This window comes from Nomascus leucogenys, chromosome X (assembly GCF_006542625.1).
Source record: "Nomascus leucogenys isolate Asia chromosome X, Asia_NLE_v1, whole genome shotgun sequence".
In the NCBI taxonomy this organism is placed as follows: Eukaryota; Metazoa; Chordata; class Mammalia; order Primates; family Hylobatidae; genus Nomascus; species Nomascus leucogenys.
Window position 1 is genome coordinate 112,587,274 of NC_044406.1, and position 72,089 is coordinate 112,659,362.

The 72,089-nt window shown below is 36.4% G+C and overlaps 1 protein-coding gene across 1 annotated transcript; it reads right to left on the bottom strand.

The window, feature by feature from the left end:
• Nucleotides 1-4,593: 4,593 nt before the first annotated feature.
• Nucleotides 4,594-8,063, bottom strand: DCAF12L1 (DDB1 and CUL4 associated factor 12 like 1). The gene is made up of 2 exons (XM_003262304.2): nucleotides 6,405-8,063; nucleotides 4,594-6,317 (listed from the first exon to the last, which is right to left on the bottom strand). The coding sequence occupies exon 1, from the start codon at nucleotides 7,816-7,818 to the stop codon at nucleotides 6,427-6,429; it is 1,392 nt and encodes a 463-aa protein (XP_003262352.1). The 5' UTR covers nucleotides 7,819-8,063; the 3' UTR covers nucleotides 4,594-6,317; nucleotides 6,405-6,426.
• Nucleotides 8,064-72,089: the final 64,026 nt, after the last annotated feature.

The window sequence follows — 72,089 nt, forward strand, 5'->3', positions numbered from 1 at the left end:
TATATACATATCTATGTGTAGACCTAGTTAAAGATATATGAATTTTCAATTGAGAGCCAGAAGACTTAGATTCTGAGACGCTACACACTACACCCCTCCTTGCCTCTCCCAAATACTGTTTCTATAGTGATAATCTTTACACTTGTGTTTCCAGCCCTAACCTCTCTTATGAGGACCAAATCCATATGTCTAACTGCAAAACAGACATTTCCATCAGGAAATCCCACAGGCACTTCAAAGTCCACAAGGCCAAATTGCAGCAGCCCTGTATATATGTATGTGCCCATACGATTCAGACATTCACAAGGTCCTTTGAAGTCAATACTGGCTCTTCTTCTTCATTCTTATTTTACTTTCCAGACCCAGATCAACTACTGCCTTTTTGGGGAGCCCTCCGTAACCTTCCCAGGCAGAATTGATTGCTATTTTCTCCATATTCTCAATATTTTTAGTATATATCCTTAATACTATACTTACTTTTTTGTTATGATTAGTAAAGTAACTATCTTTCTCTTCTACTACACCATAAACCTCTAAAGCAGATGACGTTTTTGTTACCGTCTTGTTTTGGTTTTGAATGGATTAATCTGAAAACACTCCAATGAAATGATGTTTTTACAAGAAAATCCTGTTACAGTAGGTTTGAGTTGAAACGTCTCTTACTTTCAACACATGTTCAAGTGACTCTAACGTGTTCTAAAGTCTGAAAATCACTGAATTACACAAATAGCTAGACAAAGAGTACTGCTACACAATAAATGTTTAAAATAACTCTTAAGGTGTAAGTATACCCTCTTATATTTGGTTAATATTTGGTTAAATATCTGATGTGTCACTAATGATTTCTGGTGATGGCAACAATTTTCTAAGTACTGAGCCTGTACACACTTTTTTTTTTTTTTTTTTTTTTGAGAAGGAGTCTCGCTCTGTCGCCCGGGCTGGAGTGCAGTGGCACGATCTTGGCTCACTGCAAGCTCCACCTCACCGGTTCACGCCATTCTCCTGCCCCAGCCTCCCGAATAGTCGGGACTACAGGCGCCCGCCACCAAGCTCTGGTAATTTTTTTTTTTTTTGTATTTTTAGTAAAGACGGAGTTTCACCGTGATAGCCAGGATGGTCTCGATCTGCTGACCTCGTGATCTGCCCGCCTCGGCCTCCCAAAGTGCTGGGATTACAGACGTGAGCCACCGCGCCCAGCCCCCTCTTTTTGTTTTGTTTTGTTTTGACAGAGTTTCGCCCTTGTTGCCCAGGCTGTAGTGCAATGGCGCGATCTCGGCTCACTGCAACCCCCGCCTCCCGAGTTCAAGGGATTCTCCTGCCTCAGCCTCTTGCTTAGCTGGGATTACAGGTGTGCGCCAGCACGCCCAGCTAATTTTTTGTATTTTTAGTAGAGACGGGGTTTCACCATGTTGGCCAGGCTGGTCTCGAACTCCTGACCTCAGGTAATTCACCCACCTCGGCCTCCCAAAGTTCTGGATTACAGTCGTGAGCCACCATGCCCGGCCCAGCCTGTACACATTTAAAACACCCTGACTGTTAGGTAAGATAAATATTGTGACAAAAAGATGGAGACATTAACTGAAAAAAAGTAGGTTGCAAAACAACCTTTACAAAACATTCATATTTTAGTAGCAATTGCATAGATGGGTACATATATGTACAAAAAAGTCATGAAAGATGTACACTAACTTGCTGACAGTAGTAATCTTCACCTGCTGGAAATGTGGTGGTTTTTAAAAATATTTTACTTTATGTGTCCTACTTTCTGCAAGGCACATAAACTGTTTTTATAATAATCAAATAAAAAATACATATGCCTTCTATCAGAAATGATAGGACTCTAGAGGGGAAAATAATTAATATCAATTGAATGCCTTATGCAGCAGGCAGTATGCTAGATGCTGGGGATAGAACAATTAGTAATGTAAGGATAGGTTTAGAGAAGTTAAACAGCATATCCATGGCTTATTATAAACAAATAATAGAATTGAGATTCAAATCCAGGTATTTATGATTCTGAAATAATGCTTATTCCATTTCATCTTGGTACTCCAGGTCCAATATCATTCCTGGGCAAAACTTAAGTTTCTGCTGCTCTACCCACATTATTTCATGCCATGAATCACCATGATTACCATGGGGCCTGTTTCAGGATATTCTTCATTCATCAACTTAATCTTTATCATCTTCCCTAATGTTTTGGTCAACTAATCTGATAAAGTAATTTATGAAACAGAATTGATGTATTAGTCATTGTACTGAACACCAAAGTGCCATGTATGTGCAGCCTATTATGCTAGGTTTGGGGTGACAGAGCTCATATTCAAGTGGAGGGGCAGGGAAGCTAAACACTCACATAGCTGACTACATCACAATCTGCTAAATGCTTAATAAAGAAAACAACAAAACCATCACTGTGAGCATGGAGAAGTTAAGTGCTTAATTCTGTATTGGAAGTCACAGAGAGTTTAATAGAAAAGTAAGTAGGCAAAGGGCATATGGAGCAAAGACCAATACCTGTGCAAACTAAATATGTATCAGTGAAAGAACCCTCCTTCCTAAGGATCAGTCTGACCATTTTGTGGCAACCTCCTGCAAACACATTGCCCTTACATTGATGCCAAATTCCAATGCTAGGTGTTTCTGGGTTTGCAGCAGACTGGTAGTGTGAAATACTTTCAGGCAACCCTTTCTTGAGCAGATCTCACAATAACATATCCTAAAGAAAACACCTGTGGCTTATGCAGCCTCTCTTTCATATTAGTACATGACATTCTCACTAAACTGCATCTCTGAGCAGCTCACATAGTGACATGTTTAATGTAGCTGGGTTACCTAATAATACTTGCAGAAATTAGGAAGCTGTCAGTAAAACATCCAGGAGGGCTTTGTGAATTGCTTTCTAAAATCAATCTAAATTAGCAATTAATGAAAAAATTTTGAAAAATTGTTCAACACTGAGTACAAGTGGATAAAAATCAACCTCTGGAAAATTCAATTTTGTTTATCATTAATGCTAGAGTATATTTAACAGATGAATTTTTTCCAGAGTAATCACCTCAATTCATTCCAGTAGATATCCTTGATAAGTAAATTATTTTACCCCTTTTTAAAAGAAAATAGAAATTAACTCATTCCAAAGAGTAAAAGAGAGGAACATAAACTTTTGGATCAGAAGTATGCTTGGAGAGAAATATGTGAATAGGTAATTAAAGAGAATTAACATTTTTATGCACAGTTATAAGTAACTGAGGCCTTTCAGGCATCAGTGATAGGTAATTTATACATAAATATTTGCACTTCCTTATGTACTTTAAGCGAGTTGTATTTATGGACTTTCTGGAGGGCTGGCGTTTTTTGTTTTTTCAATTATTTCACAGTCACAGGTTACATAATTAATCATAGTTCTATAGATCACTGTGTCAGAATTCATGCACACATATGTTTATTGCGGCACTATTCACAATAGCAAAGACTTGGAACCAACCTAAATGTCCAACAACGATAGACTGGATTAAGAAAATGTGGCACATATACACCATGGAATACTATGCAGCCATAAAAAATGATGAGTTCATGTCCTTTGTAGGGACATGGATAAAACTGGAAACCATCATTCTCAGCAAACTATCGCAAGGACAAAAAACCAAACACCGCATGTTCTCACTCATAGGTGGGAATTGAACAATGAGAACACCTGGACACAGGAAGGGGAACATCACACTCCGGGGACTGTTGTGGGGTTGGGGGAGGGGGGAGGGATAGCATTAGGGGATATACCTAATGCTAAATGACGAGTTAATGGGTGCAGCACACCAACATGGCACATATATACATATGTGACAAACCTGCACGTTGTGCACATGTACCCTAAAACTTAAAGTATAATCATAATAAAATTTAAAAAAAGAAAGAAAAACAATCAGAATTAGAAAAACAAAGATCACTGTGTCAGAATTACAAAATATTTCAAAATAACTAGATGGTTACGAAATAGAAATATACACATAGAATATTTAGTTTTTAAAAGGTTAAGCCATGTAATTTGGCATAAAAAAGATATACTCTAAAATACAAAAAAGTTAAGAGTGAGTCAGTGATGAAGTCAAGGACCAAGACAGAGAAGAAATCAGACATGCCTTCTATTTCTTCTCTAAAATCCCACCCCAGGTAGAAAGTGTTATTTCCTCTAAAAATGTTTTCCACATTATTTCCAAAATAATTGCAAGAATACCATAAAAATTCCCCATTGCCTACAAGAAGATAGGCAGTGAATACTTTGAAGTTATTGGGTAACACTTAAGGAAATTTTTAGCAAATATGTTTTTAAAGTTAAAAGACAAACTACAAAACATGTTTCAAAACTAATTTCTGGAAAAAAAAACCCAAAATATTTTAAATAAATCTTCAAACCTAAATGGTTGCAGGTGAAAAGATTAATTTCCAGTGTCAACTAAGATTTATACATGTTCTTTCCTCTTCTAGTATCACATATGGGTAAGTTTATGAATGGATAAGCACAATAGCCTGACCCGGAAATAAATCAGGGCAAAGTTTACCAAAAAAGGGGGGAAAACAGGACAGGATTCTGTATTATTTAAGAGTAAATATTTATTTGTTTATTGACTTAAAACTTTAGGTCTCCAGAAGCATTCAACCAGTACATATTTACTTATTGCCTTTTATTTGCTAAGTATTAGTGGAGAAATGAGGCAATATACACATGACAATTGTATTCTCTGTTCTCAAGACATTTACAACTGACTTGGAGACACATGCATGCACACAAATACATCTTACTGCTATATAACAACAATTATATTAGCCTTTATAACCATGGTTAAAAACAAAAGCTTACTTTTTGGTATTTCTTAAATGACTTTTAGTACAATTTATTATATTAACTTGTTCGGATTTGTGACTGAATAGCAATGTTGTGTGTGTACACCAAGACAGCATCTGAGTGCCCAAACATCTAAGGGAAAACAGACATAACAAATTACTAATCCTAGTTCAGCAAAACCTGGCCAGTTTTAGAAATGGCAAATATTCCTTCTCACTTCCAATAGTCTCACCTATGGAGAAGTACAACCTGTTTTCATAGCAGTCCACAATTTATGTTTATCTGTGCCCCAATGTACTTTTCTTCAACCTCATCCTATTTATTTTAAATCTCACCTATCTTGAAACAAACTTCCTGTGTTCTTGATATTGCATACTATTACATTGAGAGTTATAACACCACTACTTTTTAACAACACATTATACTTTAGGAAAGAATCTTTGAACTTCACAAAATAAAATCTTATTAAGAATCTTTTTTTCAGAATGTGCTATTTTTGGTCTTTGCTTTTTTTATTGTGAATTACCTCTTAAGCAGAATTGGAAAATGTTAAATATCCTCAAATATAACATTTTATAATAAAAACAGGAACAGCAAAAATATCTAGTCTATACCCTGGATCAGTATACATTTTGCCCAGCCTGCCATACATTCCACATTTACACTTCCTGCTTTTCATGATGGCTCCAATGCCCTGTGCAAGTTTTTCAAACAATATATATTCAAATATATTCACAAGTCTTGATAGTACTAAGGCAACAAGTGAAAAAATACACATTCTTTTATCTATTTAAGGACAGGTGATAACAACTTAAATAAGTTTTGAAATAAAAAAAAATGGTTGTTTCAACTTTCAGGTTAACTCTGAAAATGCAATGAAGCAGAACCCCTGCACTCCTAAAATGTTCCGACCAGTTAGGAGTTTGATACAAGCAAAAGATTCTGTGATAACTTCTTTTGAAAGAGAATAAACTTCAAAAAAGCACTTTAGCACCAACAACGTAAAAACTACATACACTAAGATCACAATTTGTAAATTAAGTGTTTCCAAACATAGGTAATCTAGAACTTGGAATGTATTTTTCCAATTGAACAATGCTACAAAACTATGGTAAGCTCTCCAGAAAAGATGTAGGAACACCTTGCTTACTAGAAAATTTTCTCTTCGTATACCATCTATCTGCAATGAAAAATAACTGAAAACAATGCTGTTGTAATATTGGTAAAGAGGAAAAACAAGGAAAACAAATATACATAACTAAAAGACCATGACTGCATCTCCTTAAAGAAACAGAATGTATGAATCACTCGAAGAGAGAATGCAACTAAAGATTAACCAAATTTCTTTGTATGAAAATTCCAAAAGATGGTGTTGGAAAGGAGTCAAAAAGTCTTAAAGCCAAGTTTTCATTGACCAAAGGACCACTCACTCTCTCTGCTTGTAGGAGTACAAATTAAGCTGGGCTGGTTCCACCTGGAAAACAAAAGACGCACAGAGTTAAAAGCAAAAAAATGCAGCATGAAGGACAGTCGGGCGGAACTGAAAGGTAAATCTGTGTACCTGGAGTACAGGGCGGTCATCCTTAGCTCCAGAGGCCTGCGTAGTTCCCATGGAGGCCTGCAGGGAGAGGCCCCCCAGCCACAAACAGCTTCATCTCAGGCCAGTTGTAGCAGTGGGTGTAGAGCGCATTGGGAAACACTTCCATGCCACCAAAGTAATTCACCCAGAAATCATTGTGGTTGAGCCAGCCTCTGCCACAGGCAAGCCTGAGCTTCCTCCTTGCAGGTCCCGAAGAGGACTCCAGGGTCGCGGAGGCTCTTTCCTCCAGGAATTTCTGGGCCCGGATGTCATAGAAGAGCAGGGAGCCCTGACCGGTGCCCACAGTGATGATGTGGCGGTAGAAGCTCAGTGACCGCACGCCCGTGCCACCCTCTCGAGAACACAGGGGGCGGATGTTCTGCTGGTCCTGGCGCAGATCCAGGAAAGAGACGTGGGAATGGGAGCCCACGGCGTACACAGACATATCATCACAGTAGGTCAGGCACACATTATCCCGGAAGTAGGGCAGCCTGATGGACAGCAGCCTGGATAGTGTGCTCTGGACTTTCCACAGGTGGAAGTAGCCGTCCAAGGACACTGCTCCCAGTTCCTGGTTCTTGCCACCGCAGGCCAGGGCCCGCACCTTGCGGTTACTGGGGTTGATGATGGCCCTGGGGATGGCCTCCACATCCCTCGGACGGATGTGGGCATATAAGGGGAGACCCACCTCGCTATGCCAGGCAACAGTGTCATCGAATTTGTCCGGGTCCATCCGCCACAGAGCCACGGTGCCGTCGCGGGAGCCGCTCACGGCTACGGTGTCACTCAGCCAGGCGACGGCGAAGATCCAGTCCTTGTGGCCATGGAGGTCGCCCAGGCACAGGGGATCCAGGGTGGGCAGCTGGTAGACGGCCAGGCTGTTGGGGTTTTCGCCGCCGGTGGCCAGAAGCGTCTTGGAGGGATTCAGCTCGATGGCATGGATGCCGCAGCCCTGTTGGTCCTGGGCCAGCCTGGCCTCCCTGTCCCGCAAGAGGGGAATGCGCGCGATGTGGCCTGACTGCACGTCCACCACAAAAAGCGTGTTACACTTGGTGCCGCACACCACCTGCCTGGCGTTCAGCCACTGTGACGCGAACACCTTGTTGAGGGTGCCCAGGTCCAGCTGGCGCTCCGTCAGCAGCTCGGGCAGCCTCTGTACCGCGTAGCCCCGCATCTCGTCATTGAAGTCCTGGAGCCTGGCGGGGCCCCACCCGCCTACCTCCCGAAGCTTCAGATAGTGCACCATTGAGCGACACGTCGCCGGCCGCCTTTGCCTCTTGGGTAGCAGCGGCCCCTCACCGTCAGCTGCCGCCAAGCCCTGCGACGGCGAGCTCTCGGCGCCCGCCTCGACCGCGGGCGCTTTCCGTTTCCTGCTACCTGTTTGCTGCTGGGCCATGGTGGGCGGCGGGCGAGCGGCGGCGGCAAGGCGTTGGTGGAGGTTGCGGCGCGTGGCTCAGGAGTTGGTCGTGGCGGCGGCGTGGATGGCTGCGCTGGGACCGAGCCTTCGGATTCTGAGGCGCGGCAGTCGCGGACCGGGTGAGGGACGCGCGGGAGATGGCGGCGGTGGCGGTGCAGCCCTGGGCAAAGGCGGGAAGTGCGTCTGACCAGGCAGTGAGAGCAAAGTCAGTGTGGGGCGAGATCGACGCGGGGGGCCGAGTGGGAGGGGCGGAGGCAGTGGGAGGAGCAGGGGATCGGGCAGGCGGGTGTGAGCGCGTGGGGTGCCTGAGGAGTAGCTGAGGCCGGGCGGGGTGAAGGCTGGGAGGGACAGGGCGGGGAGGGGGTAGCGGAGCTGCAAGGGCAGAGTCTAGGAGGGCCCGCAAGCCAGGATCCCAAGTATCAGACACGTGGCATTTCGCTACCCTCAGGACAGCAGCTAACTACCCTTCTTAAAATCCCTACTTCAATAAAATCTGAAACCTACGATATAGTCAAGCACGGGGCTAGAAGGAGCCCAGGCCACGCTCTTTCTGGAGAAACCAGTGTGCACTTGGTGTAATCCTGGGACACCCTTCGCTAAGATGAGACATTAAACTTGGCAAGGGATGGGGGATTCGGCAGCTGCAGGGAGACCTTTACCCATATGTGAGACCTGCAACCCCTCAAGTTTCAGCCCCTCAGTTGATGTCTTAAACAGTTTCAAACAAATATTTTTTCCCTCCTCAAATTGAGGTCTCTGAGCTACTGCACCACAGTCCCTTGAGGAGTACAATCCAAATGCAAATCCCTGGGACCCACATTTGGCTCATGGTGATATCAGCGAACACTTGGTTTGGTGCAGCCTTGAGAAAATGGTAGGCTGTACTAATGGGGGAGGAATCCTGAAGGGCTTTTTGGAGGTGTTTGCTTCCTTTGAGCCTCAGAGCCCTAATGAGAGGGAGTGGAAGGATCCAGGGAGGGGGACCTCTTCCCCACTCCTGAGAGGCAAAGTTAATATGCCCGTTGTCAGTCCCAGAGGCGCCCAAGCAGAGTCCCTGGGACCTTGGGACAGGGTCTAGAGGCAGAGGATTTTCACGTGCAGAGAACACAACGTTCCAGAACAAGGCAACGACATGGACACAATGATGCAAGTTTAGAGGTTCTGTGCATGAATAACTTGCCAGGGTTCATAAAGTTCTTATCCAGTTCTGCTACTTCAGAGCAGCCAGTCAGATGGCAGGCCCAAACGGGGCATAGTCAGTTACCCAGTGATTTCAGTTACACAGTGATACATTGGGGAGAGAGGGCAGTGAGAACAAAGTCAGTGTGTGGACAGATCCACGCGGAAGGCCGAGCGGGAGGGGCTGAGGCAGTAGGAAGAGCAGGCGAGTCGGCAGGCGGGCCTGAGGGCGTGGGGTGCTGACACCTGCGGTGATTAATTTACTTCTCGATCAGGGAAAACCATAAGAGTTATTTTGTTGCTGCTTCTCCCCAACCCCCTTTTTATTTTTCTGGTTTTCTGTTCCCTTCCCCCATCCCTTTTTGCAACTTTGCCTCAAGTGCACAAATTCCAAGTAAAAGCCATAGGTCCTTCTCACCACTGCAATCCAGCAGCTGCCTTCCAGTGCACCCCAACACTCTCTTGCACCTCAATTTTTATTCCTCCCCATATCATTCATCCTATAGCAATAGAAAGGCTGCATCTGCTGGTGGTAGTGAACATGAAATTAGGGACAGGTACATAGAGGAAGCTGCATTTTGTTTCCACACATGGACACAAATGGGATGAATGGACATTTTAGAAAGAGGCAACCACATGTGAAAAGGCACAGATAGTGTAAAGGATTGTTTCATGAATTTTAGTGTACATTAACATCTCAGGAGCAGCTTAATAGATGTGCATATCCTTTGATTCTATCCCTAAAGATTTGATGCAAATGATCAGTGGACAATTATTTGAGAAACACTGGTCTACGCTCCTCTCACTCAGGTGGGGACAGGATGTGTTGCAGGTAGGAGGAGATAAATATCTTCATGTACTTCAGGGTTACCCTGAAAATGGGCGTTATCCAGGTGAATATTGTGCAAGAATTGGGAATTAAAAAGGTTATGATGATGTAGATGTCAGAGCAAAGAGTGGCCCAGGGAGGAAAATTGTACCTATTATGCATGTAGAACTTACTATTCTTTACTATTGCCTTACACCTTTACTATATTGTTATATTAACAGGCATTGCTGCAAGTGAGGCAGGAGAATAGGGTCTGGAGGCAGGGAACCTAAGGCCCTTTCACGCTGACTTCCCGGAATCAAACTGAAAAGAAACCCTAACTTTCCACGCCTAAATAACAAAGACCAGAGGCTACTCCCTTTACATACCCCCACTTTTTCTGCGTCCTCAGATGGGAAATTGAAAGTACCTCTGATTGGTTGCTTCTTGCAACCAGTCAGATGTTTGCATAGGAGTGTAACTATGTAACTTCACTTCAGCCTCTGATTGGTTACTTTCTGCAACTAATCAGAGTGATTGTGGGTCATCTCTTCATTTACATGAGGTGAGTGCCAAGTAGCCATTGGGAAACCTCCAGAGCATATTTGGACACGAGGAGATTCTGTATCCGGGGCCCTTGAGTCACTGCTGGGGCCCACTCCCACACTGTAGAGTGTACTTTCATCTTCAATAAATCCCTGCATTTGTTCTTTCATTGCTTCATTCTTTCCTTGCTTTGCTATGTGTTTCATCCAATTATTTGTTCAGAATGCCAAGAGCCTGGACAAGTTGCAGTCAAGACCCTCTACCGGTAACACAAGAACAAATATTGTCTCATTTAATCCAACCTTATAATAGTGGTAACCACTAACATTATTAGCCCCATATGAGGGCATTGAGGCTTGTAGAGGTTATGATTTTGTCCAAAGTAAATGAATTATTAAGTCATCCCAAGTAGCTTGATTCCATATTCCATGTTCTTATTCACTTTCCAGAGATTGGAGAAATTCCAGGGATTGAGTAAAAGATTCTGCTAGTGATTGATAAGCCTCACTTCCTTGCAGCACAGATGATGGGATAAGACTATGGAACATCTGTTGAAGTTGGGTACCAGGAGTAAAAACACTAAGCCAGCTGTCAGGGGTTTGGAGATTCATTTTGTGATTAGTGTCAAGTCCTGCTGAAAAGAACTGCTCCATAGGAGCAGGAAGGACCAGTGTAGGTCATCTTGATGTCATCTTGCAGCAGATGAACAGTAAGGGTATCCATAACAAACAAGAAGAACTAAGGACCACAATCAACTTATTTTTCCTGGGACCAAGTAAGCATCACAAGTCTGATAGGATCCCATAGAGAAAGGAAGGAACTTTTGAAATTTTACTGATATTGGCCTTTCTACCAGCCAAGTGTGTGTAGCTTGAACTCAAATGCAATTCGACTTAGGAAAGTAAAGAAATGTGCTATATATTCCTCTTATTTTTCATGAAACAAGATAATATCCATTACCCAAGGCTTACAAAAGGAGAGGGCTTTCTATGCTCTGGGGGATGAGATACCACAGATAGTAGAGTGGCAACCCCTTAGAAACTTAACACCGTCCCCAAGTCATAATGCAGTGCTCTTCTGTTTGTAGTGGTGGAGGGTGGATATTATAAATGTCTAAAACATGGAGATAGAAGAAAAGAGATTTCCAGTTCTGGCCAAGATAGACTAAACCCATTCTTTCAAGGTCCTCCCTCTTCAAACTAAAAAAAATTCTGGACATAGCACAACTTTAAGAAGTCTCTGAAAGGTGAAAGTAAGCTGGATGAACAAAGGACCACAGAATTTGAGGAAATTCGGGGTAGTGAGTTCCCTGGGTGTCTTTATTGTGTCCCATATATATTGGCCAGAAAGTTGCAGGAGCCTCTAACCCAGAACCATGAATAGGCACAGATAATAAAAGCTCCAACAAAAGCCTGTTGTCCATAGGCAAAGGATCTGGAAAACGGAGGCCTAATTACAGAAAAGCTTTTTTTTTTTTTTTTTTTTTTTTTTTTTTTGCGAATACCCATCCTACTGCAGCTAAATATCAACAGAAAAACTACCCTACCTCACTCTACCACAGACTGTTTCAGTGTGTGGCCAAGTGGGGAGCCGATCTTCCATTCTCTCCACGGCAGAAGTAGGTGTTATACTCCTTGCAGGGGTAGTGTCAATGTGGTCCAGTAGTAAACTCAGCCTCCACTCACACCTAGTCAGCAAGGAGAAGGTTTGAGAAGTGGCTCATCACCACTATGCTTCACACCCCTCCTCTTCGCCAGTTTCAGTAAGGCTCAGTGACAAGCTGAGCTTCCACTCACATTTAGTATCAATGAGTCTGAATAAAGCAGTGAGATTCAGAGCTAGTCAGTTCTCCACTATCCCTGACTCCTGGTGTCAGCGGGAACTGAACCTCTACACACACTCAGCAGGAAAAAAGACTGAATAAGGAGGTGGGAAGCAGGGCTAAGTCTTGCTCCGAATAAATAATGAAATACATACACCTACAGATTCAAGAAACTAAGTGAACACATATAGTATAAGCCCAAATAAATCCACACCAAGACACATTATAATTAAATCTCTGAAAAAGAATCATAAAATAAAACAGAGAAATGGCACATTAACTACAGGGCAAAACCAGATCAAATGACGCCAGATTTCTTATCTGAAACCACAAGGCCAGAAGGAAGTGCTGAAATAAAACATGCCAAACACACATTCCACATGTAGCAAAATTATTCAGGAATAGGGTGAAATAAAGACATTCTCAGATGAAGGAAAAAATTTGTTGCTAAAAAAAAAAAAAACACTACCCTTGAAAAATGGCTAAAGGAAGTTGTCTAAGCAGAAAGGTATTCATAAGAGAAAACTTGGAATTTTAAAAGGAAAAGAAGAATATCGAATGGGTAAAAACATAATTAAACATAATAGGCTTTATTACTTCTCATGAGTTCCTTAAATCATATTTGATGATTGAAGGAAAATTTATGACACTATCTGATATAGCACTCAATGCATGTAGAAGGAATATTTAAGAAAATGATATTTTAAAGTATAGGAAATAAAAGGACTTTATAGAAAGTAAGGTCTATGCAACTCATTCAAAGTGCTAAAACACTGATAACAGTTTTACATGTTATCACATGTAAACACAGATAACAAATTACATGTGTACATATTGATACCTAGAGCAATTACAAAAATACAAACTGAGGTACTCAAAAATGCTGCAAAAATGAAGATAGAACCCAAGAAAAGGGGGGATTTCAAATAACCCACAGGAAGGCGAGAAAGAAGAAATAGAGAAAAAAGAAAGAGAAAACAAAAGACAAATTAGTGGCAGACTTAAGCCCAAACATATCAAAACTTACCATAAGTATAAATTGTCTAAGTATACTAATCAAAAGACAGAAATTGGCAGAGTAGATTAAAAAGCAAACATAATCCAAAGATATGCTGTCAATAAGTAACCTCCAAAAATATGACATTGATAGGCTAAAAGTAAAAGGATAGAAAAACATATGATGCATGCATTAATCACAGAAAGCAGGAAAGGCTATAGAAATATCAGATAAAATGGACTTCAAAGTGAAGAAAATTACTAGAGTCAAAGAGGTTCATTACGTAATTTTAGAAGGATCAATCTATAAGGAAGACATAACAATCCTAAATGTTTATGTTCCAAACTAAAGAGACTTCTGAATAAAATGAAATAAAAATGAGTAGAACTAAAAGGAGAAATAGACAAATCAAGATCCTACTCTCAGTAACTGATAGAACTACTAACCAGAAAATAAGCATGCATATAGAACTTAATAATCCAATCAGCTGGATCTAGTTGACATATATAATACACTCTACTCAACAATAGCAGAACACACATTGTTTTTTCAAACACGCATGGAACATTCACAAAGATAGACCATATTCTAAGCCTTAAAACAACCTTAACAAATTTTATGTATTGAAACCACAGTGTATGTTCTTTGCTCATAATGAAATCAAATAGAAAAACAATAAATCTCTAAGGACTAAACAACATGCTTCTAAATAATCCATGGATCAAAGAGGAAAGTCGCAATGGAAATGAAATAATGTATAGAATTCAGTGAAAGTAAAAGTACAACATATGAAAATATATACCACACAGTGCTGAATGGGAAATTTGTAACATTAAATGCTTACATTAGAAACAAAGGTCTTACGAAATATAAGTTCTCATTTCAAGAAACTAAAGCAGATAAGAGCAAAATACATCCAAGACAAGCAGGGAGAGAAAATTAATAAAGATATAAGCAGAAATGAATTTAATTGAAAACAAAAAACAATGGGGATAATCAATGAACCTAAGAGTTGATTCTTCAAAAAAATAATATTAATAGCCACCTAGTAAGACTGACAGAATGGAAGAAAGAAAACACAAATTACTGGCATCAGGAATGAAATAGAAGACCTCACTGTAGGCCCTGCAGACATGAAGGGATCATAAGGGAATATTATGAGCAACTTTTACCACATTAATGCAAGTTAGAAAAAAATGGACCAATTCCTCAAAAAGTACAAACTACTACAACTTATTCAATTTTAAGTAGAAAATGTAGATAGCACTATTACTATTAAAGAAATTGAATTAATACTTTAAAGTCTCCCAATAAAAAGTCACCTCCATACACAAATACTTTCACTGGAGAAATCTACAAAACTTTTAGAGAAGACTTAACACCAAATGTACACAACCTCTCCCAGAAAAATATAAAAGGAGATGTCTTAGACTGCGCAGGCTGCCATAACAAAATAACATAGACAGGGTGGCCTAAACAACATAATTTTCTCACATTTCTGGAGGCTAGAAGGTGCCAGAAAGGTAGGTTTAATTCTGAGGTCCCTTTTCTTGGCTTGTATATAGCTGCCTTCTCACAGTGTGCTCACATGACCTCTTTTTTGTTTGAGGCATGAGAGAGAGAGAGAGAGAGAGAGAGAGAGAGAGAGAGAGAGAGAGAGAGAGGCATCTCTTCCTCTTCTTATACAGCCACCAATACTATCATATTAGGAGTCCATCCTACTGACCTCATTTAACTTTATTTACTTTCTTAAGGGTTCCTTCTCCAAATACAGTCACATTGGGTATTAGGGCTTTAACATAATGAATTGTGGAGAGACACAATTCAGTCCATAGCAGGAGGGAATATTTTCCAATGAATTTTATGTAGCTAGTAATTCTCAACAAAATATTAGTAAATTGAATCCAGCAAGCTATAAAAGGAATTACACAGCATGACCAATTTGGATTTATTCCATGTATGCAAGTCTGGTTCAACATTAGAAAATCAAACAGTGTAAACTACCATCTCAACAATATTTTGTAAATAATATGATCATATCAACCGACACAGGAATAGCATTTGAAAAAATCCAACCCCCGTTTGTAATTTAGAACTTTCAGCAAACTGGGAACAAAGGAGAATGTCATCAACTTTGTAAAGAACTTGTACAAAAATTTACATCAAATATCATATTTAAAGGTGAGAAATTATATTTCTTATGTCTAAGATCAGAAACAAGGCAAGGTTTTTTTGCTTTCACCACTTTCACCCAACTGTAACTGGAATTTTTACCCAGTATAATATGGCAAGAAAAAGAAATAAAAGCCGTACGGATAGGAAAGAAAGACACGAAACTGTCTCTACTTGCAGATGTAATGATTGCCTATGTAGAAAATCCCAAGAAATCTGAAAAAGAAAAACAAAACTTTTAGAACTAATAAGTGAGTTCAACAAGTTCATAGGATGCCAAGTGAATGTGCAGAAATCGGCTTCATTTCTATATATCGACAATGAACAAATAGAGAATGACATTAAAAACAAAATACCATTTAAATCACATAAATAAAATGAAATACTTACATGTAAATTTACCAAAATATGTACAGGATCTGTATGGTGAAAAGTACAAAATAATAATGAATGAAATCAATTAAGACCTAAATACATGCTATGTTTATGCATTGGAAGATACAACATATTAAATATGTCAACATTCCTGACTAATTTATAGTTTTAGAGCAATTCCTACTAAAATCTCAGTAGGGTATTTTTGGAGCTTGTTCTAAAATTGATATGGAAAGGCACAGGCCCTAGAACAGCTAAAGCAATCTTGAATAAGGTGAAAAAGTCACTCTATGCCACATTAAGTCCTACTACATAGCCACAATAATCAAGACAGTGTGATATTAGCAGAGTGATAGATACATCCAAAAATTGAATAAATAACCCAGAAGTAGACACACAATAATGCACCTAGCTGATTTTTGACAAAGGTACAAAGGCAATTTCAATAAACAGCTGGAGAAACTGAACATCTATAGGCAAAAAAATAAAAATAAAATGAACCTTGACCCAAACCTCACTTCTTAAACAAATTCAGTAAAGTTGCAGGATACAAGATCGACATACACAAATTAGGAGCATTTCTATATGCCAACAGTGGACAATTCAGGGTAATTTTTATATATCAGTTCTAATAGATTTTTGTTGGAGTCCAAATATAAGATCGTGTCATCTGCAACAAATTTGACTTCCTCCTTTCTGATTTGGATGCCCTTTATTTCTTTCTCTTGTCTGATTCTTCTAGCTAGGAATACATTGCACACAGATTTAAAACATAAAATCATAAATCTCTTTTTAAAAAAGCACAGATTAAAATCTTTGAGATACAGGCAATCTTTGGGCTAGGCAAAGAGTCCATAGACTTAGAAACAAAAGATTCATCCTTAAAAGGAAACACTGATAGATTGAACTTCATCAAAATTATAAGTTTTTACTCTGTGAAAAACCCCGTTAAGGAGACTAAAGCACAAGCTATGGCCTGGGAGAAAATGTATGAAAACTGCGTACTGAACAAAGGACTCATGTCTTGAATATATAAGTACTCTTAAAACTCTCAAAACATCACGTCTGTAATCCCAGCACTTTGGGAGGATGAAGCGGGCAGATCGCCTGAGGTCAGGAGTTCGAGACCAGCCTGGCCAACATGGTGAAACCCCGTCTCTACTAAATACAACATTAGCTAGGCGTAGCGGTGGGTGCCTGTAATCCCAGTTACTTGGGAGGTTGAGGCAGGAAAATTGCTTGAGCCCGGGAGGCAGAGGTTGCAGTGAGCCAAGGTCGAGCCACTGCACTCCAGCCCAGGCAACAAAACAAGACACCCTCAAAAAAAAAAAATCAATTAGAAAATGGGTAAATGACAAAAACAGACATTTAATTAAAGATGAGTGTCAAGAGTTCTTATATAGTCAAGACTCTAGTATGTTGTTGAGGATACAGTTTTCATACATTTCCTCCCAGTCTGTAGCTTGATCTGTCTTAAATAAATTATAACATATCTTCACACAAAATCCCACACATGGATGTTTATAGCAGCTCTATTTGTAATAGCCAAAATCTAGAAAGAACCTTGGTATCCTTCAATGGATGAATAATTAAATAAATTGTGCTTTATCCATATATTGTCTACTGCTCAGCAGTCAAAAAGGAGCACATGGTCAATGCATGCTACCACTAAGATGAATCTCAACGGAACTATGTTGATTTAAAAAATGCCAATATCAGAAGGTTACACACAGTATGATTCCATTAATATAACATTCTGGAAATGATAAATTTATAGAACTAGACAACAAATTATTGGTTACAGGGTTTAAGGAGAGGAGTGGGAGTGAGAGGAAAGTGGGTTTATCTATAAAAGGGCCATAGTATCACTGTAGTGATGGAAATGTTCTATATCTTAACTTTATCAATGCCAGTATTCTGATGGTGATATTTTAATATAGCTTCTTTTTTTGTTTTGTTTTGTTTTGAGATGGAGTCTCGCTCTGTCACCCAGGCTGGAGTGCGATGGCGCGATCTTGGCTCACTGCAAGCTCTGCCTCCCGGGTTCACGCCATTCTCCTGCCTCAGCCTCCCAAGTAACTGGGACTACAGGCGCACGCCACCATGCCCAGCTAATTTTTTGTATTTTTAGTAGAGACGGGGTTTCACTGTGTTAGCCAGGATGGTCTCAATTTCCTGACCTCATGATCCACCCGCCTCGAGCTCCCAAATATATAGCTATTTTTTAATTGTGGAAAACTGGGTACAGTGTATACTGCATCTCTATATTATTTCCAAACATTGTATATGAATATATTATTTTTCAAAATTTAAAAAATTGTTTGAAAACCATTAAGAAAGAAACCATGTTTTCTTCTAGGCTTTTTATGGTTTTAGGTCTAACATTTATGTCTTTAATCCATCTTGAATTAATTTTTGTATAAAGTGTAAGGAAGGGATCCAGTTGCAGCTTTCTACATATGGCTAGCCAGTTTTCCCAGCACCATTTATTAAATAGGGAATCCTTTCCCCATTGCTTGTTTTTGTCAGGTTTGTCAAAGATCCGATGGTTGTAGATGTGTGGTATTATTTCTGAGGGCTCTGTTCTGTTCCATTGATCTATATCTCTGTTTTGGTACCAGTACCATGCTGTTTTGGTTACTGTAGCCTTGTAGTATAGTTTGAAGTCAGGTAGCATGATGCCTCCAGCTTTGTTCTTTTGGCTTAGGATTGTCTTGACAATGCAGGCTCTTTTTTGGTTCCATACGAACTTTAAAGTACAAAGTCATCGGTAGCTTGATGGGGATGGCATTGAATATATAAATTACCTTGGGCAGTATGGCCATTTTCATGATATTGATTCTTCCTGTCCATGAGCATGGAATGTTCTTCCATTTGTTTGCATCCTCTTTTATTTCATTGAGCAGTGGTTTGTAGGGCTCCTTGAAGAGGTCCTTCACATCCCTTTAAGTTGGATTCCTAGGTATTTTATTCTCTTTGAAGCAATTGTGAATGGGAGTTCACTCTTGATTTGGCTCTCTGTTTGTCTGTTATTGGTGTATAAGAAAGTTTGTGATTTTTGCACATTGATTTTGTATCCTGAGACTTTGCTGAAGTTGCTTATCAGCTTAAGGAGATTTTGGGCTGAGATGATGGGGTTTTCTAAATATACAATCATGTCATCTGCAAACAGGGACAATTTGACTTCCTCTTTTACTAATTGAATATGCTTTATTTCTTTCTCCTGCCTGATTGCCCTGGCCAGAACTTCCAACACTATGTTGAATAGGAGTGGTGAGAGAGGGCATCCCTGTCTTGTGCCAGTTTTCAAAGGGAATGCTTCCAGCTTTTTCCCATGCAGTATGATATTGGCTGTGGGTTTGCCATAAATATCTCTTATTATTTTGAGGTCAGTCCCATCAATACCTAGTTTATTGAGAGTTTTTAGCATGAAGTGCTGTTGAATTTTGTCAAAGGCCTTTTCTGCATCTATTGAGATAATCATGTGGTTTTTGTCTTTGGTTCTGTTTATATGATGGATTACATTTATTGATTTGTGTATGTTGAACCAGCCTTGCATCCCAGGGATGAAGCCAACTTGATCATGGTGGATAAGCTTTTTGATGTGCTGCTGGATTCGATTTGCCAGTATTTTATTGATAATTTTTGCATTGATGTTCATCAGGGATAGTGTTCTAAAATTCTCTTTTTTTGTTGTGTCTCTGCCAGGCTTTAGCATTAGGATGATGCTGGCCTCATAAAATGAGTTAGGGAGGATTCCCTCTTTTTCTATTGATTGGAATAGTTTCAGAAGGAATGGTACCAGCTCCTCTTTGTACCTCTGGTGGAATTCGGCTGTGAATCCGTCTGGTCCTGGGCTTTTTTTGGTTGGTAGGCTATTAATTATTGCCTCAATTTCAGAGCCTGTTATTGGTCTATTCAGAGATTCCACTTCTTCCTGGTTTAGTCTTGCGAAGGTGTATGTGTCCAGGAATTTATCCATTTCTTCTAGATTTTCTAGTTTATTTGCGTAGAAGTGTTTATAGTATTCTCTGATGGTAGTTTGTATTTCTGGGGGATTGGTGGTAATACCCCCTTTATCATTTTTTATTGAGTCTATTTGATTCTTCTCTCTTTTCTTCTTTATTAGTCTTGCTAGAGATCTGTCAATTTTGTTGATCTTTTCAAAAAACCAGCTTCTGGATACATTGAAATTTTGAAGGGTTTTTTATGTCTCTATCTCCTTCAGTTCTGCTCTGATCTTAGTTATTTCTTGCCTTCTGCTAGCTTTTGAATGTGTTTGCTCTTGCTTCTCTAGTTCTTTTAATTGTGATGTTAGGGTGTCAATTTTAGATGTTTCCTGCTCTCTCTTGTGGGCATTTAGTGCTATAAATTTCCCTCTACACACTGCTTTGAATGTGTCCCAGAGATTCTGGTATGTTGTGTCTTTGTTCACATTGGTTTCAAAGAACATCTTTATTTCTGCCTTCATTTCGTTATGTACCCAGTAGTCATTCAGTAGGAGGTTTTTCAGTTTCCATGTAGTTGAGCGGTTTTGAGTGAGTTTCTTAATACTGAGTTCTAGTTTGATTGCACTGTGGTCTGAGAGACAATTTGTTATAATTTCTGTTCTTTTACATTTGCTGAGGAGTGCTTTACTTTCAACTAGGCAATACCATTCAGGACATAGGCATGGGCAAGGACTTCATGAATAAAACACCAAAAGCAATGGCAACAAAAGCTAAAATTGACAAATGGCATCTAATTAAACTAAAGAGCTTCTGCACAGCAAAAGAAACTACCATCAGAGTGAACAGGCAACCTACAGAATGGAGAAAATTACTACAATCTACCCATCTGACAAAGGGCTAATATCCAGAATCTACAAAGAACTTAAACAAATTTAGAAAAAAAATCAAATAACCGCATCAAAAAGTGGGCAAAGGATAGGAACAGACACTTCTCAAAAGAAGACATTTATGCAGCCAACAGACACATGGAAAAATGCTCATCATCACTGGCCATCAGAGAAATGCAAATCAAAACCACAATGAGATACCATCTCACACCAGTTAGAATGGCGATCATTAAAATTCAGGAAACAACAGGTGCTGGAGAGGATGTGGAGAAATAGGAACACTTTTACACTGTTGGTGGGACTGTAAAGTAGTTCAACCACTGTGAAAGACAGTGTGGCGATTCCTCAAGGATCTAGAACTAGAAATACCATTTGACCCAGCCATCCCACTACTGGGTATATACCCAAAGGATTATAAATCATACTGCTATAAAGACACATGAACACGTATGTTTACTGCGGCACTATTCACAATAGCAAAGACTTGGAACCAACCCAAATGTCCATCAATGATAGACTGGATTAAGAAAATGTGGCACATATACACCATGGAATACTATGCAGCCATAAAAAAGGATGAGTTCATGTCCATTGTAGGGACATGGATGAAGCTGGAAACCATCATTCTGATCAAACTATCGCAAGGACAGAAAACCAAATACTGCATGTTCTCACTCATAGGTGGGAATTGAACAATGAGAACACTTGGACACAGGGTGGGGAACGTCATACACTGGGCCCTGTCATGGGGTGGGGGAGGGGGGAAGGATAGCATTAGGAGATATTCCTAACGTAAACGACGAGTTAATGGGTGCAACACACCAACATGGCACATGTATACATATGTAACAAACCTGCATGTTGTGCACATGTACCCTAGAACTTAAAGTATAAAAAAAGGAAGAAACCATGTAATATATATATAAATATCCAGTTATATATTTTATCAAGACGGAAAATTAAAAAACACAAACTATATGTACCCTTCTGTCAGTAGGCATAACGTTAACATATAAGACTCTGTGCCTTCAATTGTGAGGCCTCATTTTTTGACTTGGCAGAGGCCATTAGAACATTTGAGTGCTAGAAACGGAAAAATATAGTGCAGTGCCATTCTACTTCCTTTGCATTCTTCACTCCACCATATACAACTGCCAGGTACTGAATATAAATTAGCAGAAGCAGCCCGTTTAGCATTACAGACACCTCATAAGTATACCTAAGGAGGCTGCAAGCTAATAACTTCAGTGAGGTGCTGGAATCATGATTCTTTAGACCAGGAGTAATCAAATTTAATAAATATCATGGAAAATTACACTCTTAAAATGTATGGTTTAAGAAATGTCTTTGAGCTAAATAAACATATTGTTTTGTTTCAATATACTTCATTATTATTTTCAAATTTGCTTATTCTTGGTGATGCAGCCATTCAAACATTTGGTTTTATGTTCAGTTTTTAAAAGGTTTATTATTTTTCCCATATCTGGATTAAGTGGCTTTCATAGCTGAAAAAGACACTTCATGAAATTACATAGATTTAATTAGAAGAAGGGTATTATTGACTGAGTTTAGTAAACCATTATTCACATTTTAATCCCACCTACCAGTTATGCATACACTTTGAAAAGAAAGGCTGGTAATAAAGTTTCAACTTCTTTGAAGCCCAATAGTTGTTCCTGCCAATTTATGGATCAGCATTGCAATTCGTACTTTTATAAAAGATTTGATATTGCTGGGCATGGTGGCTCACTCCTGTAATCCCAGCACTTTGGGAGGTGGAGGCAGGCGGATCGCCTGAGGACAGGAGTTTGAGACCAGCCTGGGAAATATGGTGAAACCCTGCCTCTACTAAAAATACAAAAATTAGCAGGCCTTGGTGGTGCATGACTGTAGTCCCAGCTACTCCAGAGTCTGAGGCGGGAGGATCACTTGAGTCCAGGAGACAGAGGTTGCGGTGAGCAGAGATTGTGCCACTGCACTCCAGACTGGGTGACAGAGTGAAACTCGGTCTCAAAAAAAAAAAAAAACAAAAAAAAAAAACTGATATCCACTATAGCTCTTCTTCATTTGGAATATTTTATAAACAGTTTAGAAACACTGTTTCTAAAGGATGAGTTCATGTCCTTTGCAGGGACATGGATGAAGCTGGAAACCATCATTCTCAGCAAACTAACACAAGAACAGAAAACCAAACACCGCATGTTCTCACTCATAAGTGGGAGTTCAACAGTGAGAACACATGGACACAGGGAGGGGAACATCACACGCCCAGGCCTGTCAGGGGTGGGGGCTAGGGGAAGGATAGCATTAGGAGAAATACCTAATGTAGATGACTGGTTGATGGGTGCAGCACAACACCATGGCACGTGTATACCTATGTAACCAAACCTGCACGTTCTGCACATGTATCTCAAAACTTAAAGTATAATAATAACAAGAAGAAGAATTGCTTGAACCTGGGAGGCTGAGGTTGCAGTGAGCTGGCATTGTGCCACTGCATTCCAGCCTGGGCAAAAGAACAAGATTCTGTCTCAAAAAAAAAAAAAAAAGAAAAAAAGAAAAAGAAACCAAGATCTGGGGTTGCATGGTATCTTATGTTCTTTTCCTAATGTTACTTCATAATAAAAAGTTAAAAAATAAAAAAATGTGTCTTATTTAGCTCCATCCCTCTGAAATTGCTCTCGGTAACACTGGAAAACCAATACTTATGTCCTCTTACCCAACCGCTTCATATATGCCTGCTGCAGTCACCCTGGGTTTAATGTTAAGCATCACCACCTGTTTGCTGTGTGATCTCTTCAAAACACTCAACCACTGAAAAAAAGAAACACTGTTTCCAAAGTTGTTTTTTAACATGCTCACAATGATAGGTTTATTTTTTTAAGTTATACACTTCAGCTGTACTCAGGAGAAAAATCATATAAAGATAAAAACATTTCAAATATTTATTTTCAAAATTCTCTCTTTATAACAAAACGTTTTGTTCAAAATCAGAATTTACTCTTTGGTAAATTATCCATGTCTAGAAGGGTCAGATTAAGTGGTTTCTTTTTTTTTTTTTTTGGTTTTGTTTTCAAAAAATCTATTAACATGATATTGAAAACCAGTTGTCATTAAAGAAAAAGTCGACAAATTTGATACAATTGGTTTTTTAATAAAATACAAATATATGATACATCTTTAAGTTACTGTAAATCTATTATCATGGAAAAATCTTCATCAGTGATATTCAGTACAGTAGCCCCAACTTATCAGAGGGAGATCTGTTCTAAGACACACAGTGAGTGGATGCCTGAAAGTGTGCATAGGATCAAACCATATTGTCCCTCAGTTTCTCAGGGGGATTGGTTACAGAACCCGGTGGGGATACCAAAATGTGAGCATGTTCAAGTATGTTACATAAAATAGTGTAGTATTTGCATTTGACATGTACACATCCTCTCATATACTTTGAGTCCTGCATAGATTACTTATAATACCTAATGTAATGTAAATGCTATGTAAAAAAGTTGTTTTACTGAATTATTTAAGGAATAATGACAAGAAAAAAATCTGTACATGTTCAGTACAGATAGAATTTTTTTGCGAATATTTTCAATCCAAGGTTGGCTGAATCCGTGGATGTGGAACCCATAGATATGGAGGGCTGACTATATTTACAATTTTTAAAAATCTGATAACTGAGAAGGCTACTAAATGACGAACAGGTGGGTAGCATAGAAAGTGTGGATACATCAAATCAAGGGATGATTCACTTTCAGGGCAAGATGTAGTGGGAAGGGGCAAGATTTCATCACACTACTCAGAATGGAATGTAATTTAAAACTTTTGCATCACTTACTTCTGGAATTTTCCATTTAATATTTTTGGGCCACACTTGACCATGGGTAACTGAAACCATGGAAAATGAAAATGTGGATAAGGGGGGTCTACTCTCTTACATAAACCGCGTATATCAAAACGGGCTTAAAGTGCTATCGTCTAATCTTCTGACTCAGGGCTGCTTCTCTAGCCCTTTATATAACAGACTAACAGATGGATCTAGTGAGATTACCTACCTGTATATTAAATAATGAAGCTTAATTTCATTTTCTAATGTATAAAAAGTTGAATATAGTCACCAGTGAGCAGTAACTTAGGTTGAGTTCTGTAGAAGCAGGGCCTGAGATTAGAATTTTTGTGCAAGTGAAATAAGGTTGCCAGCTAAAATACAAGGTGCCCAGTTAAATTTGAATTTCAGATAAACAGTGATTAATTTTACAGTATGTATACATCCCAAATATTTCATGTGACATATTTATACTAAAAACCATTCCTTCTTTGCTAGAAACTAAAATTTTAATGAGTGTATAGTATTTTTATTTGCTAACTATGACAACACTATATGTGATTTATTAAGAAAGTGCTCTTAGGTAAGACATATAAAGGCATAAGGGAAACAGGATAGGGCAGAGGAAGAAGCTCTGCACAAATGTGAGTTCATTCACTCTGTCTTCGATTCTATAGGGAGATTTAGAATGAACGGTACCACCAAAGTTGTCTTGTTGAGGTCATGACAATCCAGTCATTTTCAGTGAGGTGGCCCCGCTAAGCCCAGGGAAATTCTCAAGAGAAAGTTGCAGTTGTGAGCAATTGACATAGTAACAGCCAGATAACTGGGGGATGAGTGAACCAGCTTCCTAAAGGGGAACTTGGCAGGGCACTAAGAGTATCTATTAGAAGAGGACTCTGGAAACATGGCAACGTGAATATGGTTCCCTTCACCTGACCTCCAAAGTATGTCTGAGTCAGATGTCTACTGGAGTCTACAGGCAGCTATACTCTTTGAGAGTCTCACCAGAGAGAACTGGTATCTTCGTAAGCCACTGTTTTTTCTTATTGTTTTTATAGCAACATATAATGTCAGCTGACACAGATATAAAAATAAAACAAAATCTTGAAAGTCTAATAGAGTAGATATGGAATCACATTCAATCTAAGGGGTCAAGAGTAACCTTCACTATATACATTCAACAATACAAAAGCTGAAAAATAAATTTCATGTAATAAAACCACTAGACAAATGATAGTTTTGGAAAACATTGTACTAAATACATCAAACGAAAAGTTAAAGTCTATAATACGTAAATGTGTCTTAACACACTGACAAGAAAAAGACCAAACAACCAAAGAGTAAAAAAGGACAAAGGATATAAATAGCCAACAAATATATGAAAAGATGTTCACATTCACAAATAGAAATATTCAAAGTAAGTTCAAAATAAAGTACCACTTCATCTATAAGACATATACAAATTTATAAAGAATAATAACATCTGTTGCTACCAAGGATGCAAAAAAATTTCTCTGATATATTGCTGGTGGAAATATAAGATATTATAATCTTTTTTGGGGACACAATCTAGCCCATCCACTAAAATTAAAAATACATATCGTCTTCTACCCAGTAATCTCACTTCTAGGAATTTACCCAATAAAATAAAACCTCCGTTACGTAGAAAACTGTATCAGCCAAAATGATGACTGCAGAACTTTTCAAAAGTGGTAAAACAAAAAACAAAGAAAAAACTTCTGGAAGCAAAGTGAATTTCCCTCAGGGGAGAAGTGATTGAATGTATGATACTATAGTCACAACATAGAATATTATGCAGCCAATAAAAATATGTATTTGAGCTCTGGTAGTTGACCCAGATAAATTTTCAGTACACATTGTTGAGTGAGAAAAGCAAGATGCTAAAAGTGTGTACAGCGTGATACTAGTTTTAGAAACAAACTGACCCATTCCCTGTGAGTGTGTGTGTGTGTGTGTATAAGATATATGGCAAAGACATTTTTTCCTTTTGAATTCTCCTTTCTTCTTATAAGGCTGTCACATGAGATTTTTGGGTTTTGCTTTTGAGTTTTTAGGGTTTTCTTTTCCAGACATGGTCTCATTTTGTCAAGCAGGCTGGAGTGCAATGGCATGATCATAGCTCACTGTATCCTAAAACTCCTGGGCTTAAGCGATCCTTCCACCTCAGCCTCCCAAGTAGCTAGGACTGAAGTGACACACAAACATGTCTAGCTAATTTATTTTATTTTTACTTTTGTAGAGATGAGTCTCACTATGTTGGCCAGGCTGGTCTTAAACCCCTGGCCTCCAGCCTTCTTCCCAACTCAGCCTCCCAAAGTGTTGGGATGGCACGTGTAAGCCACTCATCATGGTTTCACATGAGGTTTTGGAGGTTAGCATCATTGCAGCCATCTTACTAAAATGAAGGAAAAAGAAAGAGTTATCCATCTGGCCTCTAAATGTCATTGAATCAATGAAGCAACTCTAAAACTGCCTTACTACTTCCAGCCCTCTTAAGTGATATAATTACATTTCTTACTTGTCTAAAACACTATTAAATGGGTGTTCTGTTATTTGCAGCCAAGAGCATTGCTAAGTGATACAGATCTATATCTGGAATGTGTTTCTTGGGAGTAGGCAAAGGAGCTGACATGGGCAAAGGAGAGACAAAGAGATAGGGATGAGACAAGCAAAAAAGGAAGAAATATATATACCACAAAAACTTAGCATATATGATATGATTACATTTGTATGCTTAAAGTTTTATATACATATATGTATATATATAAATATATATAGTGTTAATGTAGTTTTAAACTAAAAGAAAGTAATATTACAAATTAAAGGCTTAGTGTTTTATTTGGTACCTCAGTGGATTGTCTTGCAACACTGCTTTGGAGATGTGGTCTAATGCAGGGGTCCCCAACTCCTGGACTGCTGACTGGTACCGGTTAATGGCCTATTAGGAACCAGGCCACACAGCAGGAGGTGAGCAAGTCAGTGGGCAAGCCAGCACTACCGCTTGACCTCTGCCTCGTGCCAGATCAGCAGAGGCATTGGATTCTCTCTTTTTTTTTTTTGAGACGGAGTTTCTCTCTTGTCGCCCAAGCTGGAGTGCAATGGCGCAATCTTGGCTCACTGCAACCTCCATGTCCCATGTTCAAGTGATTCTCCTCCTGCCTCAGCCTCCCGAGTAGCTGGGATTACAGGCACCCACCACCACGCCCAGCAAATTTTTGTACTTTTAGTAGAGATGGAATTTCACCATGTTGGCCAGGCTGATCTTGAACTCCTGACCTCAGGTGATCCACCTGCCTCAGCCTCCCAATGTGCTGGGATTACAAGCGTGAACCACCATGCCTGGTCAGCACTGAATTCTCATAGGAGCAAGAAACCTATTGTGAACTGTGCATGCAAGGGATCTAGGGTGCACACTCCTTATGAGAATCCAGTGCCTGATCTAAGGTGGAACAGTTTCATCCAGAAACCATTCCCCTCCATGGTCCATGGAAAAAATTGTCTTCTGTGAAACCAGTCCCTGATGTCAAAAAGGTTGGAGACCGCTGGTCTAATGGACTACTATTTATTGAGTGCTTATTAATAAGCCATGTACTGTGCCAAGTCCTTTACATAAAGTATTCCATTTAATACCTACACAACAACTGGAGATATGTATTTTTATTCCCATTAAATGTATTAGGAAAAGGAAGTATAGTAAGTTGAAGACAACTCAGCAAATTTGTACAGCTCCTAGGTGAGAGAGCTGGGATTTAAATGTACCTTGTCTTGCTTCCTAAGACTGCACAACCTATACTTGGATTTTGTGTTGAATTTTTGCTTATAAAACAAGTGATATAGTGAGGTATTGTTTTATTTTTTTGAAGAACTGCTTTCATTTTTAAGTTAGAACATAGGAATACAATGCTAAATGTACAACTCAGCTAAAAAACTTGAACAAAGTGCTGAAAACTATTAGGATAAAATTAAAATATGTTGAAATCTTATCCAAGTGTCCAGTTGTACTTGCTGAGAATTTTCTTGGACCCATCAAATCAGTCTTGATTATCTCAAACATTTTAAATATAGTATAATGCAGTTTCAAATATGTAAGAAGCAAGATAAAATATGCAATATCTTCAGTATCAGTTTTCTTATACCTTCCCTAATTCTTAACTCATAGAATTATAAGACCAACACACATCAACAAGGAATCTATTCCCTTCATTCCTTGTTGATGACCACTAAGTTATTCTGAACAAAGGTATAGACAATGTACATGGCACCTGCCTTCCCACAGCACCTTTGGTGGCCACCTGCTTCACTCATAACTGTTGTTCTACAAGAAGCCTTTTGTTGGTCTTGCTTTATATCACATGGCTCTGTGCTCCTAGTCCCAGATGATTGGAACAGATGTAGGCGTAGGATGCCTATAAATCAACATATATATATATATATATATACAGGTGTCAACTGAGCTGAGACAACAAGATTCTCAGTATCAGTGATTCTATGTAATGAATACCAATTGCCATGAACTTATCATGAGTTTGCTGCATCTACACTAGGATGGAATTATGAAAACCCTAGTTTTGGAAAAAAAAGTAGCGATGGAGTTGAATTAAGCAACACTGCAGAGTACTGCAATAATAGTACCAAAATGAACTCAGGATATGGCTGGTTGGTGAATGAACGATGCTATTCTTGGTTACTAAATTTTTTTCTAAAAGCTTGACATTTATTTACAAGTTCTGTAATCTCCAATGGCATATTTTAGAGGAATATGCTGGCATTTAGTGTGTGTTGCAATTTAGTCCATTAAAATTTCATGTGAATACATGTACATTCTTCCATTATTGCTTATCGAAATGTCTTGAAAGCATTGTTACTCCACTATAAAATTAAAGCAGAACTGATCAGAAGTATTTTCCCACATTAACTTCTTATTTTAAGAGAACTTAATCACCTTTATAGCAGAATGCACTCCTATGGAGAAATCAAATGAAAATAGGAAGCAGATTTCTCTCTCTCTCTCTCTCTCTCTCTGTGTGTGTGTGTATATATATATATAATTTTTATATATGCATTATTTCATATATACGTAAATAGTGATAATTCAAAAAGGCATTGAGAGAGAGCACATGCAAATGTGGAAAATATAATAAGGAAAAAAGCACAACATACTCAGTGCCTTTCAATACATATATTGCCTACAAATGAAAACATAAAATGTGCTGTGTGGTAAGTTACAAGGTCTCTGGGGGCAAGAAGCCTTATCTAATTTAATAATTAAAAAATTATACCATAGCTAGCACAAATGATTTTAAGTTAGTAAGTTAAAAATGCTTACAAGTTAGTAAGACTAGATTTTTTTAAAAAATGATTTTTAAGAGGATGGTATGTTGTAGTATAAATATTAAATCATGATTTTATCACTCTATCTCATGTCAAAACAATTCAGAATCTAGGTATTTATTTCTTAGAGTTAAGATCTTAGGATAAATCCTCATGTAGACATTCCAAAGCAAATATGCAAAATGATTTAGTTATCCATATCTGAAGACACTTTCTTATGAAACAAAATGATTGACCAGACATGAATACAGTTCTCCAGCAAAAATAGTAAATTGGGTTATGAGAATTATTTTTAACTAGACAAGAAGTAAGTTATTGTGAGAGCTACCTTGAGATGCTATGGGTATAAAAATTATACTTACAATCCAGAATATGGGAGTTCAGTGCATGAAAATTTCTTGGTGTGTTGGAGCTCGATGGAGTGCTTACCTAATGCATCTAACATATTACTTGACCCAGTTGAGCCTGCTGAGCTGCAAAAGTTAGTACAAAATCAGTAAGCTCAGGACAGCAAACTTTCACCTAGGCTTATCAGTAGGTATTGATCATACTCAAACAGCTGATTTATTATTAATACTACCCTGTAAACTCCAAGATTAACTATCCTGGACCTAGTTTTAACAACCACAATTTATGGATAATTGCCCTCTCTAAAAAGATTCACAGGGATATTATATTTTGACCAGAATTTTCCAGTTTGAGCAGCCAAATTTATAATTTTCCAAATTTTCAATTCACTTTAAAATTTGAGCCTGAGTAGGAGAAACCTATAGTAATAGGGAATAATAATAAACATAATAACAGCTGTCATTTACTTGTGGCTTACTATAAGCCATGTACATACAATCATCACAATAATCCTGCAAGTTATTAGTAGCCCTACTCTACTGATGAATGATGGACTTAGAGGTAGTGTTAGACTTCTAGTAAGTTTCAAAGATGAAGAGTAAATTCAGTTTGCGCCCAAATTCCTCAACAATATTATCTTAGTTCAGGCTCTCATTACAAAATATTTCAGACTGGATGTCTTAACCAACAAAAATGTATTTCTGACAATATCGGAAGCTGGAAGTTCAAGAATAGGGTGCCAGTATAGTCATGTTCTCAAGAGTGGCCTCCTCTTAGCTTGCAGGGGGCCCCTTCTCTATGTCTTCTCGTGGTGGAGAGAGGAAGTTTTGGTTTATCTTCTTCTTATTACAAGAGCACTAATCCTATCATGGGAGATTCACACTCATGACCTCATCCAAAACTAATTACCTCACGAAGGCCCCACCTAGTACCATCACACTGAGAGTTAGGGATTCAGGATTTAAATTTGTGGGAGACATAAACCTTCAGTCCATAACATGCACTTGAAAGAACATTACAATTTTTCTTTGCAATAGTTTCCAAAATATGTTATGAAGAATTATTTGTGTAGTGCTTTACAAAAAGCGTATGCATGTTCTCTTCAGAGAAATTTGAAATGCAACTTATCTGAGACATTTGCAGGAAAAAAAAACCGTTTTACTTCAGTTAGTGTTTTCCAAACTTGTGGTAATATTAAACAACTTTCCACTGGACACGCGCTAAGAAATGTTACATTTCTGTCAGTCATGCTCTTTTCTCTCTAAATGTTTCCTGAATGGGATTATGACTCTAGGTTTTGGAAATTTCCAAACTAGGCCAACGGAAATGAACATAAAGAAAAATCCTAATTGCATTTCATTTTTGATTCTGTCAGTGGATGAAAAAGCTAAGGCAGGAGTCAGTGGTAGTATTGAAATGTCGTATTATGTTTAAATGTTATATGCTTAATGTTCAACATCTTGCAAGATAAATAATAGTCGTGATGGTTATGATAGCTATTATTTATTATTATTATAATATGAAGCACAAAGGCAAGTTAATTGAAATACAAGTCCCTCATCATAGGGGGCTTTTAAATATCTAGAAAACTGACTACTGTACACAATGAACATTATTGTATCACTGCAGCACATGACAGTCATTATGTCTGTTGCTAAAGAACTTTGTTGAAGGCACTCACTCTTTAAAACAAACCTACATGTGAAAAGCAACTTCAAGAGATTCATGACTAAAGCTTCTACACAAAGTTTCAGAGTAGAAATGAGTAAATTAAAAAAACACACACACTTAAGCCTTCAAAGTATCAAATAAATTTCCACAACTCCATTTTTAAATGTCATGATAGATCTCAAAACAATTAAGTGAATATAACTAATTAAAACCAAATTACTAAATCAATAGTGTAATTTAGCCCAACTAAAATTCACTCTAGCTGACTTGAAATACTTAGATTTGACAAGCTGAGTACAGGATCTCAATTAGACAACATGATACTATTGGTGAGGAAACTTGCAGAAAAATCTTTCTTCTTATATTTGAGATTAATAATTAAGAATGACAGAATGTTTCAAAGCATGTGAAGTATTCCAATATCCAAATATTCATAGCATTAGCTTCTTAGTATGATTATACAAAGGTTGGCTAGCCACATTCCATAGATCAGGAACGAAACACTATTACATTAATACCTATATTTAAGATAGAGCTCAAATTAATTTTAAATGACTTAATTTATATGCCCAAATTTTATTTTATGTTATTTTTTATAGTGTCCAATCTCTAGACTAAATTGCCCCTGATGAAAGTCTACAGATAGAACTTGAGAGCTGGACATATAAAATTCTATATAAAATTTAGGAGGTAGTACAAGATCCTGAGGTCCTTGGAGACATTCCAAAGGAGGAAAAATTGAGCATGGAAAAAGTCATTTATAGAAAATAGGTGAAAATATGAAGAGAAGCAATACTCATTCTTGCATATGGGCCTGGATTGTTGAAATAATGCTACGGATATGTTAATAATTGGTAGAGTTCAGATGGTAAATTGATTTAGTATATCTGATTATACGATAGACCCTGGAAGATAGGGAGAAATGTGTTAGAATGATTTGGACAATAGCTGTAATTCCCCTGAGTGTGATTGAGTGAGAAATATTAACTTTCATAAAACCATAATTTGATCAATAATTTTCTTTTCTTTTGTATATTAGAAAAGCATACAATTGATGAGCCAGTTCATGGGCTGATGAGGTTGTGGGTTTTAGTATGTAAGCCTTGAATAACAACTTATATGGTGTGAATTAATCTGTCTCTTTCACAAACTCACCAATATTTTCTGTTCTTTTAATGAGGAAAAAACCTTTTTTCAACAACTAGAGAATAATCTTAAATTAACAAAGAGATAGAAATGACTGATATTAGACTCGTTCTTGAATTATTTATTGGGGTGATTGGAAAAAAATATGAAAATGGTAGAAGGGACACAATAGCATAAAATGAGTCTGACCTATCAATGAGCCTACTGATGTTGACAATGGATGATGTTGATACCAATGCCTCTCAGGTTAAGCAAGATTCATTAGCATCTTTTGAGTAAATAAAGAATAATCAAATCATAACCAATACAGTAAAGCTTTTAATTATATTGAGCCTGTTTAAAAATTAGCAATTTATTGTATAATTATACCATACATTTTGTCTATTAATCCATTGATGGGTATTTAGGTTGATGTCATATCTTGGCTATTGTGAAGAGTACTGCAATAAACATGGGAATGCAGCTATTTGTTCAGCATACTAATGTCATTTCATTTGGTTATATAGCCAATAGTGAGATTCTTGTATCATATGGTAGTTCAGATTTTAATTTTTTGATCAACCTTCATACTGTTTTCCATAATGGCTATACCAATTGACGTTCCCACCAGTTATATACAAGTGTTCCCTTTTCTCCACATTACTGCTAGCATTTTTTAATTTTTCGTCTAATAGGCATCCTAATGGGTGAGATGATAGCTCACTGTGGTTTTGATTTTTTACCATGATTACTAGTTATGTTGAAGGTCTTTTTCATATATCTGTTAACCATTTGTATGTCTTTTTTGAGAAATGTCTATCCATATATTTTGCCCATTTTTAAATTAGGTTATTTGTTGTTTTTTGTTTGTTTTTTTTTTTTTGGTTTGCTACTGAGTTATTTGAGTTCCTTATATATTTTGGATATTATTATTCAACCATAAAAAAATGATATCCTATCATTTGCATCAACATGGACACACCTAGAGGATATTATGTCAAGTGAAATAAACCAAGCACAGAAGAACAAATACCACATGATCTCATTCGTATGAATCTAAAAAAAAGTTAATCTTATGGAATTAGAAAGTAGAACAGTGTTTACCAGATATTAGGGAGAGTAGAGGGTATGGGAGTATGGGGAGAGGTTGATCAATGGGTACAAAGTTACACAGAAGGAATAAGTTCTGGTGTTCTATTGCACAGCCGGGCAACTATAGTTAACGATAATATATAATTCAAAATAGCTAGAAGAGAGGAGTTTGAATCTTCTCACTACAAAGAAATGACAAGCATTTGAAGTGATGGACATGCTAATTACCCTGATTGGATTATTACACAATGTATATGTGTATTGAAACATCACACTGTATCCCATAAACATTGTACAATTATTGTGGCTCCATTAAAAAATAAAACTTAAAAAATTAATGATTTTCAAGTGACATCAGCCAAACAGTGAACTAGGAAGCTTTAGGTATCTGCAAACAAAAAAGTAGAGACTGGCCAAACGTACTTACAGGAGTTCTGGAAAACAGCCAAAAGTGTACAGCAACCACACGAATGCCCAATCAAGAAAAAGCAGAATTCAAATGGCAGGAAATTTCCTCACATTTTTTTTATTGACTGTTACCTTCATATACCCAGTATTGCACAGTCCTGGTTTAGAGGAGGCAGCTTCCCTGTTTCTAGTTCCCTCCCTGAAAGCAGAGAGAGCGTAACAATGTTTTAACTTGTCTGTGGGCTGTGTGAGCGACTAGTATCTGTTTCATCTGACTTGCAGTTCAGTCAGGGAAAAGTACTTTGATGGTCTTTGGTAAAGCTGCTGGAAAACTATCACCCACAGATACCTGAGGCCAGAAATTTAAGGTGAAGATATTCAACTGACCTTCTAAGGCAGCAGTCCATTTCTCAGTTCTCTCCTTTAAACTGGAGGGAGCAGAGCAGACCTTATTTGCAAGATTCTAATATATCTGGGGGATTCCTAAAGGACTAGTGTCTGTTATGTGTAACTCAAATCTCAGCCTGGAAAAGTGACAGAGAGCAGCAAGTACTGCTCGTAAAAATTGAAGGGGGACTACAGACCTGTAGAAGCCTGGAGTTTCTCACACCACACACCTGTGAGGATAGCTAATTGCAACAAAACAAAACAGAACGTCAGCATGTCTCGGTATGGAGGAAGACAAATTGGAACACATGTACATTGTTGGAGGAATTTAAAATGTTGCAACTACTGGCCAGGCATGGTGGCTCACCCCTGTAATCCCAGCACTTTGGGAAGCCGAGGCGGGCGGATCACAAGGTCAGTTGATCCAGACCATCCTGGCTAACATGGTGAAACCCCATCTCTACTAAAAATACAAAAAAAATTAGCCGGGCATGGTGGCGGGCGCCTGTAGTCCCAGCTACTGTGGAGGCTGAAGCAGGAGAATGGCCTGAACCCAGGAGGCGGAGCTTGCAGTGAGCCAAGATTGTGCCACTGCACTCCAGCCTGGGCGACAGAGCGAGACTCTGACTCAAAAAAAAAAAAAAAAAAAGTGTAAAAGCACAACTACTATGGAAAATAGTATGGAAGTTAGTTCTCCTTGAAGAGGTCCTTCATATCCCTTGTAAGTTGGATTCCTAGGTATTTTATTCTCTTTGAAGCAATTGTGAATGGGAGTTCACTCATGATTTGGCTCTCTGTTTGTCTGTGATTGGTGTATAAGAATGCTTGTGATTTTTGCACATTGATTTTGTATCCTGAGACTTTGCTGAAGTTGCTTATCAGCTTAAGGAGATTTTGGGCTGAGATGATGGGGTTTTCTAGATATACAATCATGTCATCTGCAAACAGGGACAATTTGACTTCCTCTTTTCCTAATTGAATATGCTTTATTTCTTTCTCCTGCCTGATTTCCCTGGCCAGAACTTCCAACACTATGTTGAATAGGAGTGGTGAGAGAGGGCATCCCTGTCTTGTGCCAGTTTTCAAAGGGGATGCTTCCAGTTTTTGTCCATTCAGTATGATATTGGCTGTGGGTTTGTCATAGATAGCTCTTATTATTTTGAGATACATCCCATCAATTCCTAATTTATTGAGAGTTTTTAGCATGAAGGGTTGTTGAATTTTGTCAAAGGCCTTTTCTGCAGCTATTGAGATAATCACGTGGTTTTTGTCTTTGGTTCAGTTTATATGCTGGATTACGTTCATTGATTTTCGTATGTTGAACCAGCCTTGCATCACAGGGATGAAGCCCACTTGATCATGGTGGATAAGCTTTTTGATGTGTTGCTGGATTCGGTTTGCCAGTATTTTATTGAGGATTTTTGCATCAATGTTCATCAAGGATATTGATCTAAAATTCTCTTTTTTTGTTGTGTCTCTTCCAGGCTTTGGTATCAGGATGATGCTGGCCTCATAAAATGAGTTAGGGAGGATTCCCTCTTTTTCTATTGATTGGAATAGTTTGAGAAGGAATAGTACCAGCTCCTCCTTGTACCTCTGGTAGAATTCGGCTGTGAATCCATCTGGTCCTGGACTTTTTTTGGTTGGTAAGCTATTAATTATTGCCTCGGTTTCAGAGCCTAAGTCTCACGCCCTCCGGTGGCAGCTGGTCGACCCCAGAGGCCTGACCGAGAAGCGGCCGTGAGCGGACGTTGGCCGGGTGTGGGGACGCCTGGGCTTTGCCACCCCCTTTCACCCCCCAACCCCCCCCGCCCCACCCGCGGTCTGCTGGTCGACTCGTGCGGAGGAAAGAGGAGGAAGGCCGCACGAGGGCCAGAACCCCGGGTGGCCGCCCCCCGGGGCCGCATGGCCACCCCTGGGACAGGGGCCGGCGGGCCACGGACCCCGCTCCACGCACCCACCTCCGTGGTTCCCACCCATGCTCCCCGGAGCCCGTCCCAGCGCGGAGGGGAAGAGTCCCCCCGGTGAACAGGGAGGAGGCGGGAACCGAAGAAGCGGGGCGCCCCGAGCAGGGACGCGATTCCCGCCCCACCCCCGGAAAATATATAGATTTACCATATAACACAATTCCTCTTTTGGGTATATATCCAAATGAATTGAAATCAATAATTTGAACAGATATTTGTATGCCCATTTTCACAGCAGCAATAAATGAAAGATGGAAACCAACCCATATGTCCATCAACGGATAACTGGATAAAATGTGGTATATACACACGATGGAATATTTTTCAGCCTTACAAAGAAATGAAATTCTGACATGTTACAACATGGATAAGCCCTGAAGACATTATTCTAAGTGAAATAAGCAGACATAGGAAGAAAAATATTGTATGATTGCACTTATATGAGGTACTCAGAGCAGTCAAGTTGATAAGAGACTGAAAGTAGAATGGTGACTGTCAGATGCTGGGGGAGAGGGTTGTGAGGAGTTATTGTTTATTTGGTACAGAGTTTTCATTTAAAGAGATAACAAAAGATCTGGAAATAAATGGTGATAATTGTTGCACAATGTTAAGGTATTTAATGCCACTGAAGTGCATATTTTAAAATGGTTAAAATTTGCAATCTCATGTTATGTGGATTTACCACAATAAAAAATAAAAATAAAGAATATTTGATGTTCTATTTATATTATTGACATATTTACATTATTTAAAACGTTATTAAATACATGGCAATTGTCTTTTAACCAAAATATTTGATTAATTATAATTATTGCAGAGATGGGCTTCTATAAACATGCCAGATAAAATTAAGTGTACTGTATTTTCTTTATGATAATGATGGTGGCAGTCTTTTTTAAGAAAAGAACAGACAGAGATTTTTCTCAACATATTATTTAGAGTATCTATTAGAATTGGCTGAATATTTATATAACCTGTAACAGCAGAATTGATCATGCAGAAAAAAAAGTCAGCAAAAATGACAGCAGGTCATTTGAAATTAACCAGTTAGAGGAACAAAAAAGAGGAAAGGAATAAAAAGCATGAGGACACTAAATAGGACCTATGGAACACCATCAAGTGAAAAAAATATACACAATATGGTATTCTTAGGAATAGTAGAGAAGAAAAAGGGGGAAAAGACCTATTTAAAGAAATAATGGTTTAAAACTTTCCAAATTTTGAGAAGGATAAGAACATCTAACTACACGATACTTGAGGGATCCCAAGCTGGATCAATCCAAAGAAAATTATGAGTCACATAATAAAATGTAGAGAGGAGAAACAGAATTTTACAGTTTTTTTATGGAATTGAAGTTGTTATTAACTTTAAATAGATTGTTATAAGATGATTTATGAAAGCCTTATAGTAACCACAAAGAAAACACCTGCAGTAGTTTACAAGAAAGATAAAAGAAAAAAACTATAGCCACTAATACAGAAAACATCAAATTACAAAGGAAGATAGCAAGAGAGGAAGTAAGAAACAAAGGAACTAAGAAAAATAGTCAAAATTCAATTAACTGAACGACCACAGCAAATGCTTCCATATTAACAATTACTTAAATTTAAGTGAATTAAATATTATAATAAAAAAGACACAGAGTGGCTGAATGGATGAAAAACAAGATCCAACTAGATATTGCCATCAAGAGACTCGCTTTTGTTTTAAGGACACATATAGGCTGAATGTAAAGGGATGAAAGATGTTATTCCATGCTAGTGGTAACCAAAAGAGCAGGAGTGGAAATGTTTATATGAGACAAAATAGACTTTAAGTCAAAATCCGTCACAAGAGACAAAGATCACTATATAATGATAAAAGAGTCAATTCATTAAGAGGATATAATAATTATTAGTATTTATGCACCTAATATTGGATCACCAAATTATATAAAGCAAATATTAATCTGAGGGGAGAAATAGATTGTAATACAATAATAGTAGGGAACTTCAACACTCCACTTCCAATATCCAGATGAAAATTCAATAAGGGATCATTGGATGTGAACTACACTTTAGAACAAATGGACCCAATAGACATATACAGAGAACATTCAACCCGAAAGAAGAATATACATTCTTCTCAAACACACATAGAACATTATCTAAGACAGATCTTATGTTGGGCTGCATAACAAGTCTTAACAAACTTAAGATTGAAATTATATGAAGTATCTTTTTTTGACCAGAATAATATGAAACTAGAAATTAATAACAGGAGTAAAATTGGAAAACTCACAATTATATGAAAATTAAACAACATACTCCTGAACAACTAATGGGCCAAAGAAAAAACCAAAAGGGAAATGGAAAATTATATTGTGATAAATGAACATAGAAACAGATGCTAAAGCAGTTCTGAGAGGAAGTATATAATAATAAATGCCTAGATTAAGAAAAAAAAATTATCCCAACTGAACAACCTAACTTTACACCTCAAAGGACTTAAGAAAGAAGAAAAAATTAAGCTGAGATGTAGCAGAAGGAAAACAATTATAAAGACTAGAGCAGAAATAAGTGAAGTAAAGACTAGGGAAACAACATAGAAGATCAACAAAACTAAGAGTTGATTTTTTGAAAGGGAAAAAAATGTCTACAAACCTTTAGCTAGACAAAGAAACTAGAGAGAGAACTCAAGTGAATAAAACTATAAATTAAAGAAGAATGCTATGATTTTGATATCTTTTGTTTGTCCCCATCAAAACTCACGTTGAAATTTAATCCCCAATGTGGAGATCCTGGGAAGTGAAGGGCCGTAGTAGGAGGTGTTTGGGTTATGAAGGCGGATCCCTCATGAGTGGCTTGATGTTGTTCTCATGGTAGTGAGTCCTCACTCTTTTGAGACTAATAGCTCTCATGGGAATGAATTAGTTCCACAAAGAGTGGGTTGTTATAAAGCCAGAACGTCCCTAATGTTTTTCTCTCTTCACATATGTCCACTTCCCCTTTGATCTTTTCCATGTTGTGATGCAGAACAAAAGCCCTCGCCAGAAGCCAGAGCCATATCCTTTAACTTCTCAGTCTATACAACCATGAGCTAAATACAACTATTTTCTTTATGAATTACTCAATGTCAGTATTCTTTTATAGCAATAAAAAAGAATAAAAGCAGGAGACATTATAACTCATGCCACAGAAATAAAAAGGGTCATAAGAAACTACTATGCAAATTATACACAAAATTGAATAATTTAGAAGAAATGGATACATGCCTAAAAATATACAAATTACCAAGAATGAGTCATAAAGAAATGGAAAATCAAAACAGATCAATAACAACTAAGGGGATTGAAGCGATAATACAAACAATCCTACAGTGAAAAGCCCAGGACCCTATGGGATCACAGGTGAATTCTAACAAGCATTTAAAGAAGAATCAATGCTAATCCTTTTCAAATTCTTCCCCCAAACTGAACAGGACAGAATAACTCCAAACTCATTTTACAAGGCTAAGATTACCTTCATACCAAAGTCACATAAGGACACTACAAGAAAAGAAAATCATAAGCCAATATTTCTGATGAATATAAATGCAAAAATCTTCAATGAAATATTAGCAAACTGAATTCAACAGCATATTTCAAAAATCATGCATCTGTTCAAGTGGAATGTATCCCTGTGAATCAAAGGTGTTTCATATACACAAATCAATAAATGTGGTATAGCAAATTTACACAAGGAAAGATACAAGCAATATCACAATAGATGCAGCGAAAGCATATGACAAAATTTAACATCCCTTCATGATAAAAACTCTCAACAAATTAGGTATAGAATGTATGCATTCAAACATAGTAAAGACAATAAATGACAAGCCTACAGCTAACATCATATTCAATGATTAAAAACTGAAGGATATTCCTCTACAATCAGAAAACACAAGGATTCCCACCATCACTACTTCTATTCAACCTAACACTGGAAGTCCTAGCCAGAGAAATTAGGCAAAAAAAAAAAAAAAAGAAAAAGAAGGAAAGAAGGAAGGAAGGAAAAGAAAGAAAGAGAAAGAGGAAGGAAGGAAGGAAGGAGGGAGAAATAAAGAAAGAAAGAGAAAGAAAGAAAGAGAGAAAGAAAGAAAAAGAAAGAGACAAAGGAAGGAAGGAAGGAGGGAGAAAGAAAGAAAGAAAGAAGGAAAGAAAGAGAAAGAAAGAAAGAAAGAGAAAGAAAGAAAGAAAAAGAAAGAGACAAAGGAAGGAAGGAAGGGTATCCAAATCAGAGAGGAAGAAACAAAAGTTTCTCTATTTGCCAATTATATGATGTATCTTACACATAGACAAGCCAAAATACTTCAAAAAAATCTGTTAGAACTAATAACCTGTTACAAATAATATGGAAAGTTGCAAGATACAAAATCAACATACAATAATAAGTAGTGTTTCTATATATTAACAAGAAACTACCCAAAAATGAGATTAATAAAGCAATTCCGTGGACAATAGCATCAGAAATAATACAACACATAGAAATGAATTTAGCCAAATAGGTGAAAGATATGTACACTAAACTATAAGATACAGATGAAAGAAATTGAAGAAGATACCAATTAGTTGAAAGATATCCCATTTTCATGAATCAGAAGAATATTGTTAAATATTCAGACAACCTAAAGTGATCTGCAGGTTCAATGCAATCTATATCAAAATGTAAATAGCACTTTCCACAGAAATAGAGACAACAATCCTAAAATTCATACGCAATCACAAAAGACTCTGAATAGCCAAAGAAATCTCGAGAAAGAAGAGTAAAGTTGGAGGCATCACAATGAAGCTATTTTAAAAAGCTATAGTACTCAAAACGTATGGTATTGGCATAAAAAAGAGACATACAGATCAATAGAACAGATTAGAGAGCCCAGGAAAGAACCCATGCATATTTAGCCAACTCTTTGACAAGAGTGTCAAGAATACACAACGATGAAAGGATAATCACTTCAAAAAATTGTTTTGGTAAAATTTGTTAACCACATGCAAAAATGAAATAAAAATTGACCCTTATCTTACACACGAATAAAATCAATTTGTAATTGATTGAATACTTAATCTTTAAATGTAAGACCTTAATTTATAAAACTCATAGAAGAAAACAGCATGAAAATTCCTTGATGTTTTGATCTTGGCAATGATTTCTTAAATATATCACCAAAGACAGAGGCAACTAAAGCAAATTGAACAAGTGAGATTTCATAAAACTAAAACGATTCTGAACATCAAAGGAAAGAATCAACAACATGAAAAGGCAACCTATGTAATGAATAAAATATTTCCATAATGTATATTTGATGAAGGGCTAAAATTTAATATACATAAGAAATTCATACAACTCAATAGCAAAAATACAAATAACCCAATTAAAGGTGGGCAAAGGACCTGAATAGGTATTTTTCCAAAGAAGACATAAAATTGGCCAACAGGTATATGAAAAGGTGCTCAACATCACTAATCATCAAGGAAATGCAAGGCACAAACATGGTGAGATATTATCTCACACCTGTTAGGATGGTTACTCTCAAAAGCACAAGAGATACCAAGTACTGGTGAAAGTGTGTAGAAAAGGGAATCCTTGTACTCTGTTAATGAGGATGTAAATTAGCACACCCATTGTGGAAAACAGTGTGGAGTTTCTTTAAAAAAATTCAAAATAAAATTTCTGTATGATGTGGCAATCCCACTTTTGGGTATATGTCAAAAACAATGAAATCAGTATCTCAAAGAGATAACTGAAGTCCCATGTTAATTGCAGAATTATTCACAAGACTTAAGATATGGAAACAACTTAAGTGTCTATGGACACATGAATGGATAAAAATATGGTTTACATATACAACAGAATATTGTTTTTGCCATAAAAAAGGAAATCCTGTCATTATAAATAGCTTGGGAGAACCTAGAAGACATTATGCAAAGTGAAATAAGAAAGACACACGGAGACAAATTACTCTATGATCTCACTTATATGTGGAATCTTAAAAAGTCAAATTCACAGAAGCAGAGAACAGAATGGTGGTTACTAAGACCTGGCGATTGGGAGGAATAAAGAGATTTTGGTCAAAAGGGTATAACCTTTCAGTTATAAGAGAAATAAGTTCTGAGGATCTAATATACAATATGGTGACTATAGTTATTAATACTGTATTTTATAATTAAAATTTGCTGAGAGTAATCTTAAATGTTCTCACCACAGACACAAACACACAAACACACACACACACAGTTGGTAACTATGTGAGGTGATGGATGTGTTAATTAACTTGATCGTGGTAATCACTTTACTATATATATATATATCAAATTTTCTTATTGTACATGTTCTATATTTTTTGTTTTCAACTATATCTCAATAAAGCTGGAAAAAAGTAAATATCTCAGGGAAACACCCCAAGTATCCATCAGCAGAGAATGGGTAAAGAAATTATTTATTCATGCAATAGTATACAGAAAAGAATGTCACTGACATTATGCTGAAGAAAAGAAGCTGAATACATAAAGAGCATATTGTATGATTTGTTTGCATAAAGTTGTAAAAGAGCAAGAATAATCTACGGTGAAAAAAGAAAAGCTGCTTTCTATGTTTTGTGGGGTGGGATTGACTAGGAAGGGGCATGAGGGAACTTTCATGAGGGAAATGTTCTACATTGTTATCATAATAAGAGTTTCTTGGGTGTAAGCATTTGTCAACACTCAGTGCATCCTTTGACCAACACCTCCCTGATCCTTCCCTGCAACCGCTCCAGCCCATGGTAACCACATTCTACCCTATTCCTTTGAGATCAAACCTTTTAGATTCCACATGAGTGAGATCATGCAGTATTTGTTTTTCTGTGCATTGTACACTTAGAATGTTTGTGTTTATCTGCAACTAAGTTTCACCTAAGATAATATATCTGTAAATGGAATTAATTAATAATGAGATCAGTGAATGCAAGATTCTTTTAGTTTCTTAAAAACGATGTTCCCTTTGACCCCAAAATTCTGTTTATAACAAAGTGTTCTAAGGAGATATGTGAATGGTTTTTCAGACTTGAATCAATTTTTCTTTCTTTCTTTCTTCTTTCTTTTCTTTCTTTCTTTCATCATCACTTTTTAAGGTGTTTTTTAATACATTCTAAAAGGAGGAACAATTTGAAAATTTTTCATTCGGGAAACATTTGAATAAAATGCGATATGGCAATACAACGAAAAAGTATAAAGCCATTTAAAACTAGATTGTAGATCTACGTTTATTAACATGAAAAAATGTCCATGACATTTTCACTGAAAATAAATATATATATGAAAATAGCAAATGTAGGTCAGGTGTGGTGGCTCACGTCTGTAATCCCAGCACTTTGGGAGGCCGAGGCAGGTGGATCACCTGAGGAGTTCGAGACCAGCCTGGTCCAACACGGTGAAACCCCGTCTCTACTAAAAATACAAAATAAACGAATGTAGTGGTGGGCGCCTGTAATCCCAGGTACTCAGGAGGCTGAGGCAAGAGAATTACTTGAACCTGGGAGTTGGAGTTGCAGCGAGCCGAGATTGCAACACTGCACTCCAGCCTGGGCAACAGAGCGAGACTCCATCTCAAAAAAAAAAAAAATTAACAAAAATAGCAAATGTAACACGACTCATTATATACAAATATTATTTATGTAGAGGTAAGTAGTAGATAGATACATAAATAGAGCATATTGATAAAAAGATAGGTACAACATAATTAACACTTTGTTTTAGGAGTTAGAATTCAAAGTAAATTTTACTTTTCTATTCATACATTTTCTATAACAATTTTTATAATATATGATTTATATAAACAGAAAATATAAAGCTCCTTCATTCTGGAAAATAGAATATGCTATTTTCAAAACCAATTTTTTAAAATTAATGTGAAGAAATACCTAATTTCTTATACCAAGTAATTAAACAACACTAAAGATAATTAAATATGTAGAAAAATAGATTGACTACTATCTATGTATTTTCTATCACTTATTTTCCATCAGTAACAAGACTGTGTTTTCCATTTCTAAGGCTAACAGACAATTCTCAAAACATACAAAGAAAATAAGTGTATTCTAATTAACTTGTCTTTTCACAGTTTGTGTGTACATGTGTATACAATTTTAATTTTAAATATTATTTTCTTACATTTATTGCTCATATATGCAAGGCAGATGGTTGTCAAAAAGACAAGATAAGACGAGACATGTTTGTCTAACCTTTCAGGAGTAAAGATTTCTAATTAATTTTGCTTTTACTTCACAGATGTCACTTGAGGTAAGCTATTAACTTTCCAACTGGCAGGCTAGCTGATGAAAATTCAACTAACATTTTCAATTCTTTTTGGCATATTCATAAGTTGCTTGATGTTATAATAAGCAGGAGAAGATATTTAAAGATTGATTAAATCCTTATTGGAAATGTGAAATGCCCATCATCAAGAGCCTTTTTTTTAAAATATAAGAAAGTTTATTCTGAACTCTTTTATTCCTATGTGTTTAAGGGTAATGAATAATGGGAATTATAAATTATGAATAGAGGTAGAGATACTATGTAATATCATAGAAAATTACTTCTTGATAAATCATGCTTAATTACTGTAGGAAATATACAATAATTGAAAATGAATGTTTTTAGCCTATTTGGAGAAATCTAAGCTTACTCTTATATACATGCAAATGCATCCACAGGTTTCAATAGGTACTTGGGCAAGTACAACAACACAAAAAAATCACTTCATTTACAAATAGTGTTAGGCATGTTATGTAGAACATCTCTTCACAATGTTCAACCTTTTTTTATCAGGTACTTATAAGGAGTAGCTATTTCCCTTTTGTTAACAAAATGGGTTTTTAATTTTTAAATTTATTGCATATATATATATATATATATATATATATATATACGATGGGAGTCTCACTTTGCTGCTCAGGTTGGAGAGTAGTGACTATTCACAGGCATGATCATATAACTCTACAGCCTTGAAGGCCTGTGCTCAAGCAGCCCTCCTACTTCAGCCTCCTGAGTGGCTGGGACTATATGCACGTACCATGGCACGTGGCTAGAAACAGCTATTTCTTACAGTGGCTGAGAAAATCTAAGCATCTTTTACCTAGTATTAAGCATCTTAATTTTCCAAAATAAAATGGATTTTTGTTGATGAATTGTTTTCAGATTATAAAAGTCATATTTTGAGTCCCTAAGAGATAAACTCTGAGATGCAGGTGACTTATTGGGAAGTGCTCTCAGAAATACCATCTATGAGTGAGTGAAGAAAGAAGACTGGACAGAGGGAAAACTTGAACTCTCGTGAATTTACACCAGAGGGCTCAACTGATCTCACAGAGAGCCCTGGAGTTGGAATGGTCTTAACAGGTTTCCCAAACGGAAGCAAGGTTGTCCAGTCTTTGTCACTCCTTCATCAACCAGTCACTGGATGCAAGATGACTCCAGGGAATGAGTGTAACCTTTAGTAAAGGAACGCTTTGAGATGACTACAATTCTTGAGAAGGGAATAAGCTGTTTCCTCATCTACCAACATTTCTAGAAGTTGGGTGAGTGAATGCCCCATACACAAGTGGGTGTTTCAGCTAGGATCCACTACAACTAGTAAAAAAATACATACAACACTAGAAGGTGCAAAGCAAAAAGGAAAAATATCTCTTATGTCCATAAACCATACATAACAAAGTAAAATTTTGTTTGGTCTTTGTGTATCATTGAGGCCTACAAACCCACAATCATTCTTGAATGCACACTTTCTCTCTCCCTCACTCCCCATCCAATCAGCTAGCACCTCTTGACAGCTTTATACACTAACCCTTAATTAAGTCCATTGCTTCTTCCAATTTTATTCCCATCCCCATGGTCCTAATTCAGGCTCTCATCATCTTTTCTTCATTTATAATATTTGCAGTTTAACTGATTCCCCTGCTCCTTGACTATAATTTCACTCCTCCTTGCCTTAGGCCTTCCAGGCAGACCTGTTTTTTTTCCAACATACATCACAGATTTTACGATTTAATGAGTTTGCTTTATTATATTCCCTTTCCCAGAAATGTTATTTCTGTGCCTAGCATGCCAGTGTCTTCTGCCAGTCCCTTACAAAATACCCACCCCAACTCCGTTCCCTACACCTTGGCTCAATGAGTGACCTGTTTAACCCCTCATCAGCTTTTCAGGCTCGGTTTTCTCTTCCAGGTTCCCCAACTCCTATTCTAGGTTATATTCTCAAATCAAACCCCAGATACCTCTGTTAGTTCATTTACTCTGTTATACTCAAAGACTTTCAGTGACTTACAATTACCTTAGAATAAAATCCAATCTTTTTACATTGGTTTACAAAGCCTTACACAATCTGACCTTTGCATACTTCTTCAGAATCTATCATAGTCTACTAATGCTTGCCTTCTTTATATTATTTACTTGCGTATCCAGCAAGGTTATTCATGCATTGGGAGCTTATCACTTTAGCTGTTCCCTGTGCCAGGAATGATATTCTTTCTATTCTTTACATTGCCCACTCCTTCTCGTCATTAAGGCTTACAATTAAATATCCCCTTCTGAAAGTGCCCTCTTTTAATAACTCCAGTTTAAATACTTACCCAGTCATTACCACATCTCTTTCATTTTCTTCATAACACTCAACACAAGGGATAACAAATCAGGCTATTGTCTGCCTCACTCCATTAAAGCATAACCCTCAAACAACAGTGAAACTATGCTTGTCTTGTCTACCACTGTTTCCTCAGGATCTGGAAAATTTCCTGACAAATAGTAGTCTGTTGGTAAATATTTGGTGAATGAATAAATGAATAAATGTCTTTGTCTCTGATATGGTTATACATTTCTCAAAACTGGAGCTTGTGCCTTAATCTGAGATCCCTCTGTTTATCACTACCTCCAAACTAAAGTGCCCCCAATAGTGGATAGGTTCAAAAATATTCTACGATTTGACTACTCTATTTTTAATTTTTTAATTTTTAATTTTTCTGAATATGTAGGTGTATATGTTTATGAGGTATATGCGATGTTTTGATACAGTCATGCAATGCATAATAATCATATCATGGAGAATGGGGAATCTATCCCCTCAAGCATTTATCTTTTCTGTGACAAAGAATCCAAATATAATATTTTAGTTATTTTAAAATGTACAATTAAGTTATTATTGACTATAGTCACCCTGCTGTGTTATCAAACAGTAGGTCTTATTCATTCCTTCTAACTAATTTTCATACCCATTAACCATCCCCACTTCCCCCCAACTACCCACTATCCTTCCCAACCTCTGGAAACCATCCTTCTACTCTCTGTGACCATGAATTCAATAGTTTTGATTTTTAGATCCCACAAACAAATGAGAACATTAGATGTTTGTCATTATGTGCCTGGCTTATTTCACTTGACATAATGATCTTCACTTCTGTTAATGCTGTTGCAAATGACAAGATCTCATTTTCTTTTATGGTTGAATAGTACTTCATTGTGTATATGTACCACATTTTCTTTATCCATTCATCTGTCGATGAACACTTAGGTTGCTTCCATATCTTAGCTATTGTGAAAAGTGATGCAGTAAACATGGGAGTGCAGATATCTCTTTGATATGCAGGTTTTCTTTGTTTTGATATATACCCAGCAGAGTATATTCAGTCGCCAGAGGGATTGCTGGATCATACAGTAGCTCTGTTTTTAGTTTTTTGAGGAACCTCCAAACTGTTCTCCATAGCGGTTGTACTAATTTACACTCCCCCCAACAGTGTAAGAGAGTTCCCTTTTCTCCATATCCTCATCAGCATTTCTTACTGCCTGTATTTTAAATATAAACCATTTTAACTGGGGTGTGATGATATCTCATTGTCGTCTTGATTTGCATCACTCTGATGATCAATGATGTTGAGAACCTTTTCATATGCCTATTTGCTATTTGTATGTCTTCTTTTGAAAAGTATATCTTAAAATCTTTTGCCTTTTTATATTGAATTATTAGATTTTTTTTTCCTACACAGTTGTTTGAACTCCTTATTCTGGTTATTAATCCCTTGTGAGATGGTAAGTTTGTAAATATTTTCTCTCATTCCTTGGGCTGTCTCTTCACTTTACCGATGCTTTCCTTAGATGTGCAGAAGTTTTTAACTTGATGTGGTCACTTTTGTCCCCTTTGGTTTGGTTACCTGTGCTTGTGGGGTATTGCTCAAGAAATTTTGCCCAGACCAATGTCCTGGACATTTTCCCCAATGATTACTTGTAGTAGGTTCATTGTTGGAGGCCTTAGATTTAAGTCTTTAATATATTTTTATTTGATTTTTTGTGTATAGTGAGATACAGGGGCCTAGTTTCATTATTCTACGTATGGATGTAGTTATTCCAGCACCATTTATTGAAGAGATTGTATTTTCCCCAGTGTACATTCCTGACACCTTTGTCAGAAATGAGTTCTCTGTAAGTGTGTAGATTTCTTTCTCAGTTATCTATGCTGTTTCATTTGTCTATGTGTCTGTTTTTATTCCAGTAACATGCTATTTTGGATACTACAGCTCTCTAGCATAATTTATATAACAGGTAGTGTGATAGTATGGTATAAAAGGTAAGGTGATTCCTCCTGTTATATTCTTTTTGCTTGGAATAGCTTTAGCTATTCTGCATCTTTTGTGGTTCCATATAAAATTTAGAGCTTTTTGTTTCCTATTTCTGTGAAGAATGTCATTGGTATTTTGATAGGGATTGCATTAAATTGGTAGATTGCTTTGAGGAGTATGGACATTTTAACAATATTGGAATAGTTATCCAATTTTTGGTGTTTTCTTCAATTTCTTTTATCAGTGTTTTATACTTTTTATTATAGAGATCTTTCATTTATTTTGTTAATTACTAGGTATTTAATTTTATGTGTAACTATTATAGATAAGAATAGTTTTTAATTTCTTTTTCACATTGTTTACTATTGGCATATAGAAACGCTACTGATTTTTGTATTCTCATCTTGTATCCTGAAACTTTACAGAGTTCATTCATCACTTCTAATAGTGTGTGTGTGTGTGTGTGTGTGTGTGTGTGTGTGTAGTCTTTAGGTTTTTCCAAATATAAGATCGTATCATCTGCGAATGAAGATAATTGAGTTATTTAATTCCATTTTGGATGCCATTTAATTCTTTCTCTTGTCTGATTGCTTTAGCTAGGAATTCTAGTACTGTGTTGAATGACAGTGGTCAAAGTGGGCATTCTTGCCATGTGCCAGATTCTAGAGGAAAAGCTTTCAGTTTCTCTCCTTTCAGTATGATTTTGTTTCCTGCTGCTTAATTTTTTGTGTATACGTTGCATGCTCTTTGGTTTGCGTTTACCATAAAACTATCAAATATTATCTTATGACCCACTATTTTATTCTGATAACAACTTTATACAGTTTGCACAAACAAAAATAAAACAAGTAAAATGATAACTGATAAAAACTCTACACCTTCCCCTGCTTTTTAACTTTTTGTTTTTTTCTGTTTATGTCTTACTGTACTGTTTATTTCTTGAAAAGTTGTTGTAGTTATTATTTTCAATTGGTTCATTGTTTAGTCTTTCTACTTAACATAAGAGTAGTTTAAACATCACATTACAGTGTCGTAATATTCTTTAACTGTGTACTTACGATTACCAGTGAGGTTTGTACCATCAGATGATTTTTTGTTGCTCGTTAATGTCCTTTTCATTCTGACTGAAGTACTCTCTTTAGCATTTCTTGTAGGACAGGTCTGGTGTTGATAAAAAATCCCTCAGCCTTTGTTTGACTGTGATAGCCTTTATTTCTCCTTCATGTTTGAAGGACATTTTTGCTGGATATGTTGCTCTTGAATAAAAATTGTTTTGTTTTTATTTTTCCCTTCAGCACTTTAAATTTGTCATGCCACTCTCTGCTGACCTGTAAGGTTTCCTTTTTGTTTGTTTGTTTTGCTTTGTTTTTATTATACTTTAAGTTCTGGGGTACATATGCAGAACATGCAGTTTTGTTACATAGGTATACAAGTGCCATGGTGGTTTGCTGCACCCATCAATCTGTCATCCACATTAGGTATTTCTCCTAATGCTATCCCTCCCCTTTCCCCCCACCCCTGACAGGCCCCGGTGTGTGATGGTCGCCTCCCTGTGTCCATGTGTTCTCATTGTTCAACTCCCATTTATGAGTGAGAACATGTGGTGTTTGGTTTTCTGTTCTTTTGATAATTTGCTGAGAGTTATGGTTTCCAGCTTCATCCAAGTCCCTGCAAAGGACATGAACTCATCCTTTGTTATGGCTGCATAGAATTCCATGGTGCATATGTGCCACATTTTCTTTATCCAGTCTATCATTGATGGGCATTTGGGTTGGTTCCAAGTCTTTGCTATTGTGAATAGTGCTGCAATAAACATACCTGTGCACGTGTCTTTATAGTAGAATGATTTATAATCCTTTGCGTATATACCCAGTAATGGGATGGCTAGGTTATATGGTATTTCTAGTTGTAGATTTCTATTGAAAAGTTTTCTGCCAGATGTATTGGAGCTGTATTGTATGTTGTCTCTTCTCTATTGCTGCTTTTAGGATACTTTCTTTATCCTTGATCTTTGGGAGTCTGATTATTAAATGGTTTTAGGTAGTCTTCTTTTAGTTAAATCTGCTTGGTTTTCTATCACCTTCTTGTATTTAGGTATTGTATCTTTGTCATTGTCTGGGAGGGTCTCTGTTATTACCCCTTTGAATGAACTTTCTACTCCTATATATTTCTCTACTTCCTGTTTAAGGTCAATAACTCCTAGATTTTCCCTTTTGAAGCTATTTTCTGGATTCCGTAGGCATGCTTCATTTTTTTTTTATTCTCTTTGCTTTTGTCTTCTTTGATTGTATATTTTCAAATAGTCTGTCTTCAAGTTCACTGATTTTTATGCTGCTTGATTGATTCCACTATTAAAAAGCTCTGATGCATTCTTCAGTATGCCAATTGTGTTTTTCATCATCAGAATTTCTGCTTGATGTTTTCAAATTATTCAATCTCTGTGTTATATTTATCTGATATAATTCTGATTTCCTTGTGTGTTATCTTGAATTTCTTTGAGTTTCTTCAAAGTAGGAATTTGAATTCTCGGCTGAAATTCATATATCTCTGTTTCTCTAGGATTGGTCCCTGGTGTGTGTTCATTTGGTGAGATATTCCTGGAGAGTGTTGATGCTAATAGATGTTATTTGGTGTCTGGGCATTGAAGAGTTATGTATTTAATGTAGTCTTCACTGTCTGGGATTGTTTGTACCCATCCTTCTTGGGAAGCCTTTCCCGATATTTGAAAGTACTTTGATGTTGTGATCTAAGCTGTATCTACTTTTACTTTAGGGGGTACCCCAAACCCAGTAACACCGTGGTTCTTGCAGACTCATGGAGATACTGCCTTGATGGTCTTGCATAAGATCCAGGAGAATTCTCTGGATTACGAAGTGAAGACTTTTGTTCTCTTAACTCACTTTCTCTCAAAAAAAAAAAAAAAAAAAAAAAAAAAAACCCAGTCTCTCTCTCTGTTCCGAACCATTTAAAGATTGGATTGGAGGGACAAAAGCACCCCTGTGGCCATCACCACTATGACTATGCTGGATCAGACCAGAAACCAGCCCATCAGTAAGTCTCCTCCAAGGCCTACTGTAACTATTTCATAACTACTGCCTATGTTTGCTGAAGTCTCTGGGTCTCTACAATCAGCAGATAACAAAGCCAGCCATGTCTGTGTCCTTCTCTTATGAGCAGTGAGTTCCCCTATGCCCTGGGTGGGTCCAGGGTTGCCATCTGGGAGTCAGGGACAAGAGTCAAAAACCTTAGAATTCTATATAGTATTCTATTGTATAGTAACTCAGTTGTCACCCAAACCACAAGATGCAGTCCTTCTCAATCTTCCCTCCCCTTCCCAAAGGCAGAGGAGCCTCACTTGTTATCCCTGACACTCCAGGCAATGGAGAGTACTTCCAGACTACCACTGATGTTCCCTTAAATCCCAAGGACCATTAAGTCAGCTTGCGCTGAATGCCGCCTGGCCTGGGACTCACTCTTTGAGGCAGTGGGCTCCCCTCTGACTCAGGACAGGTTGAGAAATGCCTTGCAAGAGTCAAGTACCGGAATTGGGGGCCCCAAGAGCCTGTTTGCTATTCTACCCCACTGTGGCTGTGCTGGCACCTGAAGCCAGCAAGTCTCCCAAGTCTCAGAGGCTCACCCAAGGCCTTCAAGCAAACCTTGGTTGATATCACTCATGGTTATTCAGAACCCAAGGGCTCTTCAGTTAGCAGGTGGTGAATGATGACAGAACTGGGTCCTTCCTTTCAAGGCAGCAGGTTCCCTTCTGGCCCAGGGTGTGTCTAGAAATTTGTGGCCTAGGCTGTTAAGTTTTCTGAGATCTGGAGCAGTTTATCCCAAGGTGTTGTGGTTTGTAGGAACTCAAGTTCTGAGCACTGGGATTGAAGATTCCCCTCTGACTAGGGCTGGTTTAAATGCTCCCTCCATGAGCAGGTGTCAGCTGAGTTTGGTCTGGTTTTCTTTTCTACTCTAACAGGACAGTATTGAGTTCAATGCCTCACAATTGCTGTGCTCTCTCTCCTTACCCCAGCACCCAAAAATGCTCTTGGCACCATGCTGCTGTTGCTGGGATTGTGGCTTTGGAGAGGGGTAACATCTGCCATTCAATACTGTTTTTGCTATGTCTTCAGTGCCTTTCAGTGATACAAAATTAAAACAAGGACTATGAGGGCTCACCTGATTTTTGGTTCTTATAAAGGTGTGTTTTATTGTGTAGATAGCTGTTAAATTGGTGTCCTGGCAGAGGGAATGATTAGTGGAGCCATCTCCTCTACCAATTTGCTCTGCCTCTCCCTCCTAACTGCTCTATTTCAATAATTTTGGGTAATGGATTGTGCGTACCTAACATCACATCCATTTGACTAGCTTTGTGATTGTTTGTCTCATATTACTTAAAGTCTTAAAGCAATATCTTTGGTTTATGAGTCTATTATCTCCTACTTAAAAATACCTATACCCTGATTTTCTTCCTTTATTTCTACCTGAAAAAAAAATCCAAAACTTTTACATGAGAAAGGCATGTCCAGTGAAGTTAGCACTGTTTTGGACCACTCAAGGAAATGGGGTTGTGACTTTGCAGAGCCAAAATGTTGGTTTCATATAGGTGGACTACAACAATACGTACCTATATAGAAGATAACAGTACTCAGATTTCTCAGTGTCAGAGAAGGGAGTTATAATATATGAAAATATGACAAGAGTGAGACTAGGAATAAACACTGTAGTTAGGTTTTAGAATGAGAGATTGATGATACTCATAGTTTTAAATACTATATATATATATATAATTTTATCCAAAGAGAAATCCTGAGAGCAATGAGCTTATCCATAGCCCATATCTTGGCTTGTAATGCTACTCAATACTCTCCAATAAAAGGAACCAAGGAGATAGAGCTCCTTGGAGAAACAGAAGAGTGGATAGGGCAGAAAAAGTATAAGATGAACCTGGGACATCTTGCTGTGCCAGAAAATAAGAAAATGCTCAAAGATTGATAATGGCATCTCAAAAAGACACAGGAGCCATCTTGAAGGGACCGTCACTGGACAGAGATGTGACAACGTGAGTTTCAAAATTTGCAATAATAAATATATAGATAAAATAAACTAGATGAAATATTCAATCCATGATATATATTGACATAGAAAAGAAGAAACAAAATAAGAAAATAGGAAAGCAAGAAGAAGAGTAAGGGGGGAAAGAAGGAAGTAAATAAGGAAGAAAGAAGATTAAAATGGAAGGAAAGGAAGAAGGAAGGATAGTAAAAAGCACTATCACAGAAAAGAATGCCAACTAATAAATATAGAGGCAAGGATGTGATAGGAAAGTCCATACGGCAATCTTTAGAGTAATAATCCAGACAAGAAACATTAGTGAATGCTAATATGATTGGGTGAATATTCGATGAGAAGAGAAATATGTACGTAGTATTAAAGTATTGCTTCAAAAAGATACATTAAATACAATAAGAGCAAGTAACTTTACAATGGAGAACTCTGGCAGACTCTACTTTAATGAAATTATCTAATTAACATCACCAGTAAAGGAATAAATTAAAATCTTACACTATCTTATAAAATATGATAAGATATACCGAGAAAAACACAGCTTCTTTTCTATCTTATTAATGGCAAAAAGGTGAAACATGAATCTAACCACAAGGAGGCATGAGACAAAACCCAAACTGAGGTATATTCTATCAAATAAATAGTCTGTAATTTTCAAAACTGTCAAAGTCAAGAAAAGACTGAGGAATTATCCCAGTCTCAGAAAGAGACTGGAATATAAAGAAAATCACATCCTTAATGCAATGAGCTATCCCGATTTGGATCCTTTATCTATGAAGGATATTATTGAAACAACTGATGGCATTTTAATGTGGTACATGGGTGAGCCTTAATCTATTAATGTCTTTGCAGTGATTTTGATGTTTCTATTATTATGGCTATATAATAGAATGTTTTTTATAGTAAATAAGTATCAATGGATTCCTGTGTAACATGGTATCAATGCACTCTCAATTGATTAAGGAAAAGAATGTTTATAATTCCTTTGCTATTTTTCGTAAGTCTGAAGTTATTTATAAAATTAAGAACATTTTCAATAAAATTATGGATCATTAACTTAATAATGACTATCTACTATCATCTGAAAGCACCTAGATTTAATCCCTCCATGATTCTTTAGTAACCTTGCTGAATCAAATTTGAAGCTGAATTCAACTTCTTCTTAGGAAGTTTTTTCTCCATAATAATGAAGCACATTCAAGGCTCTCTAATCTTAAATAAACATGCAACCAACTTAAATTTCCCTAGCTCTACATATTTATTATTGCTATATTTAACAGCCAGCCTTCTTAAAATATTACTCTATTTTTTCCTCTTCTTTCCTCAAATGACTTCAAATGAGCTTCCCATCCTACCATTACATAGAAACAACTCCTTATTCGTTAAAGTAGCCAATAACCTTCCAGATGCCAAATCCAATGGTGACTTTCCAGTCTTGTCCCCTTTAAAACTACCCATGGTGTGGTAACTAGAGTGATATTTCTAATATCCAAATATGATCAAATTAATACACTGCTTAATAATATCCCATAGCATTTAAAATGAAATCCAAACTCTTGAGCATGGCTTAGAGGATACTTCAATAACTGGCACCTGTCTACTTATCCAGTTTCCTCTCTTGTTATTCCCTCCTTTCCAGCCAGCCCTGCTAAGATTCAAACAGATCATCCTATATTGATAGTCTCTCAGCACTGAACTAATTTGCTGGCATATATGAGGTTTTAAGCAAATACTTAATTAATGTCTACTATGTGCCCACGACTATTCTCTGTGTTTGGAAAATTCATACAAATAGTCAAATTAATGCTTATTCAGTAACCTAATTTAATTAGAAATCATTTCCAAGTAAAAAATTATGGAAATGTTTTCCTAGTATCACCAAGTTTATTATGGCAAAATGACTTTTTAAAAGTTAGTATGTTTAAAATGTCAATATGTTAACATACAAATGACTAAGAGACTCATGCAGCTGTTAAAGCACATAAATAGACTCTACTTTGTATACTATAACAAGCAGCTATAGACAAAATTCCTTGTCGGTGTTTAATGTAAATGTAGTTAATTATCAAGGAACTCTTTTAAATGGGAATTTGAAACTTCTTGTGCAATGAAGAATTTTTTGCCTCTTTTCTAGAAACCATACCAAAACTAAAAGGAAAATAACAGCAACAAAACGACCAGAAACACAATATTCAATAAATCTAGAAGTACTAAGCATGAACCACATTAAAAATAAAGTTAAGAAAGTATTAAAGGTAGCAATGAGGAGAGCAGACAAAGCTAAGTTTCATAATTGGATGAGAAATGGGGGTAAACTAACATGAAGTGATTTTCCACGGAACCTCAGGAAGACTCAGGCGTCAGAATCCCAAATACTTCAGAATGTGTGAGTGATTCCATGGAGGCAAAATATAAAAACACGATTTGAATGTCAGAAAAAAGGATAATTTAGATTTTCCCCATATCCGGATGTCCTCTCTCACTGCCAATAATAAAACCTCTCTATCCTTAACCCCATGACAGATAAAATTTATTCTCTGGTATGCGTGAGATACCATATGGAAAACAGGGAATGAAGTAAAAGTCTGCATATGGAAAGATGGAACTCTTAGTTCCTACCACATCCAGCTGCAAAATGCCACGAGCCAGGTTAATAAGCACAGCCAGATACTGGAAGATTGTTCTCTGAAGCTACATACCTACTGCCAAGATAATATACAGGCCGTGCCACTTACAGGTACCAAAGTGCAAAAAAGTCAGCTGACCAGATGATGGTCATAGCAAACTCCATGATGCAATAAAACACAAAAGCTTAATAGAATTCACTTTTAGATATGAATTCACAACAAAACACTAGACATTTCCAGAAAGAATCCAACATGAAAGAAACAAAAAAAGGAAGAGAAAAAAAAAGCCCAGAGGAAATATAGACAATTTAAGGAGGAGAAAAAAAATTATTGAAACAATATGTTTAGTAGCATTAATATGTTTAGTGGCATTACAAATATTGCACCCAAAAGACACGAACAGGATAGTTTCAAAAGGAATCACGTAAAAACAGGCATGGGTTTTTGGAAATTAATGCTATGATAGTTGAAATAAAACATCCAACAGAATAATCCGAATATTAAAATAATGGAATATTCTAAAGATAGTAAGAAAATTATGGTTAGAGCAACTGAAGTGAACAGATAATAAAATTATTTATTTGAGGACCAGCTTACAAATAATTGGCATCCCAGAAAAATAAAATCATGTAGGGAGACAATTATTAAAGAAATAATCAAGAACATTTATCAGAAGTGGAAGATACTAATATCCAGATAGAAATAGCCCTCTGAGTGCCTTGAGGCAGGAACAAAATCACATTATTGTGAAATTCAGTACCCTAAGGATTTTTGGAAAAGACTCTAAAAGCTTGAAAGAAGGTGTAGGTCATTTAAAAGGAGCCAGATTAAAGATTTTAACAGACTTTCCAAGAGCAACATTGTATTTAGGAAACAATGGGGCAATGCCTTCATATGTCTGGATAAAAATAATTTTAACAAGGAATTCTAGATTCAGCCACACTACCAATCAAAGATATTGTAGTGTGGTTATTAGCAGAGAAAGATTTGTTAGACAGACAGATTGGGATATACAGGAAAGAGTACATTTAAATATACCATCCCATATCTTTTCAGTTAGTTTCCTAGTTCTGAAACTAGATCAGTTCAGTTAAACAGCTGTTTTCTGTAATAGGAGGTGGCATGCAGATAGGCTATGTCTCTTTAGTTATAGAGGAGGAAGGTGGTGGCAATCTGACACATTTTTGCCACCTATATTATAAGGAATAAACTTAAGCTTGCTGGGCCTCAGTTAACAGGTAGTAGCAATTTCATTGAGTGCAAGACAGAAAAGTGGAGGGAAAATCTGAAAGCATTAGTTTTGGGACTTGTAGCCCACAAAAAATTCATGATTTAGTTCAAACTGTAGAAAATAATAAAAACTTAAGAACAACTAAAAAAAAGGATGATTGTAGAATAGACATTTTTAAATACACAATTATTCAAAAAATATTTACTCTCCACGTATTCCTTATCAGGAAGCTACTGGATTATGTTGTGTCAACAAGTAGAATAAAATAACACAAAAAGAATAAGACCTGATATTATGTTAACAGGGAATCTAGCACAGAAGATAAATAGTTCCCAAGATGAGGGTGAAAGGAAGTCCTATGATGTCAAGTGTGCAGCAGTACTAGAGGGCACCTAATAACAAGTAGATCAGTAAGGCTGGTGTCTCTAGGAGGAATGTATCCATGAAGAAAAATAGAAATGACATTTTTTTTTTGCATATCAAACTCTATGAAAAAATATGTTGAATGGCATCTTACAGAGCTATCTTATTATGTGGAAAGACTTTCTGATAAAAACTCTGAAAAATTCAGAAATTATAACAAAAATGTTGTCTAAGAAAAGAAATACTGCTTAGTACACTATTTGGCTCAGAAGTGAACAATGCTTGCACAGTCATAAGAAGGAAAATAGAAGCATTTAACTGAAATTAAGGAATAATTACAGTCATTGGACAGAGTAAGGAAACTGTTAATAAAATATTCATTTGCCATAACAGGAAGCTGATGGATACTTTCCAGAATTGAAGACTAAAGAGAGAAAAGTATATACCCATTAATTAGAAATACAGAGATAGGCAGGGCATGGTGATTCACGCCTGTAATCCCAGTACTTTGGGAGGCCGAGGTGGGAGAATCACGAGGTCAGGAGATCGAGACCATCCTGGCCAACGTGGTGAAACCCCGTCTCTACAAAAACTACAAAAATTAGCCGGGTGTGATGGTGCGCGCCTGTAGTCCCAGCTACTTGGGAGGCTGAGGCAGGAGAATCGCTTGTACCTGGGAGGCGGAGGTTGCAGGAAGCTGAGATCGCGCCACTGCATTCCAACCTGAGTGACAGAGCAAGACTCCATCTCGAAAATAATAATAATAATAATAATACAGAGATAAATGCCTAAAGAAACAGCTAAAATAACTGAAAGTGGTAATATTTAGGGAATGGAATGTGGTAAGAGGAAGAAAGTTAAAGGAAATGGTGATTTTTGTTATAAATCTTTAGCATCATTTGACTTTAAAAAATTTTCTCACATAAAATTGTTTATTAAAATTTTAAAAATGTAAAAGGTCACTACTATTTGAAAATATTGTACAGAAATAGACTGATTTGATATAACAGAGGGATATGGAAGAAGTGAGGGAAATATGAACTAAGAAAATGATATCTGGGGAAAGCATTATTCTTTTAGAGAGAAGAAAATATTAATAAGAGGAGGAATTAAACTTATCAAGACAATAACTACTGAGGAGCAGATTGAATGGAAGAGGAATTATCCCCTATTTTCAATACTTAAGAGAGATCTTTCAGAGACAAGAGTATCCAGTCTCAAATTAGTATCACCTAGCTATTTAGTGCTTAAAATATTTTTTCTCTATTTATTCTCATTCATTCATTTAAATCATTTGGTATATATTGTTTTACCAGATCTTATGTGATAGAAACCGTTATAGATACCGAAGACATAGTAGAGAGCAAATATAGGCACAGGCTTTCCCTACATTAACCTTATGATTTAGCAGGAAAGGCAGACATTAATTAAATAGCCAACCAAACAAATGTAAAGTTGCAAAATAAGAGAAGTATAATGAAGAAAAACTTGGTTCTTGGTTTTATATTTTCACACAACAAAGGAACCAAACCTAAACTTGTCTTCTGTATATACAATCTGGAACTTTTAATTTGGTGTGGTCCCTGTAACTAGAGTCTTTTCATAACACAAATCTGTCTATTCTCCCATCTCAGGGCCTTGGTTCATGATATTACCTCTCCGGGGAATCCTCCACTCCTCTTCAACTAGTTAAATACTGTTTATCTTTTAAATGCCAGATTATGGGGTATATTCTCAAAAAGAAAACATATTTTGACTGACTACTATCCTTACCCCTGTGTAGTTGTCCAGGTAATAGACCTGAATGGTTCAAATTTATTCAATATGAATTAAATATTTATCTTTTCCCCAAATTCATATGCTAAAAATAATAACCCTTAATTTCATGGTATTCAAAAGTATTAGGAGGCCTTTGGGAGGTGATTAGGTCATGAGGGTAGAGCCCTCATGAATGGGATCAGTGACGTTATAAGAAAAGACAGGAGAGTTTCATCTCCCTTTTGCCATGGGAGGATACAATGAGAAGAAAGGAAGAAAAGAAAGCATACTTTTCTTTTGGAACTCAAAAAAATAATCCTAATCTAAATCTGGAAAATGGACAAGGGTATAAAGACATAAGAAAATGAATAGTATAGTGAGTTACATCAGCAAAATAGCAGGGTAAAAATGTATGTAGAGAATACTCCACTGAACAACAAGAGAATACACATTTGGCTCAAGTACACATGTAATATTCTCTGTGATAGATCACAGATTGTGCCACAAAACAGGTCTCAATGAATTTTAAAATATTGAAATCATACAAAGAATCTTTTCTGACTACAATGAAACAAAGTTGGACACCAATAAAAGAATGAAAACTGAAAAATTCACAAATATATTTAAATAAAACCATAGACTCTTAAAGATCCAATGAATCAAACAAGAGATCATAAAGAAAGTTAGAAATTACTTGGAGATGAATGACAAACACACAACATACCACAATTTACGAATGCAGTGAAGATAATATTGAGGAAGAAATGTATACCTGCAATGCTTACTTTAAAAATTACAGATCTCAAATCAATAACTTATATTTATATTTTGAGAAACTAGAAAAAGAAGACAAAACTAAATCAAAAGCTAGCAGAAGAAAAAATAATTAAAATTTTCATAATTAATATTTTAAAATATAATCAGTATAATATTAACAGTATTATAAATAAAAATGATAAATAGAATGACAAAGGAAAAAAGAGAAGACTCAAATAACTAAAATCACAAAAATGTGGGGATATTACTACCATCCTTACAGAAAGAGAAAATATATCCTAGAATACTATGAACAATTGTATACCAACAAATTACATACTCTATGTGAAATTAACAAAGTCCTAGAAACACACTAATTACTAAAATTGACTCAATTTCAAATAGAAAAATCTCAACAAACCTATAACAAATACGAGACTGAATCAGTAATCAAATACTTCCTAATGAATACGATCCTAGGCCAGGTGGCTTTTCTGGTGAATTATTCCAAATACTTAAATAAGAAGTAATATCAGTCCATCTTAAGCTATTCCAAAAAATTGAATAAGATGGAACAATTTTTAACTCATTCTATAAGACCAGCATTATTCTGATACAAAAGCTAAAGACATCACAAGAAAATAAAATTATAAAAATGCATTATTAATATTAATGCAAAAACCCTCAATATTATACTAGCAGACCCAATCCAACCTCACATTAAAAACCTTATTTACCATGACAAAGTGATACTTATTCCAGGAATGTGAGGGTGGTTCAACATAAGAAACCAATCAACATAGTATTAGTATATTACTTTGATAGAATAATAACAACAACAACAAAAATCATTATCTCAACTGATGCAGAAAAGACATTTGACATAGCAAACACCCTTTCATGGTAAAAACACTCAGAAAAAAATAAGAATAGAAGGGAACTTCCTCAAATTGATAAAGTGCATTTATGAAAAATCCACTGCGAAGAACATACTCAGTAGTAAAAGAATGAAAACATTCCCTTTAAGATCAGAAATAAGGATGCTTGTTTCACCATTGCTAGTCAACATTGTACTGTAAGTTGTAGCCAGGACCATAAAAAGAAATAAAAGGCATCCAAGTTATAAAAGAGGAATTATAACTATATAATCTCACACATGATACAGTCTTATTTATGGTCATATATACAGAAAATCCCCCAAAATCCACAAGAAAGATATGAAGGCTAATAAATGAATTCATGAATGTTACAGGAAACAGGATAAACACTTTAAGATCATTTTTTTTTAAATACACCAGCAATGAGCCATCTGGAAAGGAAACTCAGAAAGCAATTCCACTTTCAATAGCATCTAGAAGAATAAAATACCAAGGAATAAACAAAACCATGGTGAGAAATGAGTTATACACTGTAAACTACAAAACTTGGAGAAATGAGTTATACACTGTAAACTACAAAACTTGGCTGAAAGAAACTGAAGAATTGAATACATTAAAAGACACCCTGTGTTCATGTATAAGGCTTGAGATTGCTAAGCTGTCAGTACTACACAAAGTATTCTAGAGATTCAGTGCATGCCCATCAAAATTCCAGAAGCCTTTTTTCTACAGAATTGCAAAAGCTGAAAATTCTGAAATTCATATGGAATTGCAAGGGGCCCTAACTTGTAAAACTAACTTTTACGAAAGAAAAGTTGGAGGATTAACACTTCACAATTTCAAAACATTCTATAAAACTATAATAAAGACAATACTTGCATAAGGATGTACATATAGACCAATGTAATAGAATAGAGATTCCAGAAATAAATCCTAAGTTCATGGCCAGTTGACTTTTTACAAGCATGTCAAGCACATTCAATGGGGAGATCTGGTTTCTTTAATAAATATTTCTGAGACAACTGAATATCCACACGCAACAGATTTAAGTTGGACTACTACCTCACGACATATACAATCCTTAAATGAAAGTGCATCAACATCGTAAGTATAGGAACTAAAATCATAATGCTCTTAGATTTTCATGATTTTGGATTTGGCAATATATTCTTAGATATGACACCAAAAGCATGAGAAATAAAAAATAAAGAGATTAGAATCCAGCAAAATTAAAAACATTTTTGTCTGAAAGGACTTTATCAAGAAAGTTAAAAGACTTAAAGAATGAGAGAATGGGCCGGGCCCAGTGGCTCATGCCTTTAATCCCAGTACTTTGGGAGGCAGAGGTGGGCGGATCACGAGGTCAGGAGTTCAAGACCAGCCTGGCCAATATGGTGAAACCCCGTCTCTACTAAAAATACAAACATTAGCCAGGCATGGTGGCACACACCTGTAGTCCCAGCTACTCAGGAGGCTGAGGCAGGAGGATCACTTGAACCCGGGAGTCAGAGGTTACAGTGAGCCAAGATCGCACCACTGCACTCCAGCCTGGGCGACAGAGTGAGACGCTGTCTCAAAAAAAAAAAAAAAAAAAAAAAAAGAGAGAGAGAGAATGGGAGAAAATATTTGCAAACCATATACCTTATAAGTGTTCAATATCCACAATGTAGAAAGAACTACAACTCAACAACAACAAAAAGCAGGAACTGAACTTAAAAATGGGCAAAGGACTTAAATAGAACTCTTCCTAAATAATATATACAAATAATCACTAAGCGCATGAAAAGATACTCACCATCGTTAGTCACTAGGAAAATGCAAACCAAATCCATGAGGATATATCCATTCATATGCACTAGCATGATTATAATGAAAAAAAAACAGGTGTTGGTGAGGATGCAGATAAATTAAAATTCTCATATATTGCTGGTGGGAAGGTAGAATGGTGCTGCTGCTGTAGAGAACAGTTTGGCATTTTTTTAAAAAACTAAAGATAGTTCAGTTCCCACCTATGAGTGAGAACATGTGGTGTTTGGTTTTTTGTCCTTGCGATAGTTTGCTGAGAATGATGGTTTCCAGCTTCATCCATGTCCCTACAAAGGACATGAACTCAACATTTTTTATGGCTGCATAGGATTCCATGGTGTATATGTGCCACATTATCTTAATCCATGTACCCTAAAACTTAAAGTGTAATAATAAAAAAAAAAACAACTAAAGATAGAATGACTACATGATCCAGCATTTTCATTCATTGGTATATACCCATTAAAATCATAATGACTCAAACAGATATTTGTATACCAATGTTTATTGCAGTATTATTCACAATAGCCACACATCGTAAAGAACCCAAGAGTACATCAACACATCAATGAAGAAACATAAGCTGGTATATACATACAATGTTATATTATTCAGTCACCAAAAGGAATGGCATTCTGATACATGTGACAACATGGATGGACCTTGAAAATATGTGCTAAGGAAAGAAGCCAGATATAAAGAGACAAATACTTTATGATTCAAGTTACATGAAATATCTAGAATAGGCAAATTCATAGAGATAGGAAGTAGATTAGTGGTTTACCAGCAGCTGAGTGAAGAAAGGAATGGGACGTTATTGCTTAGTGGTTACAGAGTTTCTGTTTGGGATGAAAATGTTTTGGAAACAGATAATGGTGATGGTAATACAGCATTGTGAATGCGATTAGTGCCACTAAGAATGACTAAAATAGCATATATAAATATTTTCTGTAATAAAAAACATATATGTAAATTTATATGTATATATAGTGACTATATATATATATATACAGTAATAAAAATTAATTAGAGTTATGGAGGACTAAAGGACATTAGGTAAAAGCTAAGGACATCTAAAGAAAATATGGACATTGGTTAATAATAATGTATCAATATTGGTTCATTAATTGTGACAAATGAGCCTACAAATGTTAGATGATGCTAATAAAGGAAATTAGATGTGCTGTAGGGGAACTCTCTGTACCATCTTTTTGATTTTTCTGAAAATCTAAAATTATTGTAAAATAAAATTTTTAAAATAGTACAATGGGGAGAGTGTGGAAAATTTAAAACAAAATAAATTTTTTTCCAGTATAGACACAGAAATACAGATATGCAGAACATAAAGCCCATAAATATAACAGCTTTCAAATAGCATGATGCATCTCATAACAAGAACAACCATTTCCTGAGTATCTTGTCAGAAATTTTATTTACATAATTCTCAGTCCTCTCAATGATCTTGCAAATCAAATATTGTATGTCCAAAATTTATAGACAAGTAGGTGAGTGAGATTAAATAACCTAGCCAACACGGCACAGTTTGTTGCAACAGAACACGGATCTGAAACCAAGTTTATGCAATTGTAAAAGCTGTGAACTATAAGAACTATTAGAATTACTAGTAGGCAGCCATATAACCTATATATTCCTTGCAGTTGCAATAACACACATGGAATAGAAACAGTTCATCAAATTATAGAAAATCAAACAAAATGAATTAGAAAATGTATCCTATTTGTTCAGAAACATTTTATCTTTGAAGCAATAGAAATTTAAAAGCATAAAATTGTCATATTTGAATATAAAAATTAAATTTTTTAATAAAATAAGAATATAAAACTAAACTAGAAATTGTGAAAAGTATTTGCACTTCTTATAACACAAGATTTGTATCCATAATATATAAAGAATCGATTGAAATTTATAGAAAAAATACCAAGATCTCAATAGAAAAATGGAAAAGAATTTGAAGAGATACATATCATAATGGAAAATTAGTAATCGAACATGTTGGAAAATGTGAATTCTCACAAAGTGTAGTCAAACTGAACTCACTTTGATATTTTTATGAAGGCACAAACATATTTATAGTAATAATAGCCAGTAATGGTAAGGTGTTAATATATTTCAACTCAAGTGGTAATACAAATTGCAAGAACCCTTTTAAAAAGCAATATGGCAATATGAACCATACACCAAAAAGTATATACACGTTTTGACCCAGTAACTCCACTGCTAGGTATTTCTCCTAAGAAAATAATTTAGCAGTAGAAAACAAAAATGTGCAGTAAAACATGCATTGAAATATTATCCATAGAGGAAAATACTGGAAATAATTTAATTGTGTACCTTTCATAAAAGGATTTAATAAATTTTGGTATGCCAGCATATCAAAAAAGATAGTACATTAAAATACTAATCATCAAGACTGTGAAAGTATGCAAATAATCATGACATAATTGTAAGGGAAAATAATAGAACATAAACTGATATATAAACTCTGAGAGCAATGATGTGAAAATGTGCTCAGTGAAAGACAATCAGCCTTAATGAAAACAGTTGCTGTCTTAGAGGGTTAGGATTGTGTGTTCTTTGTTTTTTTTTAATTTGTCTTGAAAGCTAATTTTGGTGGAGCTAAATCTTTATGCTCTTTTTCAATTATTCCCAATTCAGGTAAGATAGTAAACTTGCGGTTATAGGTTTAGGGTGCACAACTAAGGGTATAGGAAGGACAAGGAATCTCAGAACCACCTAGAATCTGATAATAGGAGTCTGGTTTGTCGTTAGGGGAAGGGGTATGGTGGACTGAGGAAAATTGAGATTTGGGGCAAGGAATTTCTGAAAGAAAGTTAAAAGAAGAACAAAACTGTCAACATGATAGAGAACCCCTAAGTCAATTTTAGGGGTTCTCCATTAAAGTACATTTTAAGGGTTCTCTACAATTGACTCTTGCATAATTTTTTAATTGTCCTTTGCTTGTTTTCAGAAAATAATTCTGAATGAGTGGAAAAACTATGAAGAATATAACTTGTGCTTATTGGTCCTAAAACATCAAGTTAGGAAAATAAAAGTCATGAGGTTAGTTATATTTGCTTATCATAGATCTAGATGTGTATGAATTAACCCTTTAAAATGTGAGGGTCTGAGTGAAAATGTCTAATAAACTTCTGATGGCTAGAGTTTATCGTGATTCCTTGTTATCTTGTGTTTGATTTGGCTTGAGTTTTACTTTTAAGGTTTTTTTGGTAGGCAGTCTACATTCTGAATTGAGTTTCAATGCATTGGTGCACAAACAATTCTCTGTAGCCTAATGGAAACAGGTTACTAAAGCGTCTTGTAGTGATGAAATTTATCTCAGAGAATACGGAGCACAAGAATGAACTACTATTATAGTACCTGAAGCAAAGCCGGAAACCTGGGTGTTACAAAACCCTGTTAGGAAATGTATGCTACAGTTCCATAACTTCAGCAATGTTTTGAAATTGTCAAGTTGTATCATGAGGGCATGGGCAAGGAGTAGCACTGGCAAGCCCAGAGTATTTGCTGTGACAATCACATACTAGCTCGTCTATCCTGATCCATCAGGCAGATTTGTAATTAATCCTAACTGTTTTATTATGTTTCTTAGGAAGAAACAACACAGTAGCCAGAAATCCCCAGCCTAACTGAATTAATGAGGTTCTTAATAGTCTTTCTTGAGATTTTTAGAGTAAACTTAACATTTGACTCACTTAAATAAGTACAGAAGTTGGACTCCGCAAAAAGTTAACACTTTGGTGTCAGAAACAAAAATTCTCAAATACCACTTGTAAATAGATGCATTATTTATTTAAATGTCAAGGTCCTTTGCATTGAAGTGTTCAACAATATTTATAAATAGTGTGGCGGAGGAGTTTAGGAGGAAACAGGAGGAACAGAAGGGTAATATATAAACCTCTAGAACATAAAAGCTCTGATAAACGGTTTTTAATCAACTATAATAAAAATACTCAAATAACTGTAAATTTTCAAAAAAACTGATTTTCTCGCAACTATTTTGGGGATTTTTTAATTGAAAAAATAAACATCATATAACTGTTATTAATACATTAATAGTGGTTTAGCACCTTCATGCATATATTCAGAAATGTGTTTTGATTACAGAAACACTACTTTGAGTGTAATATTCTGGAGAAGAGGAACACAATTTATGGATTTTCTGGGCTCAACTTTACAAATTAAAAATTCTATACATTTTATAAAACAATCAACTGGCAAAATTATAACAAAGTTCTGAGTAAATACATGGACAGTGAATTTGCCAAAACTCTTTCCTCAGATAAACCGTATTGAGATCATTTCCCCATGGGCTGCTTTTGTGGATAGCCTACTTGAACCCAAGAGTATTGGCCAAACTACACGCCTGCTGTTTCAGCTACTTGGGAGGCTGAAAAGGGAAGATTGCTTGAGCCCAAATGTTTGTTCAGGCCAGCCCAGGCAACATAGCAAGACCTTGTCTCTCTCTCTCTCTCTCAAAAAAAAAAAAAAAAAGATACTGACTAAATGATAGTCATGCATTGCTTAACAACGGGGATATATTCCAAGAAATGCTTCCTTAGACAATTTCATTGTTGGATGAACAACATAGAATGTACTTACACAGACCTAGATGGAATAGCCTGCTATACACCTAGGCTATATGGAATAGTCTATTAAGCTGCAAATATGTGCAACATGATACTGCACTGAATACTGCAGGCAACTGAACACAATGCTAAGTATTTTTGTGTCTAAACATAAAAAAGTACAGTAAAATATAGTATAAGAGACCAAAAAAAAAAAGGGGGGGGGTACACCTGTGTAAGGGACTTACCATGAATGAAGCTTACAGGACTAGAAGTTGCTCTGGGTGAGTCAGTGAGTGAGAGGTGAATGAATGTGAAGGCTTAGGACATTACAGTACACTACCATAGACTTCATAAACACTATACACTCAGGCTACAGTAAATTTATAGAAAACATTTTTTGTTTCTTCAATAATAAATTAACCTTAGCTTACTGTAACTTTTTTTACTTTATAAACTCTTATTGTTTTAACTTTTTGACTCTTTTGTGGTAGCACTTAGCTTAAAACACGAACACGTTGTACAACTGTACAACAGTATTTCTTTCTTTACAACCTAATTCTATAAGCTTTTATCTTTTATCTTTTTTTTTTTTTTTTTTTTTTGATATGGAGTCTCGCTCTCTCGCCCAAGCTGAAGTGCAGTGGCGCGATCACGGCTCACTGCAAGCTCCGCCTCCCAGGTTCACGCCATTCTCCTGTCTCAGCCTACCTCCGGAGCAGCTGGGACCACAGGCGCCCGCCACTACACCCAGCTAATTTTTTGTATTTTTAGTAGAGACAGGGTTTCACCGTGTTAGCCAGGATGGTCTCAATCTCCTGACCTCGTGATCTGCCTGCCTCGGCCTCCCAAAATGCTGGGATTACAGGCGTGAGCCACCACTCCCGGCCTATAAGCTTTTATCTTTTTTTTTTTTACATTTTAAAACTTTTTGGTAAAACTAAGACACAAACAAATACACACATTTTCTTAGGCTTACACAGCGTAGCCCAACATCACCGCATTCCGACCCCTCCCCCCATAATCTCTGATAAGTAACATTCTACTCTCTACTTCCATGAATTTGACTTTGTTAGATTTAACACATAAGTGGGATCATGCAGTCTTTGCCTTTCTGTGCCTGGCTTATTTCACTCAATATAATGTCCCTCAGGTTTATCCATGTTGTCAAAAATAACAGCATTTTCTATTTTTTAAATGCTGAATAGTATTCCACTGTGTATATATACCACATTTTCTTTATCAGTTTATCCATTGATGGACACTGAGGTTAATTCTATACCTTGGCTATTGTGAATAATGCTGCAATGAACATGACAGTGCAGATATCACTTCAAGATACTGATACGTCAAGATACTGATTTCATTTCCTTTGGATATATGCCCAGAATTTGGATTGTTGGACCATATGGTACTTCTACTTCAGATTTTAAGGAACCACCATACTGTTTTCCATAATGACTGTACCAATTTACATTCCCACCAACAGTGTACAAGGGTTGCCTTTTCTCCACATCTTCCACAACACTTAATATATTTCATCTTTTTGATAATGACCATTAAATAACATCTTAATGTAAGTTATTTACGGCTTATAAAAAGATAGAAAGTGTGTTTAAGGAATGGAAGTTTCACGTTTTTCAAATCAGATAAGTTAGTTACTTTTGATTTATATTTTTAAAACTGTTAGCAAGACACAGAATGACATGAAGTCCTTCCTTTGGGAATTAGAAACCAAGCATGTTCCTGTACTCTTCAGAAATTATCATCTCCCAAATTAAAGGAAGCATTTTAGTCCTGCTTGTTTGCAAAATAAAACTTCTATAATAATGCTGCTATGATCACACCTTTGAATCAGGACAAATGTTTGAGTATGATTATTAGCTATGGCGTTCTGATAATACAAAGGTTATAAAGACAGAATTTTACAACCCTGGTCTTCAGGTTTCTTTTGTAATCTTTGTACATTCTTACATTATTATTTCTAATCATTCTACTTCAGTTGTGCACCCCAGCATTCAAGACATTCAGTGCTAGAGTGTATAGTCATCCCAACATGTAAAGCAAAACTCAGAAATGGAGAAAATCTTAACAGAAACAGTGATGATTCAAATTCTAAAATATATGACGTTATCCATTTATCCAGCTTTGAAAAAGTATGGTTTTCATTATTAGGTTACAACAGATCAAGATTTGTGTTCATACTAATGTTGCCCTCATTTCCATTTATATTAAACTGGTATTTGTTTTTTTAAAGGAGGCACATGAATGAACAGAGCCTTTCCCAATCTCTGTTTGTTCAGCTTGTAACATGCACAGTAGCAAATTCAATCTTGTTAAGAGGCTTACTTCTCCATTGTAGAACTTACTTGAGCTGCAAGAAAGTTTATTTGGGTGGGTTTATATATTTGTGTGGGAGAAGAATTGAAGCTTTTTAAGAACTTTTTTCAATTGTCAATAATAAATTCCTTATGACTACTTGATTTCAAATATATTTTGCCCATGTCATTACTCGGATGTGGAAAAAAAATCCTCATTTCAACAATAGAAAAGTGGAGTTCATCTGAAAAAAATGACACCTGAAATGTCAGTTAAATCACATTGCTTAAAACTCACAAGAACAATTTCACATTCATGCAAGTTTAAAACAAATAGTGGTTTTCTTTGGGAATGGATAATTTAGTTTAAATCAGGTAGGAAGACAATAGATGCAGAGTCGTATCATTCCATTTGTTTGGACAAACAAAGTTATTTTATCACAGATATTTTCCCCTAAAAATTCATTATAATCAAAGAATTGGAAGTTAGCCATCATCAGCCAACATATGAAAAGAATTCAACATAAATTTTGTTCATATTGCAAGCATGCAGGTCACTTTGTTAACCTGTAGTCAAATGTGGACTGTTGGATGATGATCTTTACTACATAGAATTAGGTGATGTGATAAGATACAACAGCTTCTATTGGTCATGTAGGTGAGAAACTTATGGAATAAACCCATGCATACAGGCACACATACATACACAGATACACACAGACACAACAATAGAACAAAGGGATATATTTTCATAGAAAAATAGCACTTGAAGATAGGTCAAATGATAATTTAGCTTTGGCCCTAGCACTACTCAATTGTGATCTTGGGCAAGTCATGTCACCTCTCTGCTGAGCTTAAGTTTCTGCCTTTACAAAAAATGAGAAAACTATCCCAAATGATTATTCCATATTAAAGGATACTAAAGAAGCATGCAATACAACTAAATGTTATTCATAATCTTGTATAGGGTCCTGGATAGTAGGAGGACAAGGAAAACAACTGAATAAGGTTAGCGTTAATTTTCAGAATTTTATCATTGCACCCTGGTTTTGTAAGACAATGTCTTTGTTATGGAGGTTGGAAGGAGTTACTACTGAAGCATTTAGTGTTAAAGAGACATCATGTATTCCATCTACCCTGAAATGTCTAGAAAGAAAGAGAAGAGAGAGATTCGGTAACTAAGTATGGTAAAACATTCACACTTGGAAAATTTGGGTGAACGTTATAATACAACACTTTTTCCCATTTAATAAATTTGTTGTTCTTTTTGAGTTATTTAAAGTGGAAACTGGAGTCATCAGTTTGAGACCTTTCTGCTACAAATTTCCC

Bases quoted from the DNA above. Each gene is read 5' to 3' on its own strand.
- DCAF12L1 (XM_003262304.2), bottom strand. From the start codon at position 7,818: ATGGCCCAGCAGCAAACAGGTAGCAGGAAACGGAAAGCGCCCGCGGTC.